The 72089-nt window shown below is 38.2% G+C and overlaps 1 protein-coding gene across 4 annotated transcripts; it reads left to right on the top strand.

Moving 5' to 3' along the window:
* The first annotated feature begins 31144 nt into the window (after positions 1 to 31144).
* LOC149147297 (clathrin adaptor complexes medium subunit family protein) lies at positions 31145 to 64022 on the top strand. Of its 4 annotated transcripts, none has more exons than XM_089437795.1 (12): positions 31145 to 31299; positions 31556 to 31666; positions 60124 to 60163; positions 60527 to 60750; positions 61211 to 61453; positions 61561 to 61732; positions 61865 to 62169; positions 62319 to 62517; positions 62811 to 62964; positions 63150 to 63212; positions 63389 to 63485; positions 63592 to 64022. In XM_089437795.1, exons 2-12 carry the CDS (start codon positions 31664 to 31666, stop codon positions 63679 to 63681), a joined length of 1590 nt encoding a protein of 529 aa, XP_089293921.1. In that variant the 5' UTR covers positions 31145 to 31299; positions 31556 to 31663; the 3' UTR covers positions 63682 to 64022. The 4 variants fall into 4 exon arrangements, with proteins under 4 accessions (XP_089293921.1, XP_089293919.1, XP_089293920.1 ...); XM_089437793.1 differs by having other exon boundaries at positions 31146 to 31299; positions 31552 to 31666; XM_089437794.1 differs by having other exon boundaries at positions 31152 to 31304; positions 31552 to 31666.
* The last annotated feature ends 8067 nt before the right edge of the window (positions 64023 to 72089 follow it).

Below are 72089 nucleotides of genomic sequence, written 5' to 3'. Positions count from 1 at the left end.
CATGTATTTTGTTGGCTATGAACTTGGCATAATTATACTTGACAGCAGGGGGCTGTCCTGGGCTGTATGCAGACAGCAGAACCAACACTGTTTCATCAATGTGCTCACTTGTTTTAAAACCCAACACAGAGGAAATCATATCTATAAACAGCTTGCCCACCTCATTGAAATTGTCATATAAGAAAGGAGGTGGGCCTGTTGGCTGGCAGTCTGTCCTCGTGAATGTCTTGGTAATTCTTGCAATTTCAAAGCTGGAAAGCTTGGCGCCTTCATCCAGCAAATAGTTTATGGAGAAAGGAATCAATAGCTGAGTCTGTTTGAAGTCGAGCATTGGGCGATGGAGTCAGGAGTGATATGAAAAAATATGCTCCCAGATGGAGACTTGACAGCTCTCTGATTTGGTTCATAGTTCTCAGCACACAAATGGATGACCTTAGGAAAAATATTAACAGATGGAAGGAAAGAATAAGGAAAATTGGACTCCCATGTGCCATAGATGTCACATTTGTTTATAAAGCTATCTCTTAGTTGGCAGAAGGTCTTCAAGTGATTTCTGTTCCCAACCAGATCTTGAATGAGGTAATCCTTATCAGCCAGAGGCATGGCTTCAAGTTCTCTGTTTGGTGGATTTATAGGAGTGACACTGAGAGCTGTTGGAGTGGCCATTATAAAACTTTTTGAGGTTATATTTGGAATGAAGTTTTACAGCAGTAACAGATTGCTGACAACTGACTCTAAGGATTTGCAAAGAAGTTGTAAAATGAGTTCAAGTGAGGGAATGGCCTTCAATATCTGTAATTATGATGAAAAGGAAAACTTTGCAGAGTTCGGATAAGGCTTTAGCTTCTTTGGCAAATTCCTTGGATAGAAGACTATGAGGGCAAATTTTTGCAAGGGAACGAGGAGTATTACAGTGAAGTTGCAGAGGTTTATGAGTGGAATGCAGCAGAAAGGATAATGCTAAGCTTATTGCAGAGTTTTGTTGGAAACCCGAGCTTTAAAATAGCTTCCTGCGGTGATTTTGCGAATTGTCGGGGATTGGCAAGGTTTTCTTTTAGCAGTGGGGAGTAGTGAGCGAATCTGGGTAGGTTTTTTAGGCATATGAGTGATTGCAATTCAGAAATTTGTCGGTTTCAGCATGAAAAATGGAGAAAAATGGTAAGAACAGGGTGAAACTGGTGAAATTGGCAAATACCTGGTAAAAAATGGCGCCGAGGGTTGTCGAGCTGGTACAATGGCAAGCTATGGAGTCGAATTGCAGGCTGCAACAGCTTGGTTGGTCGAATCCGAGCTTTGGGAGCGAAAACGGTAAAAACAACGAACCAGAGCTTTACAAATTGACCAATGAAAATGACCCAAAACGGTAAAAAAATGCGTGTTTTTATAAAAATTTGACATATTTGCGCTTTTGGCGCTTTTCTGGGATGATGTCAGCATGACATCATCGACGGGTCCCGGGTACGAATGGGTGGTGCGGCAGCTGACGGGGCGGTGACGTGGCAATGACACGGTGGCAGGACGGGGACACGAGCGGATGAGCTGGCGGTGACGTGGAGCAGCGGCGGGGACGCGGGGTGACGTCACGAGGACGTGGCGGTGACGTCACAGGTGGGGGAGCGGTATCTGGTTTTCCCCGCACCACCTTTGAGCACAGGCTATATTGGGGGAGGGGCCTCCGAACACGCCGGGGAGGCGACACGTGGCGGGGGTACGGCGGGGAAACCGCCCATCCCCCGGACATTAACCTCCGGCAGATCGGGGGCTTCAAACGACCGCCCATCGTTGATCTTGGGCGCGCAGCATCTGACGGTTGGCGGCACAGGTAAGGTGACGGGGATTAGGGACAGGACCCACCCGAATTATAAAATAATAATATGCCGCGGGGGGGTCAAAATCTTTGGAAAATGTGGGTTTGCGGGTTATGTGTGCCGGCAGCATTTAATGTTAAAATAGACGTTTAAACGCCAAACATTAATAATGAGCGCTAAAAAGGGTTGGGTTTATATACAAAAGGGGAAGAGCATGGTTATTATTTTAACCAGAGGTTAAAACAACCCCGGGTTAGAATGCGGAAGGGTTAATAGTAGTCCCAGATGGATTATTATTTCCCTAAACTGTATATACATAGCTATAATGCTATAGGGTGGGATTTTATATAGTTTTTTGTAACAATTGGGATGAGAAAATTTAGTTAGGGAGCTATATAATAGAATTAGAGGTTAATATGAGTTTGTGAGGCGAAGGAGTAGGGGAGAGGCTAAGTTTATGTACTAAAACTTAGTCATATGAAGTGAATGGAATGTAGAAGAGTAATTTTTACACGAGAAATGTGGCTTCTTTTCATTGAGAAAGCCAAAACTTGACTTGATATTTTACAAAAATGAAGTGATAACAGGGCTTGTTGGGAAGATCCCAAAGTCCTCAAGGGGGTGTTAGTAAGAAATTTCGAGGGGGAGGTGAAAGGGAGTTAGACATGCTTCCAAACTTTTCCATCAGACAACTGCTTCGACCTTTCTGTGATTGATGAGACAATTTCTGATTGATAATACAAAATGTGATCCAAACTTTGCTTCTGCAACCTCAAACTACCTACCCAGCCTAATATACCTAACATTTTTTCTTCCTTTTGAATGGGTGCACTTAGATTTGCAAACCCTGATTATCCTCTTTTCTTTTGACTGCCCTCCTAACTAGGTCTACCCTTATCTCTTCCAAGGACCCAGGTTAAGCAGTTGGGCTCCTTCATTTCTCTGCCTATCTACTCTTCTGCCAAGCTTGAACTGTTTGGACACGTATTCTTTCTCTAGTCTAAAACAAGCAATTTAAACCTAAGGAAGCCAAGATTAAGCTGTTTGGTCTTCCCTTAATCGAGAAATCTTTCAAAAATGGAACTTTTGCAGTATGGAAAAGATGAACATTTTTGGCACTTCCACCATCAATCATGAAATACGAAACCTATTGCAATAGGAGGCTAACAGTTTCTTCAGTTGTAATTTTCTTTTACATGGCATTAAAATACATATCTTGCTAAACCTACCTACAACTACATACAAGTAATCATGACCTTTCCTTGACAATGGAAGACCTCCTACAAAATCAATTGAGATACTCTCCCATGGATGTGAAGGTACTGGAAGTGGAGTGTACAATCCTAGTTTCCTATTTATAGGCTTACTTATTGCACACAAAGAACATCCTCTAATGAGACGAGATACATTATCAAACATGCGTGGCTAATAACAATACCTTTGGAGATTCACTATTGCCTTGCCTACACCAAAATGTCCAGCAATCAATGAAGTGTGTGCCTCAATTATGATATGGTTTCTTTCTCCCTGTGGAATACATAACTTTCCCAAATGATACAACAAACTGTTATGTACATGGTAATCTAACTCTTCAATTTGGTTTCCTTGCCTCAAGCTTGCATACACATCTTGAAAGTCATTATCATATGCATATTTCTCAATGTAACTTTCATGTAAAACATAATTGTGCTTGAGTATAATAGATGAATTTACAATAGGCCTAGAAAGCATATCAACTACCTTATTGTAGATTCCCTTTTTGTATTTGATAACCAAATGAAACTGTTGTAGAAAACCCATCCATTTGAAGTGTCGTGATTGTTGCAACTTTGACTGTGACTGTAAGTACTGCAATGGTTGATGGTCGGTATGGATAATGGTCTCCTTCCCCATCAAGTAGTGTTTCCATTTTTTAACACTTTGTACCAATGCGTAAAGTTCTTTGTCATAAGTGGGATAGTTAGTCACAACACCATTAAAAATTTCAGAATGAAATGAAATGGGCTTACCATGCTGCATGAGAACTGCTCCCATGGCGTAATCACTAGCATTCGTTTGAATCTCAAATGGTTGTCTATGAAATCGAAGAGCCAATAATAATGTAGAACTAATCTTTTATTTTAAAGCATCAAATGCTTTTTGCTGTACATCTCCCCAATGGAAGACTTTCTTGACACTAGTCAATGCATTTAGTGGAGTTGCAATGGAAGAAAAATTAACAATAAATTTCCTCCAATATTGTGTTGCCCCTAGAAAGCTTCTCACCTCCGTAACTGTATTGGGCTTGGGCCAATTCACAATGACCTCAACCTTACATGTGTCTATCTTCAGCTCACCTCCTCCAACGTTGTGTTCCAAATACATTAAAGAATTTTTTCCAAATTCACGCTTTGACATCTTTAAAAATAACTATTCTTTTCTCGAGACATCAAGTACTTTGTTCACATGCATGACATGTTCATCTCTGGATTTGTTGAAAATGAGAATATCATCTAAGTAAACAATGACAAAATCATCCAGTAATGGTCTCAATACATCATTCATAACTCTCATGAAATTAGCTGGAGCATTTGTAAGACCGAAAGGCATAACAAGCCACTCAAACAATCCTTGTTTAGTTTTAAATGCGGTTTTCCAAATGTCCTCTTCAGCTATTCTAACTTGATGGTAACCACTTCGTAAGTCTAACTTAGTGAAATACTTTGCATACCTCAATTGATCAAGCAAATCATCAATACTTGGGAATGGATAATAATTATTTACCATTATTTTATTCAGTGCACGGAAATCCACACACATGCGCCAAGTCTCGTCCTTCTTTGGCACTAAAACAATTGGTGAACCACATGACGAAGTAGATGGGCGTATGATACCTTTGTTAACGATTCTTGAATTTGCTTCTTGGTTTCCATTCTCTCCATGATCGACATGCGATACATTCCAATGTTTGGAAATGGAACATCCTGCTGCAGCTGTATCTCATGCTAAATTCCCCTCTTGGGAGGTAACCCCTTTGGTTCCTGAAACATCTCGCCATGCTTGCTTACCACATCAAACAAATCAGATTTTAACTTATCATCACAACCTTCAAAAGATTCATAATCTATATCATTTTTTTTTCTTGATCATGAGAAGCAATTTTTTTTTACTTGCATTTACTAGTCTCTTCATTTGCCCTGCATTAACCAAATAAATGTTTAACTTTTTGTGATGGGCTCTCACAATATACTCCACTCCATCCTTGAGCAATAGATATTTGTTCTCATGGCGATAAAACGCTGCTTTCCTATCATACAAATATGGGCTCCCCAAAATAATTCCTGAGATGTCAAGTGGAACTACATCTAACTCAACTTCATCAAGGAATTTTTTAGTAATGGCAAACCTGAATAAGAATTTCCTTGTAACCTATAAATTTGCATTAATGACTATCCAACCCAAAGGATGTGGCTTATGATGAGGTACAGTTTCAAGGTTAAGCTTTTTGACCAAGTCTTTTGAAATTAAGTTAGATTGTGACCCACTCTCAAATAATGCATCAAACTTTGTATGATTTGAGATTACCCTTACATGGAACAACTCTATCCTTGATTCTTCATTCAGAGTGTTGTTGTGGCTATGTGAGGAACTAGTGTTTTCTATAGCTTCCTTTCCCTTTGTGACCATGGCTGAAATATTGGTCTCATCACCAAAATCGGATCTAAGAGCATGTTGTGTGATAGCAGTCGTCTTTTGTTTCCCCTTATTGTTTGGTTTCTTAGGCCTTAGTTCGGGATGTAATTTCCAATAGTGGGTTTCATTATACCCCGCTTTTGAACAATGTTTGCATATAGTTTTCCCCCCTTCTTTCTTTACACTTGCATTCTTCTTTCCTTTCCATTTTCCACCCTTCTCTTTCTCCTTACCCTTGAATGACTTCTTTTTGCTGCCCTCTTCCTGAATGTTCTTACCTCTCGCTTCAAGGTGTGTGGCTTGCATCACTCATTGAACAAGCAGTTGACACTAGGCTAGAATTTGAAAACGCAGATGATAAGATAACAAAGTTTCTCTCTTGGCAAAGTTCAGGAGAAGGCATGGCTGCCAATCTATAGAAAAACCAAGAATCGCACAAAGAAATCCTGTTTTTGGAGTGGGACTCATAGTTGATAAAGGAAGAAAGAACGAATTCCAGAGCCAGGGCTACAATGAACAGTGTGATCGAGTTGGTAAATGACAACATATATCTAGCTAACTTGATCTCTGATTGCTCTCCAAGAAAACTCCTGAAAGCAAAAGCACTTGAAGATCAATGGAGACAGGATCTACAAACAGAGAAGAACAAATCGACAAAGTGCAAAACTTGACTTGGGATGCATTTTGGGTTTTCCTAGTAAAACCACACAACCATCAGATGGCCACCAAATGCCTTTCTGATGCAATCAATCCCATGATTCCTGAACTTTCAGATGCTACGTATACAGCTCAACTACATTCCAGGCTTAGTCATCCTCCTGAAATTCAGCAAATGCTCTCTATTTGTCAGCCGCAAGCTCAAGAGAAGAAGTAGATACAACAAATTAGTTCAAAGGCTATTGCACTGCTATTTTCATAAATCAAATCCCAGATTTTCATGTTTTCAGTTTCAACAACTTAAAGCGATTTTTATAGACAGTTAGTTTTTATTTTAGTATTTAAACCCTTTCATGTCTTTTAAGAAAGGGTCCTCAATTTTGTATAAAATTTGACTTGAGAAGTTGCGCTTTTGTACTTCTGAATATATTTTATCAATAGTGGATCAGGGTTCTACATTTTTGTGAAGAAGTTTTTCAAGACTTGCACTTTTGTATTTCCTGGAAGTTTTCTCAAATAAGAAAGTGGAATCGGAGTGTTGTTTACATCAGAAAGATCCAAATGCATGCGGTATTCCTATCACTATTTTTGTCTTGTTTCCTTATGTAATGAAGCATTCGTTTTAAAAGTTACTATTGTTGATATATGTATGCTCTTCAAATAATTCTTTATCATGTCATTTCTAAAGATTTAAGAATTGTTATACTTCAAAGATATATGTCAGCGATATACATTGTTATGAATGTGATATGCTTTTATAATCACTTTGCTTAATTTCTTAGACAATGTGATCATTATATACAAATACATCTTTCTATTGATAAGTAAGCCATCTATATGATTATTTATCTATTAGAAACAATCAGGAATCACATTGTTTATAGAATACCTGAGTTAGATAAGTATATTTGTTTATTTTTGAGTTGTAGGATAAAACACTTATCATCTTCATTATACATTACAAAACAATCACCCATAAAATCATACATTATTGGGAAACTGGTCCCATTATATCCAGTTGGAGCCACCATACTAAATGGAAAAGGAGTTGTACTAAGGTCCAGACAGGGTGGTTATCCCCAATGTTGGTGCTAGGATTTTAGATCGGATCAACAAGGCTAAAGGTTAAAATTGTCTTTTAAATGAAGAAACAAATTCAACCCAAGAAATGGATATCTTACCATGAATTCACATTTCCTCTTGAGTCTTTGCTTCCCACCAAACTAGTGTTGCTCCTTCTAGCCTCAATGAAGCCAACTGGATCTTTATGTCATCTTCTTGAAGGTTCTGAATTCTACAATAAACCTCCAATTGTCGAATCCAATTGTCTAACTTCTCTGCATTTACCTCACCATTGTACATGGGAAGTTCAAACTTAATGTCCAATTTGAGTAAGGGAGTTTTTTCTTTTGGGGTTTTTGAATGAGTATGAACAGTTTTTGTGGTGGAAGTGGAAGATGATGTTGTTTGTGATGATGAGGATGATGAAGATGATGAGGAATATGATGAAGATGGTGGAGATGGAGGAGGATTTCCTCCATTACCCTTTGAATCCTTCTTTTCATCTTTTTTATCTTCCGAGCTTCCCTCTCCATGCGGGAACTTAGAACTCTCTCCAGCCTTTCTAGTATTCCTCTATTCATAGAGGAATCTAACCATGTCAGTTAAATCATAGAAAGATTTCTTGTATGCTTCCTCTTCTGAAAGACCTTCAGTCTCTCTTGCTCTAGACATGATGGCTTTGGATTCAAGCTCAGCTTCTGGTACTGCTTGTACCTCCTCAATCTCAACTGAAGGTAAAACTTGAGGTGCTTCAAGTGTAGCTGAGATTGAAACTTTGGGTGGAGATTGTGGCCTTGTAGTTCTCCTTCTTTTGGGCATTACCTCAAGATTTGCAACCAATAGTTTCCCTTCTCCTCTTTGTAACTTTAACCTTGTAATCATCACAAACTTGCAACCATTAAAACCCTACTTGCACAAAACTCAAGCAATCAAGCAAATAACCTTGCTCTGATACCAACTTGTTCTGTTGTTGAATGTTAGTTTTTTATGTGCTAATTTCAACTTCAGAATTAAAAACAATTTCTCAACATTTGCTTTATGTGCATAGGTTTCCTTTATGGTGTTTGTGAATGTAACAAGTAATTTTGTCAAGTTTTATGTCAAATTCATGAGAAAAATAGCATGTAAATAAAATGCTTAACAACAACACACAAATATACAACAAACCATCAAAATGAACACTTAACACAGTGTTTTGTTGAAGGAGTTCACCCCTCCTGGGCTACATCTCCTTGGTCCAGCTTCCATGGCTTGGGCCTTTGTATTAGCTCAAAATGGAAAAAAATTGTTTACAATGCTCTACTGCTCTTGAAACCTACTTCAATGTGCTCATAACATCCAAACCATCTAGGAATGACTTTTTATGAGCCAAAATTGATCGAAAATTGCAAAAGTTATGGCCTCTTTAGTTTCCCCTAGGAAAACTCCACCAAAACATGAGAGGGACATGTGGCGGCCTCTGGGCTTGCCATATGTCTCCTTCTCATTAGTCCTCCTCTGTCCAATGAAATCAAAACAACTCACCAAATTGTCGACCAACCGAAATGCTCCACCTGGCATGACCTCATTGACCGTTGACCAAACCTTTGACCTACACAGTCACATGCCACGTCAGTAGTATGGACTGTTGACTGTGCAGTGACTGTATTTTTTTGCAAAATTCCTCTGTTTGGCAAAGTGGACAGAACGTGATATCTTTCTTATACGAGCTCTGTTTTGAGTGAAATGAGTTGCATGGGGATTGTATCGTCGAGATGGATGTGGTCGTTCAGGTTTTGAGCGATTCTAAGCAATTTGATTTTTGAGTTAAATACTAGTCACCTGATCATGGGGGGTCTCGAAAAGATGTTCGGGCGCTTACCACCCCGACCAACGTGTCGACTACATAACTTTTTCAAGGGGTCCTCTCCCAAAACCTCTTATCATTTATACATCCCCCCCTCAAAAACCACCATCTCTTGGTCACCTCGGCTCGTCACTCTCGCCTATCATTTTCGCTTGTCACCTCCATCCATACCCCTTGCGCCACTTGTCCTCCCTTCTGCCCTCCATGTCACACCTCACCTCATCCCATTTTCCACATCACCCCTCCACCTCATCTGACCATTGCAACGTTCAAATTACTCGCTAATTGAACGTTGCACATTTAATTCCTCCCGCCAAATCGACCATTTTCCAAATTAATGACTCCTGCTCCTGAAACAGTAGCTGTTCCGTTACAATCACCCGCCATTTCCATTATAAATCCACCCTAGTAGCCTACATTCATTTCCTTCCACGTTGTTCAATATCTGCAAGTCATTATTGAACCAATCAAAGTGATCAAGTGCCATCTGTCAATAATTTCTTTGCACAATTCAACAAATTGAGTATTCTGGTAACATGTTCCGCTCATTTTTTTAATTCAAAGTGTCAATGCAGAAGGGTAAAGGAAAGATAATTGAGGAAGAGCCCATGATTCCCCCTGTCCAAACCTTGACAAAAGCCCTATGATCGACAGCCAGTTTAAAATTGCTGAGACTGATTGTGAGTTTGCCCTATACAAACTCCACAATTGGGCAAAGAAGAAATACCTTGACAAGAGCGATGAATTGAGTGTCTGGGAGTCCTTTCTCCCTCAATTTAGCTTCCCTCAAACCCATTTATTCCATGAATTTTCCACCTAGTGTCACCTCAGATACTTCCCAAGCAAAAAAACAGTGATTGCCCAAAATGATGAAATAATCTTTTCCATTTCTCCTGAGAGCATTTTCCAAGCCTTGCAAATAAATCCCTTAGCCTCCCTGTATCCATTTTCCACTGATTCATTAATAAAATTATATAAAAAGGTGACTGTAGAGTCTCTACTTTACACCTTATCCTCCATCATTACCGACTGTTTTCATCACTTTCCTCTCTCTTTTGCCTCATTTTCCACCCAGATCATTACATTAGTTGTCATTAAACATGATCAAGTGAGCTTTGCTAATGGGTAATTGTTTTGTTTAGTTTTTGACATATTTGCAGGCATTCCGCAGCCTTCTGCTGATTCCGCAGCCATCTGCTGATTCCGCAGCCATCTGATGATCCCGCAGCCATTTTGTTGATTTCAAGGTTCCACGTGCTATTTTGCAGAACGAGCCACGTGGGCATGTTGGAATATACATGCTCAAGGTTCCTGTGCCATCAGTTCAGCCGGCCACGTCATTTGTACCTCCGGTCAAAGGGGGTCAAGTTACGGTCAAATAAAGGCAGCTTAACGTTGATACGTAAGTTGTTTGATCACGTCGGTGGAAAAGGTGACTTGTCCGTGTTTTGAAAGCCGTGGGGGACATGATCTAATGCTGGATTCATTGCCCATATCGACCAGGACCTCCAGCTCGACCATAAAGCCTATGACGTGTTAACTGCACCTTTAATACGCATGACAGTCAGTTTATTTTCTGTTTTATGCTTTATGTATTAGGCCATCTTGCAGATGCCTATATATACTTGCGTCTGCGTACGCTTATGTTAACTTTTAGATGCTGTAGTTTATGCACTTGTGAGAATTTTGGCACGTTTTTAAACTCTGTTTTTATAAGAGCTGTTCCAGCACTTTTTGATTATGTATTTCTACATATAAAGTAATGGAAACAGTGCTGTTTTGAAGTTTTAAGAGCATCTGAGTTTTCTGTGGATGATATGAATGGAGGGCCCCTGTTCGTATTAGCCTTGTAAAGTATTTCATGTTTATACTTCTGCAATTTCCTTATTTTACATATAGAATTTCCTTTCTTGAGTTATGTACAGCTTGATTTCTTTTCATTGCTGCAGCCTTTATTTTCACTGATCAGATTTGCTTCTTTGCAGGTTTTTACCCGGGATTGAGTGTGTTGTGTTTGCTTTAATATCTGATGGTAGTTGCAGTTGTCTTGTTCATAATGCTGCCCTTTTTACTCTGTTTTCTAGATTAGTTTTAGCTTAGTTTTACAAGTTGGATGCTAACTAATTTAAGCTCTCTTTATCATGAATGGCTTATCTTTCAATAGAGCAAAACACTAATTGATTGCAGCTTGTCTGTGAGTAGTCTTGGCTTGTGATACTAATACTTTTTCCACTTGTTACACATAATCACATATGTAGGAAGCAGTATGATGGAAAAGGCTTAGTAGTGTTACAATTTGTCAATTAGAGTTTTTATCAAATCTTGGATTTGTCTTCAGCTACCTCTTAATCGTGTTTTACGCAGTACTATGTGGTAGAAGCAGGGAGTTAGGAGGAGATAACCATTATCATCAATCCTTGAAGTGATTTTCTTGTTTCTTTTATTTGCAGCAATATGGATAGAGACTAATGCCATTAGAACGTGGTCATTTACTTTCAAGTCATTTCAATTTATTCATTTCTTTCAAGTTCTTTTCCTTTACAAATTCAGCAAGTAATTAGAAATCACCAATCACACACTTTCACTCATCTAGAACTCACTTTTCACACACTTGCACTCATCTGTCTATAATCATCACTCCATCTTAGGAAGATAAGTTAACCATAAACAACCCCCCAAACGACAAAAGCTCTAAGAAAGTTGCTTAAGTACATATAGTACACCCTCACTTCATCAGCTTACGAGCCCCGGGTTGACAATTAATGACATCAATTTAGGAACACTAAATTGACTAAACATTTTGGCGCCGTTGCCGGGGAAGTGAAATTAAGTAGCCATACTTAGAGAAAAAAAAAATATAAAAATTTCAAGGAAAGAAGTTAATAACCTATCCAAGTATGCTCTCCTCTTGCACTTCAAAGTGATCTGGAGGATCAGAAAGGAGAAAGTTATTGATTTAGTAGTTTCTTGAGTATGCTCTCTTCTTGCACCTAGAGTGAACTGGAAGATCAGAAAAAGAACTATTAACTTGACTTGAAGGAAAAAATAAAAATGACATGCATAGAGCTAGAGATTCTAGAGGACGGTTTTTAGCTAGAGCTCGAAGTTCAATTTTTACAAGTCCATCTGCTTCAAGGGATAGACAAGAGACACCTCCCTTATCTCCAACCGAAACTCCTAGTCCTAGAATTCCTGGAATTCAAGAGCCAAGAGTTGACTCTCCTACACCTTCTATTGAGTTTGAACCAGGAAGAGACTCTTCTCTTTCTCCTACAGGAAGACCAATTGTAATTGAGGAATTGGAATCATCTGAAGAAGAAGGAGAAATCTCTTCTCATTCACCTTTTGTAGAGGAACCAGAAGATTTTGAAATCCCTAGGAGAATCATCATGGCAGAGGAAGAAGGAGGAGGTAGAGGTAGAGGTAGAGGAGGAGGAAATAACAATAACAATAATGGAGGTAGAGGTCCTATTGGAGGAGGAAATAGAAATGGTGATAATTCATTTGGGTTTCCCATTGTTGATGAGGATTCCCGAGCCACTATGAAAAACATATCACCATCTGTCCTCCCTAACTTCCATGGGTTAAGGACTGAGGACCCTGAAACATTCTTATTTGAGTTTGAAGTGGTGTGTCGAACTTATGACTACCTGGATGACTCTCAGAAACTCAAGTTGTTCCCTTCAACACTGAAGGATCAAGCCTTGAAATGGTTCATGGGGTTACTCACTCAATCCATTAGGACTTGGGATGAGATGAAACAGACATTTTTGGATAGGTATTTAGACTATTGCATGCCTACTAATCACAAGGACGAGGTTTTTAAAATGGTACAAAAAGAAGATGAGAGTCTAGAAGATTTACTTGAAAGATTTCAATATAACTTAAAAAGAGCAAAAATGAATACCTTGGATGAAGAGACCCTAAAAGCCCTCTTATTAAAAGCCATCAGGGATGAATGGATAGACATCTTAAACATGATGGGGAAAGGGGATATTTCTCAACTTTCTCTCAATGACATAGCAGAACTTTGTATCCATCTCTCAAGGGGCAAATCAAAAACTCAAAAAGGGCCTAGAGATCCTTCTCTCCTTAGGGCGAATAAATCTGCAACAGGATCAGTGAGTAGGGCTGAAATCGGCAGTATGCTTGATGAATTTAAAACTGACATCTTAGGGAGTCTTAGTGAACAACTTGATACCCTTAAGATTCACAATAAACAAAAAGCAGAAGCTGAGGCTTTGGCTATCTTTTGCCCGAAATGTAGAAAGAAACATGCTTTAAGGGAATGTCCCTTAGATGCACACGTTGTAGAAACATGTGTAATTTGCTCAGAAACTCATGAGACCAAGGACTGTCCTTCAATCCCTGGCCTCAAAGCAGTCTTCCAAGAGGATCCAGATACACTTGAATCTCTCTGTTTTATTGCAAGGAGACCTTGGCAAGGACAACAGAATCAAGGGTTTAACAACTCTATGAATTCTCAATCCCAACCAAGTTGGAATCCTTGGCAACAACCTTGGCCTCAACCTCAAAATGCTTTCCAAGCATGGATGCAAAGCATGCAAAATCCCTATGGGAGGTTTGCTCAATTCTATCAATACCCTCCATCATTTCAGAATCAGCAAACTCCCCAACTTCCAAACCAAGGTCAACAACTATCATTGCCATACCCTCAACAACAACAACCTCCTCCACAAAATCAAAACTCACAATTAGCACTTCAATCCCAGCAGAAATCTAATCAACTTCCCTCTCAGCCATTACCAAATCCAAATAATAGGAACCCTCAAAATGCTTACATGATGGAAGGTCAACCATTCCCTACCTATATGGTTGTTCCTCTTAATGAAGTACAACTTAGATCAGGTAGAATCCTAGATCAACCTTCCACAAGTGTTCAACAACCAAGCATTTCTGAGGAGGAATCTCTCAAAGTCAATAAAGGTTCTGAAGTATCACTTCAAAACCAAAATACCCAAAAAGAAAAAGAAAAAGAATCAATCTCTACAACTCCCCTAGTTGAGCAACCTACACCTGCAGCTACACCTCCCTTTCCTGAAAGATTGCAAATTGATAAAGGGGTGGAAAAGCAGATATGGGTGCCTGACTATAACTTCCTAGATGAATTGAAGAATGTATGTATCAAGATCCCCTTGTTACAAGCCATTAAGGAAATTCCCATTCTAGCGAAGACAATAAAGGAGTTGAGTTTGAAGAAAACAGTAAAAAGAACCAGAGATACTAAAAGGATACATCTAGTTGGAAAAATTGCAGACATAATGATGGGTAAGATTACCATGCAAAAGTATGTAGATCCCGGTAGCCCTATTGTCAAAACTCATATTAATGGGGTTGAAATCCCAAATACTCTGATTGACTTAGGAGCCGCGATCAACATCATGAGTAGACAGACCATGGATCAGTTAAAGCTTCCTAACCTTCTCTTTACACCTACCTTGCTGCAGCTTGCAGATAGATCAATCATTAAACCTGATGGTGTATTGGAAGATATTCCAGTCTCTCTAGATTCTTGGGAATATCCAGTTGATTTTATGATTTTAACTCCCAAGAACAATCTAGGAGGACATCCTCTTATTTTAGGAAGACCTTGGCTGGCCACAGCTGATGCTTTCATAAGTTGTAGGTCTGGAGACATGTATATATCAGATGGTAATTCCACCAAGAAATTCAACTTGTATCCCCCAGCAAAAGCTATAACAGAAATAGGAGAAGATGAATGGGTAGAGGATGAAGATACTATACAACCAGTTTTAACCATCTCTGAGATCAGTGAGGATAGTCAAATTTCTAAATACATTAGAAAATTTTGAAGTATCTTTAGAATATGACTCTGAACATTTTCAGATAGATGCAGACATTGAATATCTCTCCTCTAGACAAATGTCTCTCTTCTCAATGGAAGAGTTTGGTAGTTCTACAGTTGAAATCCTCCCAGGAAAAACATTGAACATTAACAAAAACTTGGGAAGACCACAACAAGAAGAATTAACTAAACTGTTGCAAAAACATTCCACTGCCTTTGCATGGGAATACACTGACATGAAAGGAATCGATCCTAAGACTTGTATTCATCATATCTACATTGAAGAGAATAGCAGGCCTATTAGGCAACCACAAAGAAGGATGAATCCAAACCTTAGGGAAATCGTGAAAGAAGAACTCCAGAAATTGCTCAAGGTAAACTTCATTTACCCCATTTCAGATAGCCAATGGGTTTCTCCCTTGGTTATAGTGCCCAAAAAGAATGGTAAATGGAGAGTTTGCATTGATTATCGAGAATTGAACAAGGCAACCTTAAAGGATCATTTTCCTTTACCTTTTATTGATCAGGTACTAGACACTTTAGCGGGTAAAAAGTATTTCTCATTCTTGGATGGTTTTAGTGGGTACAATCAAATTCAGGTAGCACCTGAAGATCAAGACAAAACCACATTTACTTGTCCTTGGGGAACTTTTGCCTACCGAGTACTCCCTTTTGGATTGTGCAATGCACTTGCTACATTTCAAAGGGCTGTATTAGGAATCTTTTCAGATCTGATTCATGATTGTGTAGAGGTATACATGGACGATTTCACAGTTTATGGTAATACATTTGAAGAAGCTTTGGAAAATTTGGAAAAAGTACTGGTAAGATGTAAGGAAACAAATCTTTCTTTAAGTCATGAAAAGTGTTTTATGATGTTTACTGAAGGGATTGTTTTAGGACATCATATTTCAGGAGATGGAATTAAGGTTGATAAATCCAAAGTTGAAGTCATCTCTAAGTTACCTGTTCCAAATTGCCAAAAGGATGTTAGAAGTTTTCTTGGGTTTACTGGGTATTACAGAAGATTTATTGAAAACTTCACTAGGATAGCATCCCCTCTTTTCAAATTGCTTACCAAGGACTGTGAGTTTAAATGGGATCCTGAGTGTCAATCTGCCTTTGAAGCTTTAAAGTCTAGAATATCTGAAGCACCCATCTTAAGGGGACCAAATTGGAAACTCCCTTTTCACATCTCTACTGATGCTTCAGATACAGCTCTAGGAGCTGTTTTGGGACAAAAGGATTTGATCCCTTATGCCATTTATTACACAAGTAAGAATTTGACTCCTACTGAGTTAAATTATACTGTTACAGAAAAAGAGTTTTTAGCTGTGGTACATGCAATCAACAAGTTTAGACATTACATAACCGGCTATGAAACCTTTGTCCATACTGATCACTCTGCCATAAGATACTTAATGAACAAACCTGTCACTAATGGTAGAGTTACAAGATGGCTTTTACTCTTGCAAGAATTCAACATCACTGTGTTAGATAGACCTGGAAAGCAAAACACAGTAGCTGATTTCTTGTCTAGAATCCAAAACACTAATGAGGATTCTCCAGTAGAAGATAAGTTTCCAGATGAATACTTGTTTGCAGTGACTACCAAGACTCCTTGGTATGCAGATATGGCTAATTATCTTGTTACAGGGAAGCTTCCTCTACACTTATTTCCTAATGAGAAAAGGAAAATCATTCGGGAGAGTTCACATTATTCTTGGATTTCTAATGAATTGTTCAAAACAGGGCCAGATTGTATAATCAGAAGGTGTGTTCGGGAAGATGAAATGCCTGACATCCTTAAGGCATGTCATGATGAACCATGCGGCGGGCACTTTGCGGACAAGAGGACAGCCTATAAAATCCTTTCTCTAGGATATTATTGGCCTTCTCTCTTTAAAGATGCAAAGCAGTATGTTAAAAGGTGTGACAGCTGCCAAAGAGTTGGGAAACCAACTCCTTCAAATGAAATGCCTCTACAGCCTCAGGTATGCATCGAACCCTTTGAGAAATGGGCTCTAGATTTCGTTGGACCAATTAATCCACCATCAAAGCAAAAGAAATATATACTGGTTTGTATTGATTATGTTACTAAGTGGGTAGAAGCAAAAGCATTGCCTTCTGCCACTGAAAATTCAGTTGTTCAATTTCTTTTTGAGGATATCTTCACTCATTTTGGTGTCCCAAGGGAAATTGTGACAGATCAGGGCAGCCAGTTTACATCTAATTTGATGGAGAAGCTGATGGAGGAATATAAGATCAAGCACAGAACATCTACTCCCTACCATCCGCAATCCAATGGTCAAGTGGAATCTACCAATAAAGTTCTTGAAGGCATTATCACCAAGACTGTTCATCTTCATAGAAGAGATTGGGCGGAAAGGCTCCCTGAAGCCTTATGGGCCTATAGGACTACATGGAAGAACACCACAGGACATTCTCCCTATGAACTTGTTTATGGGAAGGAAGTCCTGCTTCCTATTGAGTTCCAAATCAAGACCTTCAAGATGGCAGTTCAGTTGGGAATAAGCCTCTCAGAAGCTCAAAGACACAGAATGGACCAACTAAATGAGCTAGATGAAATAAGACAAGATGCAATTCTAAGGACCGATCTAGTTCAGCACCAAAGATCTAAATGGCATGATCGTCATATCAAGGAAAGAAAGTTTCAGAAAGGAGATTGGGCTCTATTGTTTGATTCAAAATTCAAAGACTTCAAAGGAAAGTTTCAAACTCATTGGCTTGGGCCATATGAGATTGATGAAGTCTTTAGCAATGGAGCAGTTCGAGTAAAAACTATCGATGAATTTCATACTCCTCTCATTGTGAATGGCCACCGCTTGAAAATCTACCAGAAGCCATTCTCAAAAGAAGAGTTTGTCAAATTGTTCAAGGAAGATTCTGCAATCAGGCTGGTGGAGAAGGATTCTTCTCCTCCATCAGCCTAAAGCTTTGGTTTTTGAAAAAAAAAAAAAAAAAAAAGAATAAATGTATGAGCCTGAAAACCAATCTCTGATTGGCAGTCTCATACAGAAAACCTGAGGTGAAAATCAGGGTCACCTGACACCTCATGTTTTCTAAAAAAAAATAAAAAAAAAATCTCTTTCTTCCCTTATTTCATTTCATTTCATCATCACTACCATTTCATCCACCATTTCATTCATTTTCCACTCCACCTCATTTTTTTCATTCATCCATCCACCCACTACATTCCATTCCATCAATAAAGTCATTTTTAGATAGTTAAAAGTTGTTTTTGTGCAGTCGGAGGTTACTACTGCAGATTCCGCAGCCATCTGAAGATTCTGCAGCCATCTAACGATTCCGTAGCTCTCTGCACCTGCATAAAAAAAAACACACAGTCTGTTTGAAATTTCTTTACAGCTCAGTAGTCATCAATAATAAATGGAAAATAGTCATGCAAAAAAATCAGTGAAGGGTTAGTGGCAAGTCATCAAAGGCAAATCTAAGCGGGAATCTGAGGTATGGTTCAAATCCTAAGCTTACAGTTATTTCGTTATGCAAAGTTCTCTAGGTTATGTTTCTTGTCACTAAGTGTAATGATTACCAGTCATGCGACCATATACCCACGTATCATCCACGACTATCAGTCCTTGATTACCACGATTTTGAATTTCACTTGTGGCTGCTTCTTCCATTAAGATCCCGTACCTAGGTGACGTAACCTAATGTACTACGTCTCTAGATGACATAACTCACGCAGCCAAGTGTAACTCAGAGACCGAAACCTACGGACATAGCCGTTTCCATTCATTATTCCATAACCCTTCTACCCTCTTACGCTCATATCATTTCACTCCCATTTCCACTCACATGTTTCATTCCATCTACGCTGCTACCATTCACCACACTCTGTTATGCTGTGCTCACTACGTTGCTGCCATTCACCATACTCTGTTTTTCCTCTCCGCTAATTCTAAACACCAGTGGAGGTCTGTTACGGCCGTATCCAGAGCTAAAGCCATAATCCACTGTGTTGAGGCCGTAAATCCACCAAGTCAAGGCCACTTTAAAGCCGAGTTTCAAAACAGAGCCGTGAATTCACTGTGTAAGACCCTTGTTGAAGCCGTGTTCCAAAACAGAGCCGTGAATTTACTGTGTAAAACCCTTGTTGAAGCCGTGTTCTGGAACAAAGCCGTGAATTGACTGTGTAAAGCCGTTTTTAAGCCGTGTTTTAAATAGAACAGAGCCGTAAAGAGCCAATGGGGAAGCTTTTGAGGGCAGAACCGGAAGGTTCAAAGTTTTTGGAGGGTTATCCTCAGGTCAAAGAGGCATTACAAAAGGCAAATTGGTTACAATGCGTACAGAAGTTCAAAGGCTACCATAAGGAGGTTACAAAGGCCTTTGCAAGGTCCTTCAGAGAAAAAGATAATCATGTGGAGATAGGGGACTTACAATTCACAGTCAATGAAAGCAGCATAGCACAAGCTACCTCACTTCCACAGACCGGAGAAAGGTGGTTTAAGAACCGGGCAGTTCAAGATCAGCAGTGGAAACAAATTTTAAAAAACCCAGGTATGGACACCAGTATCTTTACCAAAGGAATTCCTGTTTCTTATGTTAAGGAGGAGTGGACCACTTTACTCTTGTTAGTGCAAAAATTTTTCACTTGTGAAGGAAGATTTGGGGTCTTATATGTTTATCATGCAAAGGTTATGATGCATTTTCTAGGAGATGATATTAACCTCCCATACTTTTTATTTTCAAGTCTTAAGAAAATGTGTGCAATGGTCCAAAAGAACCCCAGAAATATTGAAGCACATTTATGTCATCACGGTCTTGTGAAATTGCTGGTTGAGGAACAATTAAAATCAAAAAGAGACACATGGGAGAGGTTTCTCATAAGAAATCATTTTCGAGAATTAGGAGAAACTTCTGGAGGATCCCCTCAAGTGCCAAAAAGAAGTAGAAGAAAAAGAGGAGAGGGGGTTAACCAAGAAACCACTGCCCAAACAGAAACTATTGTTCCTGATACTACTATGCCTGAAACAACTGCCCAAGAGGAAACTGTTCAAGACCAGTTTGATGAGGAAACTGATATACAGCATCCTGAACAGGATATTGATCCTGGATTTACTGAAGATGATAACCAAGCAACCCAAGGAATTATCTCTGAAACTCTTTCAGAACTTGCTCAAGAAATTGCTCAGAAAAGAAAAGAAGGGAAGAAGAAACGAAAGCAAGATAAAGGTAAATCTGTAGTCCAAGAAACTCACCTCACTCCTGAGGATACTAGTGAGGAAGACACTCAACCCTTAGCCCAAAGAATGGCCAAACTTCATAAAACTGCCCTCTCTAAAAAGGCGGAAAAACAGAAGCAAAAAGTACCAAAAGAAAAACAGCAGAAAGCACCAAAAGAAAAACAGAGTACCACCTCTGTAAGAAGGAGCAGCAGATTACAAAATAGAAAAGTAGGGTCCACAAAGGGTAAACAGTCATTCTTCATTGACTTAAGCTCACCCCAAAAAGGTGCTGCAAGTCCTGACTTGGAGAAAAGTCCTTCACACGATGAGCATATTGAGACTAGTCCTCCACGTGAGGAAAGTCCGTTTGAACATGAACTTGAGCATGAACATGGATCTGAATTTGATTATGAACCAAGTCCCAAAAAGTCACCTGAAGTGGACCCGGAGCAGCAAAAAGTGTATAATTATCTGGAAACATTGGAGCAAGCAGCCGCTGGCCCAAGTAATGTTCAACCTTTAGAACAACAAGTCCACTCCTTAAAACAGGAAATTTTTGAGATTGAGGTTCTAAATCGACATATCATGCAAGAAAATGAAAAGTTGAAAGAGCAAGCCAAATTGGATAAGATGATTCATGATAACACCATGTTACATTTGGGCCTGTGGCAAAGAAGTAACAAGAAGTTAAGGAAGAAATGCCAAAAGCTAAACAGAGCCTTGATCAACCTAAAGTTCAGATGCTTAGTAAAGAAGCCAAGGGTAAATGTGTCTACACAGAGAAAGAAGAGGAGATTGGATGTCTTGGCAGAGGCATCACAGCAGGTTGATTGATCAGTGTTTTTGCATGAGGACATGCAATGCCCTCGTAGTGGGGGTATGTAGAGTCTCTACTTTACACCTTATCCTCCATCATTACCTACTGTTTTCATCACTTTCCTCTCTCTTTTGCCTCATTTTCCACCCAGATCATTACATTAGTTGTCATTAAACATGATCAAGTGAGCTTTACTAATGGGTAATTGTTTTGTTTAGTTTTTGACATATTTGCAGGCATTCCGCAGCCTTCTGCTGATTCCGCAGCCATCTGATGATCCCGCAGCCATTTTGTTGATTTCAAGGTTCCACGTGCTATTTTGCAGAACGAGCCACGTGGGCATGTTGGAATATACATGCTCGAGGTTCCTGTGCCATCAGTTCAGCCGGCCACGTCATTTGTACCTCCGGTCAAAGGGGGTCAAGTTACGGTCAAATAAAGGCAGCTTAACGTTGATACGTAAGCTGTTTGATCACGTCGGTGGAAAAGGTGACTTGTCCGTGTTTTGAAAGCCGTGGGGGACATGATCTAATGCTGGATTCATTGCCCATATCGACCAGGACCTCCAGCTCGACCATAAAGCCTATGACGTGTTAACTGCACCTTTAATACGCATGACAGTCAGTTTATTTTCTGTTTTATGCTTTACGTATTAGGCCATCTTACAGATGCCTATATATACTTGCGTCTGCGTACACTTATGTTAACTTTTAGATGCTGTAGTTTATGCACTTGTGAGAATTTTGGCACGTTTTTAAACTCTGTTTTTATAAGAGCTGTTCCAGCACTTTTTGATTATGTATTTCTACATATAAAGTAATGGAAACAGTGCTGTTTTGAAGTTTTAAGAGCATCTGAGTTTTCTGTGGATGATATGAATGGAGGGCCCCTGTTCGTATTAGCCTTGTAAAGTATTTCATGTTTATACTTCTGCAATTTCCTTATTTTACATACAGAATTTCCTTTCTTGAGTTATGTACAGCTTGATTTCTTTTCATTGCTGCAGCCTTTATTTTCACTGATCAGATTTGCTTCTTTGCAGGTTTTTACCCGGGATTGAGTGTGTTGTGTTTGCTTTAATATCTGATGGTAGTTGCAGTTGTCTTGTTCATAATGCTGCCCTTTTTACTCTGTTTTCTAGATTAGTTTTAGCTTAGTTTTACAAGTTGGATGCTAACTAATTTAAGCTCTCTTTATCATGAATGGCTTATCTTTCAATAGAGCAGAACACTAATTGATTGCAGCTTGTCTTTGAGTAGTCTTGGCTTGTGATACTAATACTTTTTCCACTTGTTACACATAATCACATATGTAGGAAGCAGTATGATGGAAAAGGCTTAGTAGTGTTACAATTTGTCAATTAGAGTTTTTATCAAATCTTGGATTTGTCTTCAGCTACCTCCTAATCGTGTTTTACGCAGTACTATGTGGTAGAAGCAGGGAGTTAGGAGGAGATAACCATTATCATCAATCCTTGAAGTGATTTTCTTGTTTCTTTTATTTGCAGCAATATGGATAGAGACTAATGCCATTAGAATGTGGTCATTTACTTTCAAGTCATTTCAATTTATTCATTTCTTTCAAGTTCTTTTCCTTTACAAATTCAGCAAGTAATTAGAAATCACCAATCACACACTTTCACTCATCTAGAACTCACTTTTCACACACTTGCACTCATCTGTCTCTAATCATCACTCCATCTTAGGAAGATAAGTTAACCATAAACAACCCCCCAAACGACAAAAGCTCTAAGAAAGTTGCTTAAGTACATATAGTACACCCTCACTTCATCAGCTTACGAGCCCCGGGTTGACAATTAATGACATCAATTTAGGAACACTAAATTGACTAAACAGTGACTTTCCCCCATAGAGCCCATATATTTGAATGTTTTCTCCCTGAAAATGTTGAATTACCCAAAACAAATCCCCCATACCCTATTTCCATTTCCCCAGAGATGTCAAAATGAGTAATTTCCATGGTGACTCGCTTACTAGGGTATTATACATACCAATGGGTTGATGAAGTAGTTTTAGGATTCTTGTCAGTATTCTCAGTGGGACATAAGCCTTTAGTTTTATTTAATTACAATCGATTCTTGTCTGATGCCATCCATGATTAACTTATTAAATTAAAGCTAAAGGTGTGTTTAAATATTAATCAGTGTTAATATATATCATGTTATATTACCAGGCAGACAAATTCAATTTATAGTTGTAGAAAATGGACGAGCAGGGTAACCCATTGTCAGTTATCCATTGGACTTCACCGGTCAGAAGGAAATTAGAGGAGTACACTATACAAATTTTGTGGACTAGTTTCTTCACACTTCTTTGTGTTTATTATGTAGTGACATTATACTAAGGATATCTCTAGAAATCAAGAAAGTCCTACACCTCTTAGAACAATCAAAGGTTGGAGACTGGTATTTATACCAGAATTACATAAATATCGAGATTTATGGATGTGAGCTTCCTCCTTATATACTACCAAATTTTGTGCTATTTAGGATATTCACTTTAGAGTATGCCAAACAGATGTTGAATATGGATGAGCTAAATTTTGTGTCCAACAATAATAAATCACAGTTCAAACTAAAAGCACAAGTGGGCCCTTACATTGTGAACACCAGAGCAACAACAAAGGAGGTGGAAGCAATCCTAAATCAGATGAAGTTCAAACCCAATTTTATATGGTATTATGACCCCTTGAGAGTAATCTCTAAGCTGAGAGTTGAACAAAAAGTACTCCCTATCCTGATACACCAAGGCCAGAGATAGAACAGTATGCAAACTAAGAGGAATGGGTAGAAAACACACTGCAGGAGGTCAAAGAGCAGCTGGTTAGTCAGTCTTTGTTACAAACTCCCATTCCTAAAGACAAAGAAAGCAAGAGGCCAAGGGAAAGCATGTCTCCCACCGACTCAGAAACTCTAGCTGCAAATTTTGTTATTTTCAAGAGAAGGAAGAAGGATTGAGAGACCACAACCAAAATTGATAGCAAACCTAGTCCTCAGGTGATCAAAATTCCAAAAGAATCTTCATAAGAAAGGGATGCATAGGAGCAGACTACTTTGGTTTTGACAGGCACTCCTACCACCTCTCTCCCTTATGTAGAAGAGTCAACTGAGTCTCCTATCTCTTCTACTTCTCAGGCTCCACCACAACCAAGTATTTTCACAAGGTACAAAGAGATTAAGTTAAATAATGAAGCTCTCAAAGCTTCAACATACTCATAATTCTGGAAACAAACTACCACCACTCAACACAGGTTATTGTCTGCTTTTGATTCAGAGAAGGGGAAATTTCAAATGGCATTTTTGGAACCCAAGGTTTCAGCCCCCAGAGGTGTTGAAGATTATAAGGCCTCCATTTTTTCAGTGGATACTAAACAAGTTCATGCAATCAATCAAATCGATTTGCATAAGCAGGAAGGTGAGATGATTTATTCAACTCTAACCAGCTCTTCCATGGTTGCTTCAAAATTGCAGACTTCACTGAACAACATGCACTCACAGCTCAAGATTGAGAGGATGTCCTCTATGGCCAAAGACACCAGAATTAAAACATTGGAAGAATTAGTTATTAAACTAGGATATGATCCTAGTGATGTCAAGGCAGCAAAGGAAGTGATCAGAAGCAAGAATGCAGACATTCAAGCTCTAAGGAAACAACTCAAACTCCCAACTATAGAACACCCTCAAACTAAAGAAGTCACTAGTTTGGAGATGGAGAAAGAGAAGTTGTTTACATTAGTAGTGGAACAGAATGCTCAAATACAGAAAATGGAGCAAGACATGGAAGCACTACTAAAAGAAAAAGAGCAATGGGAGGCAGTTGGAACATCAACAATAGGTACATCAGCAGGAACATCAACAATAGGGACTGTAACCCAGCTTACAACACAGGTATCAGTTTCAGATTCCTCAGAAAAGCTAACTCAAGCTTTAGGGTGTTTGTCCTTAACAAACAAGGAGGTGGAGAAATTGTCAACAACCCTCACTAATATGGAGGAAAGTAAGATAAAGGCAAACGATGCATTCTTGGCAGAAGTACAAAAGAACTTCAAACTTATCTAACAAACTCAGAAGTATGAAGACCTGTTCATCATTATTCAAATGTTGGCAAATGCAAAACGCAACATTTGGCATAACATCAATGCTAATGTTACCAACTTGTGGCCTTCAATCCAAATCATTTTTGAGCAGGAAGAGTTGGTGCAGAGAGTCAAAGCAGCACTAGAACAAACTAAAGCAGATATTGAGCATAGGCCAGAAGAAGCACAGAAGATCATCAGGATACTGAACTCTAAAACCAGAGAAGAACTTGAAGAGCTCAATATTTAGGACATAACAGAGACAATGATGGAAGTCAAAAGAGTTTTGACTAAGAAGAATTTAATGGTGCAATTGGAGAACAAGTGTAAAGAGCTAGAGCTACAAGTTAAGAGATTTAATAGAAGTTTTCTTTATTGCAGAAAAAAAAGGGCTTCCCGGTCTCAAAAACTCAAATGGAAAATTGATTCCATTAGAAAATTACCAAGAACAATTATGCAACATAGCTGCAGATGCGTCTAAGTTTGCAAAGGCAAAAGGAGCTATCAGTGGAGAAGCCTTTCTGGAAGGCCTGCAGTTTGATTTAAACATACAACATGAAATTCATCATTTATTTTTGAATAAATCAACGTTTCAAACATACACTGAGGTAGATGAAAGGTTTAGAAACATGGTAAACTTTTCTATCCCAGGTGAAGAACGTTGGGACCAATTACTGGAGTTGGTCGAATAAAGATGAAAAAAACACCTACAATTTTGGCACAAAAACGAAAAGCAAGAGCTGGAAAAAAGTCACAGTGAGCAACAAAATTCCTTCAAACTTTCGATAGACAACCGAATTTGTCCAAAGTTTCTATTTTCTAGTTCTGTTTCATAAATTTATGTAATTTTTGGTTAGATATTATTTTTAATGAATTCCATTTTGGAATCCAAAATTAGTTTAGCAAGAAGTCTATAAGTATATTGTAATAAGACTTAACAAGGGTTGGAACTTGTATGAAAAAGGAGTTGTGTATTGATGTAAGTTGTGCATTGTACTGGAAGTGATCAATTTACAGAAATACAGAGAGTTTTGTTCCAGGATTCCTGTGTCAAACAATTGGTGATGTACTTTCTTATGTAAAATTGTTTATTTTCTCAGTTTTCCATATGTTTTCCCTCTTTATTGTTGCAAGAAGATTAAGGGCTGAATTTTCTTAAGTGTACTCTATTTTGGCTTGTAAACAATATTAATGTTTTCATTCTGATGTTAAGTATATAATTCATCTTAGTATGCTCTATATTTAATTGAACTTAAATCATATTCATCCTTTCACTCCAAAGACACCTTATAAGATCCAAAAGTTTGCCTATCCTGCCCTATTACAACTGCTATGTCATTTTGTTATCGATTTCCTGAAGGTTCATGACTCCATGCCCAATGGACGTTCCTTGCATTTTTCAACCAAACCTTTAAAAAACTAACCTCAAATTTCAATAACTAGCCTAATATCTTGAAACAAAAAATCTAAATTAGAAAGAGAGATCCCTCTATGAAGCTGGAAGGGCTAGATCCCAACTTTACAAGTGGTTTTATGGTTACCTCTAGGTTTCTCTCTGTAGCCTTGGGAAATTAGGGAGTGATAACACTCTAATCGCTGATACTTTGGAGCGGAAGAAATGATGTGGTAGGTGGGTCCAACAGATATCAGAAATTTGGTTTATCACAAGTTTCATATTGGAGGTCAGTATATTGGAGGTTGAAGATCGCAATATGAACATATCAAAGATCAAGATGTCGGAGGTCGAGCATATCATCAATTGCAATATTGGAGCATCAAGTACATTGACGCATTGGCACATAGAAAGTTCAGTGAATTAGAAATTCTTAAGGCGACAAACTTTAAAAATTTGCGATATGCATAAAGTGTCGATAACATAAAAAACTGTTGGGGAGCGTTGATCAAGATTAACAAATGATTTCATCACAAAACTAAAGGTTGACAGGCCCTTTTCTCTCTCCTCTAGCAAGACACGTCGCAACATATGATTGGTTCCAATAAGCTACACATGACAACATATGATTGGCTCTGATAAAGGCACATGGCAGCGTATGATTGGTTCCGATAAAGCTACAATGGTATCTGATGCAAGCATGACATGGTGATACGACATGACATGTGGTAGACAATTTTGACGTTTTGAGGGGCCTAAGGGGTCAAATCTAGGTGACACGCGACACCACTCACGAGGTGCCACGTGGAATATGATGACGTCATATCAGAGGTTGGCATATCAGAGGTTGAAGATGTCAGCACTTTATAACAGTGGGTGATTGGAAACTTGCAATAAGGGGGCTCCGAGATTAGGCTGGCACATGGTCGAGAAGCGTTTAAAGGACCTAGGGCGTAAAGCACTTAACAAAGGAGAAATAGCCCCTGGCAGGAACAAAACAACCTGACACCTTAAGGCTAAGCGGCAGATCACATGCAGTGGTCTTGTGATGAAAAACGCAGGGAGGAGCTAAGCGTAGAAGGGCCAAGGTCATAAGAACTCGACGTTTTCGTAATGTCTTTGCAAATGAAGTTTCGATGAGTTAATGCTCTGATATAGGAATATGGTAATGTTACAAGACATATTGGGTTCCGATAGTGTAAAGCAGAAGAGTTAAGAGATGGATGAGTCGACAACTATAATTCTAGAACACCACTAAGGCCACCATAGTTGATCGCTTCCAGCTATAGAAAGTGGGGAATTCAAGTGGTTAAGGGGAAGAAATACCGACTTCATCCCTAGGTTGTCTAAATGCCCGGACACCTTATGGTTAAGAGCATGTGCATTTGGGTCTTTGTTTAAATTGTGAGTCAATAACCATGTCGATAAATTGTGAGTTAATAACCACTGTCGAATTGGTATAGTCCTTTTAGGCTGACGAATCTACTACAGTGTCGTGAGGATGAACTCAGGATGTTGAAGCTATTATTGAAAAATCACCATGCCTATGAATTCCATCTACCAATTCCAAGCAAGTTGTATACGCTTATCAGAGCGTTAACCAAGCTTGGAATTTTCTTAACGAGGCAATTTATATTCAACTAGAGCTCCAACAGAAGCATAACCTCGAGATCTATATTCCTTTAATAAACTCTGATATTGAGAGATATGGGGGGATTGTTATTATTTCTCCGTGTCTAAATGTGATTTTTTGGATGAGTCGAGGGGGGGTGGGGAATGCACGAGATAGAGTCAAGAATAAAATAGAAAGGCATTATTAGAATAGAAGATTCTTTCACAGATCTGTGATTTATGTGATTGGGGTTTGGTCTCTTTGAATTCTGAGTTGTGTAAAGAGAAGCGGGGAGTTGAATGTGATATCGGATCTGCTCCATATCGGAGTCGCCCAATATCACAACTATTTCATTTTGTCTCATTTTAAAAGTTCCGATGAGCTCACCTTTGATACCATTCATTTCTTGCCACATATAAGTAATACCACTAAGCTCTTGCAACGACGAAACCAAAGTGTGACAAATGGCAGACGCAGATGGATATCAGAGGTTGGAACATATCACAAGTCGGAGGGGGAGGCGCATTGGGGTGTCGACATGGAGAGAATATCGAAGGTCGGAGGGAGTGTTGTATCACTTATCGAAGATCCAAGTTTTTAAAGGCTTGCCCAGATGAAAATCTCCGATCGCCAATACTTAGGAGGGGCACAAAGACACGCCGATAGGACTACAAAATGGAAGATCCTACTATTAAGGATACATCAAACTGAATCTTCCTAGATAAAACGTTGGAAAACATTGCCAATGCATATTTGTTTTATTTGACGATGTTGATCAGGGAAAATGTCTTGATCAACATTTGGGGAAACCCATGAAGTCAAGATTTGTAACTTAGATCTTGTTGTGGGAAAAACACAACACTACCCCACCCATTATTCACTTATTTCTCATTATGGGGACCCTTTGATTGAACAGTTGGTCATATTACTATTTCATTTTGAGTATTCAGATTGCTTCAATGAGTTCAATATGTTCCTATCTTCTTATCATAACTTTTTGATCTCATTTGGTTGTTTGGTTTGCAAATAGCGCCTAATTGAAGATTGGATATTTTTCTCTGCCTTGGCCTATTAAAATGTATAAATTGTACATTACTTTTGTTTTATAAATTTATTTATTTGTAAATAATTAATTTTCAATTGTAAATATTAATTTATATTTTATACATAGCCCCCGAGAACAAGACCAAGTCTTATATTACAAAGTGGCTTTTATATTATGAATTGGCTTATTGATAAAAGTGGAGAAAGACCTATTGAAAAGAATGCATATATCAAATCTAATATTAGAATTTTGAGTCATCGAGACTTTGACATCAAGAGAATCCTTTTGAGAATCCCTGATTTTAAAGTCCGAACCATATTATGAAGAGGCTTAATAAAACGTTTATCCAAAGTTTCGAACCCATTTAATAAAGTGGTTGCAATTATTTGCATTACACATATAAGAATCCATGGATATTGTAATATTAAAGATCTCTAATATAAGCCCCTTTAATATGCAAACTTTGGTTCATAAAACCAAAATCTCCGACATATCTTTGCACCCACATCCCATGTCATTGTTTCCGCTCCCACATATCAGAGGTAGTGCATATTAGAGATTTCCTTTCGAGACACATTTAAAAAACTCTGATAACACCATTCACCGATATTATGATATGTCAACCCTGTCGATATGCCGATACAACATATCCCTCTGATCTTCGATACAACACTCTCTCCGATCTTTGATATTACAGTGCGCCCCCCCTCCAACTTCTGATATCTGCCAGGCTCTGATATCCAGATCCAATATGTGTATTAACGATGGTCTAATTGGAATATCGTGTTCGCATATCAAAACTTTTAAACGGTAATAATTATAAAATGTCGATATCTTAAACCTCAGATTGATGATATTCCTCTGGATCCGATAAGCATATAAACAATGATTTAATGTTGATATTGCATCCGCTCCTCATAAAGATTTCTTTATATTGCAAGTTTTATATTATTGCCATTGTTAAAAGTGAATGAAGAATGAATTTTGTATTTGATGGAAGTATTTTCACTTTCTAATGATTCAAGCTTCACCTGAAGAACTTTGATATCAGTCTCAACTTGATTTGTGGGTTCATGTATTTCCCTTAACTTTGAATTTTCCTGCAGAGAATGATCCATTGTATTGTGCTCTGCTTTTTCCTCAAGTAGCAACTGCTCCAATTCAACTATTCTGTCATCAAGATCAAACTTCATTTTGTCCCATTTTATGGCTTTTTTGGTCACAACCTTGTGAATTTTCTCTTCATTTTCCTCTCTTACCTGCTGAAGCTGCCTCACACATTCTTTCCAAGCACCATCCAAATGGCTAACTTGATCTTCAAGTGCAAGTTTTTGCTGCGTTATGGTATCAAACTGTTTCTTTAAAGCCATTGCTTCTGTTTCAGACACAACTTCTTCAGCTACTGTACATCGCGAAATGGATCATCAAACCTTCAACTACTGGATCAAACACATCACATTGCATCACATCTAGTTGCTATCAAATTTTTGGATTATGTGATGCATTTGATCGAGATCTAGATGCTGCTATTGGCTTCACCTCAACAACTATTAGTCATGCCGGGGGTATTTTCTCCTTTTTAACTAGTCGGCTTTTGCTTCACTTCTTCCTGCATGCTCGGTCAAACTTCTTGTTTCATATGTGCAACTAGTTAGGTATACCAATCCAAACTTAAATGCACATAACCAATTCAAACTTCAAATTTAAAAAGGCCCAAACTTCAAATTTAAAAAGGCCCATACATGTCATTCTTCCGTTTGCCCGGATTTGACTATATGTCTCATCCTTCCACAATATCAATGAAACTTGATAATAACACTTTGTTCGTAATAAAAAAACTATGAATCTACTACAATATTGTGAAGATTAACCTCATAATAGTGAAGATGAACCTCAATAAAAAACCTATCGGCTCAATTAATTAAGCTACCTATTTTCCTTATAAAAGTGTTAACGGTATGTCGCACTTAACATACACGAATACTTTGACATCTTTAAAACGAATTCCGGTTCTCACTTCTCCAAAAGCAAATTCTCTAAAGCTATATTTTCTCATACAGCGATTTACAAGGTTCTACGGTCGGATTTCAAAATCACATTTAACCTTAACTCATATAAAAACATAGAAACAATAAAATAAAAACAATAAAAGGCACGCACCCCATTTCACGGGAATACTCTGTAGTCCGCGCAATATCGTCGGGGGAAATTAGAGTTTTTGCCTCTAAATCCGCAGATCCTGGAGAGCTCTCAAGGTAAGGTCTGCAACGATACATAATTCATCTTTAATTTCTGAATCTATGTTTGCCACAGAATCTATCGATGTTTTTATGGGCAGTTTTGGCCTATATTTTTCCATTCAAAGTTCAGTATATTAAAGCTCTATCCATACATGTTTTTATAGCCAGATCTGGCCGAGAAATTTCCATATTCTTGCTATACAAGCATAGGATTTGCAGGCTTTATTTTGTGCCTTTTCTTAATATTTTTGTTCCACTCACTGTTAGGAAGATCGAGCAATGACGGGGGTTTTGTAACTGCGATTCAAGGTTTTCATCTGTCCTTTAATTTTTTGCGGCGATCGACTGAGAACATTCTGGAATTATCGGGATCTTTAAAATGGTATTGTTTCTTGTACATTTTCGCCTCTATTTTGCAGTTAAAGGTGTGCATTTTCATTTTATCTGAATTGTAAACAAACATGGATCAGAACATTGGAAGCACAGGGTTTACTAATTTCTAAATATCATGGAGATTTTCCGTCGCCTGAAACCGTGATCACCCGTATCTTGATATTGATCTAATGGTAAATTGTATCAAGCTGCTGGAATGCATCTTTAGACGTACTTCTATCAACTATTGTGAACCAGTTCAAAAGTTATACATACCTGGGACCAGATTGGGGTAAAGTACATATTTATATCTATATTTTCCGAGGAAACCTCCATCGAATATCAGGATGGAGGGTGACTCAATCATGGGTGACAATAACAGTTGGTAACCTGGTGGGATTCAATCAAGCTTAAATTCTAACATCAGAGATTTCATTATGAAACCTATTTACCTTGAAACAACAAGTTTGAACTGATTGAACTGGCCCATGACACTACATCTACACATATAATTAAAATATTATGCTGTGAAAGCTAAAATCTAATCACTGGTTACCTTAAGAAAAGAAGAACATCCACAAATTTTAGGCAAATGTTTGACTAATGTTAACTGAATTGTTTACGAAAAACGCTATCAATATCATGATTATCAGGTTCATAAACTTGATGGGTTGATGGGTTCTGGGAGGAGAATTGGTTATGAAAAGTTCAGGATATCAATTTTTTTTAGAGAAATATATAAATATACTTAACAAAAATACAAATAATTTGAAATAATTGCAGAAAAAGTTCATAAAGGTCCATAAAACTAGTAACTCAAAAACAGATGAATGAAAATAAGTTATAACGTTATTTATTATTATAAAGTGAATAATAGACCCGGGACTGTGGAGCTCTAGCTTTTTTATTTTTAACCTTTTATCTTATTCTCTCTTTTATTTCACATATAAAATATTGTTGGGATATTTTGACTTTTAAACTGATTTTTTTACAGATCTAATTGCATTTTTAAAGGAAAGTTCAAAATGTCTATTTAAACTAGTTCTAACTTCTATTGCTCCGAAAGGTTAGAGGTCTTGTCAAGTCTGAGCTGGGTCCACCCGGACCTGATAACTATGTTCAACGTAGCATCTATATATGTATCTATTTGGTTTGTCTGTTCTTTTTAATAAATAAATTCCCTTCACCTTCTTGGACTTGAGTGTTCAGAATGGGGGTAACCGGTACATTGCCAGCGTCTCGTGTGTTGTTCCCCTTTTCCCTGGTTTTTTGGATAGAGGGCAGTTTTAACTGTTAGCTGCAATAGCTGCCGGTGACCCTCCAGCATTGGGTGAGAATGGGTCTCGCAACCTTCCTCAGCATTACATCTTAGCAGGAAGCGTTGAATCGACTGAGCTATCCCATGGACTTAAATTTGTAATCTATGCTGAGAAACAAAATTAAGTTTTGTTGAGCGTCAATATACATCGTCTTAGACAAGTTTGGGTTTGGTGGCTCAACATATGCACCCTTGCGTAATGGTCTTGTATGTGGAAGGTAAGTCTCATCTCTATACCATAGTATCCAGCCTCAATGAGAATATCCCATAGTATCCAGTCTCAATTAGTATAGAATCTGGATGGGAATGGAGCTATTCCACTTACTCTATTGTCAAACCATTAACTCGTGTGTTCACTGTTACGTCTAAATGTTGGAAGAAATGTGATGGGTTGTTTCTGGTTGCCGGGCCCCATTTTGAGGCTGTTTTGGGTTTTTTCTCGTCTTACAAAAGAATGAACTAAAAAACATTCTAATTAAAAAAAAGAAATTAAAAGGGGGCCGTTCAGGATTTCATGGCCCACAAAACCAGTTTTTCTTGGGGATGTGTCCCCTAGGGTGGGGGTGTACTCTCCATGTTTCCCATCCTCCCAAGACGGGGAAACTTGGGAAATGTTTACCATGTCTCTTTTTGGTGAAACTTGGGAAAATGTAGGGAGGAATGTTTCTCCAAGGTGAGAGACACGTTTCTGCAAAAGGGGTGCTTGCGGGCATCCCCTTCAAAAAGGGTTGGGTGCCCCACTGCCCCCTGAATTTTGCCTAAAAACAATAATTTATGAATAAAGAAGCCTAATATTCAACCCTAAGGCCCTACTAATGATATATAATTAATGGTAGTGTTAAATACATTCTTCTTTATCACATTTACTTAAAATTTTAACACTACCATTAATTGTTCTAGGATGTTTGAGAGTGGTTCCAACCTCATTGGATTTGATATGGAGAAAGTGGAATTTTAGATCCCACAGATTTAACAGTTTTCAGGATTTTAGGGTTGCTGGGATTGCAACGTTTCCATTGGATTCTATCATGTATGAGGGTATGGAACTCACATTTGAACAAGAGCAACTGAGCCCTCTAGGTACCTCAATGACTCAATGATGGTGGCATTGATTGTTGAACTCCTTTGTCATAACCCTAGTAAAAATCTTCCCATCACTCAAACAAAATCTTGATTTGACATGTTAAGCTTTTTCTATCTTTTTTTAATGCTTAAAGGGCGATATTGATGATGAGGATTGCAATATAGGCAGTGATTTTGATGATATGTAGGTAGTTGTAGCATGATTTATTTTGGACTATAGAGTCCGTTTAGAGCCCTTTGTTGATGTATTTTTGGTTCAAAGATGGATTGCACTCGGTGCTATTTTAGTTATATGCACCCTTGCTATATATTGCTATATATATGAGAAGCATTGCATATTTGTGTATAATGGTTTGGATTCATATGGATGCACATGAATATCTACATATTTTTTTCAAAGTTTGAATATTTGTGTCTATTTTGGCCGATTGGTTTTTTGGTCCGGTTATTCTCCCGTTCCTAGTTTTGGGGTCGATTGGTTCACCGTTCGATAATTGGTTTGGTTCTAATAACATTGGTTCATTGGCCATTGTTCAATTTCAATTTTAACTTTGAGTACTCTCTCCGGATACTGATGACCACAAACTGAGTCTTTGACTTGTCACCTTTTACTATTTGGGTTTGAGTAATTTCAATTTACTATTCCAATCTTCATACATTAACATCCACTATTTTACTTAGTACTAATCAGATTCTAGAATAATGAATGATGGATTTAAATCATTGTAGATTCTAGAAGGATGATTGATGAATTTAAATCCATGTAGGTTCTAGAATCATGAATGATGAATTTAAATCAATAAATACAATATTTTCCGTATTTCTATTTCATTGAATCATTTATGATGTACGCATCTTTGTGTTTCAGTATTGAATTTGAATCTGAATCATTTTTTTACACACAGACACTGACATCCCTTGTCCTCGAATTTCCCTAAAATTTGGGGGTGCTCCCACATGTCCCACATGCCCTGGTGCGTCTCCCCATTTCTGTGTCCCCCCATCCTGGAAAATTGGTGAAACATTGCATAAAACTTATTGTACGAAGTTTATGGGCAATTCTTCCCACTTCAAATTGCAATTCCAGCAGGCCAGCAGACCATGTGCATTTGGGAGCACACCAAAGGGTAAATTTTAGTAGTGAGGAAGGGATTTTCACAGAAAAACTTGTTGCAAAACTTATCCAACCCTGTTTCCTGTCATGTCATTACTCTCTCATCTAGTTTCTGGTAATTTTTTACGCATATGCTTATTGTAGGAAGTGACCCATAGATGATTTATGTAAGGCAGTGTAATTATTGAAACAGTGCAAAGGAGTTGCCATTATGCCATTGGAGACATGATTATATTTCTTCCAACGATGTATGAAGTATTAATCTTGCTTGACTAGTGCAAATTCACAAGGAATGTGGCTCAATTACGTGGAACACTTGGGGTTGTGGGATGCGTTAATTTTTCCATTATAATGGATGTATTCTTTGTGCACTATCTTTTGAACTATGGTGATTTACATGGTAAACCATAGCGCTTTTTATCCATTGATGCATGCGTGGACCACTGATATGCAAATGTGCTAATTGATAGGGGTCAAAATTGAATGGATTTAGTCTCATTTGTTTGCTTGCTTTTTTTTCTTACTTCTATAAATTATGCACACTTGTATGTTTCTACTTTTGAGAGAGATGATCAAAGATCTTAGATGCGTCTCGGAGTAGTTTTAAGGAGTAGCAATCTTGACTAATAAGTGAATAACAAGCCGTGGGAACTCTAGAACGTCATATTCTTGCATCCTGCATCATCTTGTGGGGGTTCTCCTAAGGTCGATCCTCCCCCTTCCACAATGTGTCAAAGGGACCATTGTGTTTTACAAAGAATAGAAACTAGCGTGTAGTACCTTGAGGCTTGCCCTCATCAACAATGACCATATTTGCAATAATAGCTGGAGAGATCACTCCTTTACCCAATGATCATTCAATTGGAGCCACCCTTCTAGGCCTATTCACGTATTGTTCAGGATTGGGTGCATAGGTTGCCATGTGTAATGGTGTACCGTGTGTTCATATGGTCTCAACTGTGTTGAGTGATTGATTGAAGTTGCCCTATGTAGAACTCTATTGGCAGATCCCTTTGATGAATGATAGATATCACTTGGCTAGCATATTGTCAAACACATTGCTAGTCTCTCTAAGATTGGGGGAATTTGTGTTTGCTTAACAGATGAATTATACTATAGGGGCTACGGATGCAACTATGCAATAGCATTCTGTTAGCTTTGCATATTGCTCCGAAATGTTCTCCTGTAGCAGCATATTCATCTACATCATCCTCAGTATGGTGACCTCAGCAGAACTGTACCACTTTGATAATAATGTGGATGAATGTGTCGTTGAAAAAAAAATGATGTGGATGAAAGTGCAGCAACAATGATGTTGGATCCATACACCCATCAGCGCGCAGCTGCTCACAACAGGTCCATCCCTAGGTGTAGCAGTTCCTTACCTGTGAATGTGTGCACAACATTTCTGGTGGAGTGAAGGCTCAACAGTGAACATTAGTTGCTTTTGGAGGTGAGCTACAGTTATCTAGAGGGGTAGCAGGCACATGCATGCTGTAGTTATGCATGTGCCAGTTCTAAAGAACTTCAGATTTAGCTTTTCTTTAATTAGAATTTGCCTTCCAGATTTAATTTGATTTTCCTTATTTAGAGAGGGCAGTTTATCTCTAAGTTTACGCGCAGGTATAATTTATAAAGGGCTTGCGTTTGTTATATTTAGAAAGTGTTTTTCCAGAGTTAGCACAGCTTCTAATCTTGGACGAAAGTGCATAAGCTAGAGGTGTTCCGAGTTTAGCTAGACGTAGATTTCTAGGCAACCTTCTTACTATATACCTTGGTATGCTTTTATAGGCAGCCTTCTTATTATATACCTTGGTTTGCTATTCTAGGCAGAAAATAGGGTTAGGTTTTGTTTTTGCAGCCTAGATGCGCCATAGGGTGGTGTGCATTCCATTTCGGTGTACCCTAGCCATGCTTAGGGTAAAAAAGAATGGTTGGATAGGTGTGTGACTCATTTAGTTGAGTAGAAGTCAGAGTTAGACAGTAAGGTTTTGAGTTTATTGTATTGTAATTTCTATCTTATTGTGTTAATACACAAATGAGTGATTCAGAGTTCAGATTTATACTTGATTTTCATATTTTCAGTGTGATGTGTTTGTAGAATATAGCATTCAAATTTTGCACTTTTCATAGGAATTTATCAGCTTTCACTTTCCTAGTTTTAGGATTCAAATTTTCCAGTGCAGAGTCTGCCTACCATGATCTGAAATTTTAGCATGGTATCAAAGTTCAGATCTGGAATCTTCCAGGATTCTGATAATGGATAGGACTGACAGCTTTGAGACCGAGCTGTCAGAGGATTCAGTGGGTGTGATGCCCTTGCTTACATGATTGAGGTGATTTGGAACTATGATAGGTTGGATGTTGTGATGTCCTAGGTGCTCCAGTGATTGCAGGTATAATTTATAAAGGGCTTGCGTTTGTCTCTAAGTTTATCTCTAAGTTTACGCGCAGGTATAATTTATAAAGGGCTTGCGTTTGTTATATTTAGAAAGTGTTTTTCCAGAGTTAGCACAGCTTCTAATCTTGGACGAAAGTGCATAAGCTAGAGGTGTTCCGAGTTTAGCTAGACGTAGATTTCTAGGCAACCTTCTTACTATATACCTTGGTATGCTTTTATAGGCAGTCTTCTTATTATATACCTTGGTTTGCTATTCTAGGCAGAAAATAGGGTTAGGTTTTGTTTTTGCAGCCTAGATGCGCCATAGGGTGGTGTGCATTCCATTTCGGTGTACCCTAGCCATGCTTAGGGTAAAAAAGAATGGTTGGATAGGTGTGTGACTCATTTAGTTGAGTAGAAGTCAGAGTTAGACAGTAAGGTATTGAGTTTATTGTATTGTAATTTCTATCTTATTGTGTTAATACACAAATGAGTGATTCAGAGTTCAGATTTATACTTGATTTTCATATTTTCAGTGTGATGTGTTTGTAGAATATAGCATTCAAATTTTGCACTTTTCATAGGAATTTATCAGCTTTCACTTTCCTAGTTTTAGGATTCAAATTTTCCAGTGCAGAGTCTGCCTACCATGATCTGAAATTTTAGCATGGTATCAAAGTTCAGATCTGGAATCTTCCAGGATTCTGATAATGGATAGGACTGACAGCTTTGAGACCGAGCTGTCAGAGGATTCAGTGGGTGTGATGCCCTTGCTTACATGATTGAGGTGATTTGGAACTATGATAGGTTGGATGTTGTGATGTCCTAGGTGCTCCAGTGATTGCAGGTATAATTTATAAAGGGCTTGCGTTTGTCTCTAAGTTTATCTCTAAGTTTACGCGCAGGTATAATTTATAAAGGGCTTGCGTTTGTTATATTTAGAAAGTGTTTTTCCAGAGTTAGCACAGCTTCTAATCTTGGACGAAAGTGCATAAGCTAGAGGTGTTCCGAGTTTAGCTAGACGTAGATTTCTAGGCAACCTTCTTACTATATACCTTGGTATGCTTTTATAGGCAGTCTTCTTATTATATACCTTGGTTTGCTATTCTAGGCAGAAAATAGGGTTAGGTTTTGTTTTTGCAGCCTAGATGCGCCATAGGGTGGTGTGCATTCCATTTCGGTGTACCCTAGCCATGCTTAGGGTAAAAAAGAATGGTTGGATAGGTGTGTGACTCATTTAGTTGAGTAGAAGTCAGAGTTAGACAGTAAGGTATTGAGTTTATTGTATTGTAATTTCTATCTTATTGTGTTAATACACAAATGAGTGATTCAGAGTTCAGATTTATACTTGATTTTCATATTTTCAGTGTGATGTGTTTGTAGAATATAGCATTCAAATTTTGCACTTTTCATAGGAATTTATCAGCTTTCACTTTCCTAGTTTTAGGATTCAAATTTTCCAGTGCAGAGTCTGCCTACCATGATCTGAAATTTTAGCATGGTATCAAAGTTCAGATCTGGAATCTTCCAGGATTCTGATAATGGATAGGACTGACAGCTTTGAGACCGAGCTGTCAGAGGATTCAGTGGGTGTGATGCCCTTGCTTACATGATTGAGGTGATTTGGAACTATGATAGGTTGGATGTTGTGATGTCCTAGGTGCTCCAGTGATTGCAGAGACAATCTATACTTGTGATAGCTAACAGGTCGCTGATTGGATTTATTTGGCCGATTTGTTTATTTGAGGTGTATTCCAGGAGTTGTAAAGATGACTACTGTTGGTCTCAGAGAGTGATTGTCTGGCAAGTAATTCCAACTTTACACCTTGAAAGTGCATGCTGCGAACGCTTACAGAGGTTGATGCATGGAGCCTAGATGAGAAGAAGGTTACTCACCTTATTGATCTAGTGAAGTTGGCCAAGCACACCAAGAAGGTGACCAAAGTGAAGCAAATGAACTGGATCCTTATTCAGTAAAGGACCATTTGATCCTTCATTGGTTGATGCACGCTGCAAACACTTACAGAGGTTGATGCATGGAGCCTAGATGAGAAGAAGGTTACACACCCTATTGATCTAGTGAAGTTGGCCAAGCATACCAAGAAGGTGAACAAAGTGAAGCAAATGAACTGGATCCTTATTCAGTAAAGGACCATTTGATCCTTCACATTATGGAGATGAAGATGACAGACGAGATGTATGATCACCCTTTACCAAAGTATGATTATCTCTTGTAAGATGCTATTGAAGACCACCGTCCTTGCCTCACACATAAGCAATATAGACACAATGGCTAGCTATGTGATAAACAATATAGACACAATGGGTAGCTATGTGATAAAGACCATTGAGTTGAGAGATCAACTTGTTGTTATAGGAGAAACGATTGAGAATGAAGAGTTGGTGCCCATAGCAAGGAGTGGGGTCTCTTCATCTTGGGAATTGTTTGTTTAGGGTGTTCGTTTTCTTGACCAAACTAGAGATTGTTTTGCCAGATCAGAGGAGTTCTAGAACCTAGTCCTCACTAAAAAGACGAGGAGAGGAGGCAAATAAGGAGGACCTAGGATGGGTTAGAAGGGCAAGGAAAAAGAATTAGATTATTTTAACGAGGGGAAGAAAGACATGAGTCACATGAAGTGTTTCAAGTTGCCACAAGATGGGCCACTAATATATGCATCTTAGTGTCTTGAGAGAAAGAAAGCCAAGCAACAACAACAAGGGTTCATAGGGAGTGTATCAACTTCAGCTAGAGCAAAGACGTTTATATCTAGAGTTGAGACATCTTTCTTCAAGGTATTTTGCCTTTCAATCAACACTATTTTTGGTGCAAGGTGGTATGTGGACGATGGAGCATCCAAAAGCATGACCATCAACAAGGCAACATTTATGATGACATACATGTAGCCTTAGGCAATTATTCTGTGTGTCCAATTACTAGAATGAGCTATGGAATTTGTCTCATACTAGCTTTCAAGTGATGTTCTTAAGCAAGATGATGTCTTGTATTTCTTGTCTTAATGAAGACTTCCTTCACTTTCTTGCATCATATATCTACAATATATGGTTGAGTTTGATGGTCAATAAGTAATCATTAGAAGCCTTTCCATCAACACTATTTTTGGTGTAAGGTGGTATGTGGACAATGGAGCATCCAAAAGCATGACCATCAACAAGGCAACATTTATAATGGCATACATGTAGCCTTAGGCAATTATTCTATGTGTCCAATTATTAGAATGGGCTATAGACTTTGTCTCCTACTTGCTTTCTAGTGATGTTCATGGGCGAGATGATGTCTTGTATTTCTTGTCTTAATGAAGACTTGTTTCACTTTCTTGCATCATAGAGCTACAATATATGGTTGAGTTTGATGGTCAATAAGTAATCATTAGAAGCCTTTCCATCAACACTATTTTTGGTGTATGGTGGTATGTGGACAATGGAGCGTCCAAAAGCATGACCATCAACAAGGCGACATTTATGATGGCATACATGTAGCCTTAAGCAATTATTCAATGTCTCCAATTACTAGAATGGGCTATGGACTTTGTCTCCTACTTGCTTTCTAGTGATGTTCTTGAGCGAGATGATGTCTTGTATTTCTTGTCTTAATGAAGACTTCTTTCACTTTCTTGCATTATAGATCTACAATATATGGTTGAGTTTGGTGGTCAATAAGTAATCATTAGAAGCACAACACTGAACTTAGTCAAGTGTTGGCTAAAGGAGTTTTAGATGCTAGCCTTTACATGCTACTTGTTGATATAGTAGAGCAAATATGGAAGGATGCCATAGTGGAGGAGTGTCCTTTTGGCTTTGTGGAGACAATTTCAAGATATATTGTGGAACTAGCGATTGATTCCATGCATGTAGCTGATGGGAGTATGGAAGTGTGCAAGTACATGTTTATTGTTGAAAGATTTTATCAGAAAGAGGAATTTAACTTTGAGGAGGTTCTTACTCCGTTTATGAGAGGATATTTTTAAAAATAGGGAATTGATCATGTTGAGATTTTTGCTTTAGTTGCTAGAGGTTTTGAGGTGCATGGGTGAGATATCCATGAATTTAGATTGAAGGCCCTATAATAGTTGATGGATGCACAAGTAATGTCTTTTAGGATTGATGATTTTTTACACAAGTTGGGATTTTGCAAGTCTACCCCAGATTTTGATTCTCTATTTGATAGATTTGGTCTTGTTAGCTTAGCCCTATATGCAAATGAGCTTATCATTGCAAGAAGTCTTGAATCACTCATGATGTGGTGTGAGAAGCTTTTGATTTGTGAAGTTGACATGAAAGACGGTAGAGGTTGGTAGGTTGTTGATGGGGCTTTTGTTGTACAAGGGGTTCACACATTGAAGATTTTGAAGAGATTTAAGAGTATAGAAGGGAGCATTGATTTAAAGTTAGGTTTCTTCACACTCATTATTGGTCAACATTTTGAAGAGACCTCTAGTAGAGAGGAAGTTCAAGATATTGAGAGAGTATCTTAGTTTGGTGGAGAATACCTTCCTTGTAAAGAGGGAATGTTAATGTATTGCTTTAGGGTGTTCTCTTGTAGCAGCATATTTAGTTGTAGCATCCTTGGTATGGCACCCTTTAGCAGATCTATAAAAGAATGATGATAATGTGGATGAGGATGCATTGGCAATGATGTTTAGATCCCTACAAGCTTCATTGCACACAAAATCTATACCTTGGTAGTGGGCATTGTTGCTACGAAATCTAGCAGGCCTTGTGAGAGGACTCACAAGGGGAGGGCCAAACCCTATGGAAATAATGAGGAAGGATTGCCATTGTCACCTTAGCAGCTTTCCTCCTGCGGTTTAGTGGAATTTCACAAGGGAGGCTTCCCTGTATTCACCTATAAAGGGCTCAAGGTGATATAAATAGGTGGAAACATACCTTAAAGATGGAATAGGCTTAAATCTTTTTATGAAGGAACCAAGGATTATAACCCTAGATTGGCTAAAGATTACTACAAGCTAGGGTTTATTGATATGCAATGACAAAGGAGTACTTAGACATGTAGAAGTTAAAAGAAGGGTTCACTTAAGGATAAGATCAACAAAGCAACAAGGTAGACCCTCAAATAGGCTTCAAGTTGAAGCTTGGTTAGGGATTAGGGTTTCTAAGGCACAAAGTAGTTTGGGAAGGATGACGTCAGCCCGATTTGAGGAGGATCACCACAACAATGCTAGATTTTGTGTTTTAAAGGTTTATGGAGGAAAACCTAGAATTTCATCCACAAATACCCAAAGTTACCACTAAAACAAACTGGTTGTAGAAAAAGCCATACCGGTTGGCCTTAAGAAGCCTAGGAGAGAGCAAAGAAAAGAAAAGAAAATATTGCAGTTTTAAATATTTTTGATCAACAAAATCTTGGCCAATGCCTATTATAATTTGGGCAATTGGAGTTTTAGGGCAAATCCTTAAAGGAAGATGAAAATCATTTGAAGTAATGGGGGAAGGATAATTTTCCACTTGTAAAACCAATGTTGCACGAAGCAGGGACAAAGCGAGGACGTTTTTGGGAAGTGGGGACGCAGAAGCGTCATTTCCCAAAAATCTAGGAAGCGAAGAGTCTACTATATATATATTTTATATTTTTTTGCATTTATATAAAAAAACATCCAAAATACCAAACTAGTTGTAGAAGATATGGAAGCATGCATATTTGTACAAAAATCAAGATAGATATGGCATCCATTGTACATTAATGATTAATTATTCGAGCATCAACCATTTAGATGCATCAATGTTAAAATTGGCAACTAGGGCCAAATTCCACCTTGGGACAACTCATTTGATGGAGATGATGATTGCATTGGATTCCTCTTTTTGAGAGGTCTAAGATTGATATAAAGATCATCTCATTCGAACAAGTATAAGTGTGATTTTGAATTTATGACCACACGTGCAAATTGTTTAGGTCGGCCTCAGTGTAATGTAGGCTCAAGAAACCCAATGGATGTGTCTCTTCACCCACAACGAAGTGTATAAATAGAAGAGACCTCACACCTCATTTGGACATCATTCACTCACATTCTTCTCTCTCTTCATCAGATTGGTTCGTACAGCTTGGGGCAACTTCTCTCTCTCACACGTGTGGCAAGGAGGACGATTTTCTAGGCAGAAAATTACAGGCCGAAATTTCAGACTTCAGGACTAGTGTTGACCAACGTTGACCGAGGCTATTTTGACTGAATTTGACTGTGGTTTTGAGGGCATAATTTCGCTTTCTTCAAGCCGCATTGACTGGCACAAAAATCGAGAATTTTGGAGCTGTTTGACTTGTGTTGATTGCAGGGATAATTGATGGTTGACCAAGTTTGACCAGAGTTTTTGGCACTATTTTGGGTTGACTTTGACCATTGCTGGAGGTCGAGTGACTGCCTTTGACCAAGCTTCAAAGGAGGTATTTGACTGCCTTTGATCGAGCTTCAAAGGAGATATTTGACTGTTGTTTTGACCAGTGCTGACTTTCTAGTTAGGGCTGAAGTTTGATAGTAGAATTTGATAGGGCTGATTCGACTTTGTATTGTGCTAATCAATTTGACTTTTGTACTCTGTGTGTGTGCTGAACTATTGAATAATAATAAGAAGATTTGATCAAAGGGTTTTCTCCACATTGGGGTTTTTCCCTGACATCCGCCAAATCTGGTGTCCTGTTGTCTTGGCTTGTCTTCTGCATTTGTTTTTATATTCTATCTGCATTTACTATTAATGTGATTAATGGTTAATGTGATTGCCACTAGAAATAATTAGAAATTATCACTGGGTTGCTAAAGAAACATTGAAGTGAATTATGCCAAGCATAGAACATACCATTGTTATCTAAAAATAACAATCAACCATTTAAAATTTAGATTCTTCTCCTCTTTTCTAGCCTTTGCCTCTACATTGATTGTTTAGGAATATTAGTCAACATTACCCAATTTTTATCAAACTACCTAATCGAAGCTTTAAAATATGGTAGAAAATGCTTAACATGCTTGATCGATGATTTTGACTTGATTGAAAGGTAATTTTTTGCTAAGGGCATGACAAAGGAGTTCAACAATTAACACCACCAACACTAGGGTACATATAGGGCTTTGTGCTCTTTATTAAATGCTATTCACATACCCTCATACATGATATAATCTAATGAAATGCCACAATCCCATTGCTCTTGAATTCCTCAAAACTGTTAAGTCTGCTGAATTTTGAATAGGATAAATTCTATTTTCTCCATGTGAAATTTGATGAGGCTGGAACCACTCTCAAACATCCCGAGTCATTTCATGGTAATGTTAAAAATCTAAGTAAAATGATGAAAATGAAAAATAAAGGAGAATGTTACTTTTACTTTAATAAATTAACATTACCATGAGGGAGGATCTAGAAAGTATCTAAGGAGCATCAAGGGAGCACCTTGGTAGTGCACGAGAAGCCCCAACCCAACTTAAGTCAGAAAAAAAAAAAAAATATAGAACCCTGTGGATTTTCACTGTAGCCCACAAATGTACCTTTCTTCCTAGATGCTTCTAACTTGTTTCTTTTCTCTTTAGGCACATGAAAATACGTGGGACAACCAAATTTTTTGAAATGAGAAACATAGGCTTCTTACCAGTGAAGACCTCCTTGAGAATCTTGAAATCCAAAGCTTGATGCGGGCTCCTATTTTGTGTTGAATTTTCTAAGTCTATCCATTAGAAAATTAATCTGTATTCTGCTGGTTTATTTCTTCTACTTGTTTGGATTTGAACAAGTTATTTAATACATTTAAACACTGGAATAAACACAATACAGTCACAACATCTATAGATCAATAATTGAAAGAAAACAAGCACACAAGTGACACTGTTATTTTTGGACAAATGTCCCCAGAAAAACCCAATGTGGGAAAATCGGTGCAACTACTCTGAGGGCTATATTATTATGTAGTCTTTCTGAGTACAACTGGGTGCCTAACTAGCTCACCTGATAGAGCAAATATACGGCAACAATACCTCTATATTCGGAAACAGGTATTCAGCAAACCTGTCCCATGAAACCCTCTCCGGCACAATTGAAGCTCAGCGCTGGCCCTTCTGGCCTCTACGTTAGCCTCTTGCTGATCTGCGTCAGCCCCAGGACCCTGTGCGTCAGCCCTTTGAGGCATTGCGCAACCTCTGGGACCCTTTGCGTCACCCCAACAACCTTTGCGTGGATGACGCAGTCCCTCTAGCCTCTACGCTGTCTCTGCATAGCCTGGACTGGCTGCTGCTCTTGCTCTCTCTACTTCTGCGCTGGTCTTCCAGTATTGTCTCTGCCTCTTTGCCTCGTACTCACTGCCCCACGCTGTTGATCACTAATTCAACTTTGTTTAGCAACCCTACTCTAGCAAAATGAATGACTGATCACTCTGGTGTGTTCTCCAACTGACCCTCAAGCCTCTTCTTATACTTTTCTCGTTGGTCCATCAACAACTGAGATTACATCTCTAATCAATGGCTAAGATTAAATTTGGCTTGATCCATGACTTTTGGAACCTTCTAACCCAGTTTTATATTAATACCCATTAATATTTTATTTTTCCTAAGTTTAGACTCAGGAACTCCATTAAAAATATTAATTATTTTAATATCTCGTAAACTGGGTGCAATCTGTCCAAACCATTTCTGGGTCTTGGAGATCTCATTTGCTTTAGCCTCTCCACCAATTTTCATGGCTAGAGCACATCTGATGCTATCCCAAATCAACACTCCCTCTTAGCGAGGACTGTGCTCTAGTAATACTCCACACTAAGCATTACTCTGATCATACGGCACCGGTACCTGTGCTAATGCTAGGCCTTCCCGCTCAACATCCTCTGCATTGCTGCATCATGTACTGCTGCCCATGGCCCTGCCACTGCCACTGTTGCATCTGTATGGCAGCTCCCTCTGCATCCGTGCTGCTGTTGGTCCATCCTCCCAACATTGCATCTGCACTGCATCCCCCTCTCATCATGTTGCATCGTGTTACTGCATACTGCTACTGCACTGCAACTTAGTTACTGAGAAGTAAGTAACTGATCCACCCAACATCTGACATCCCTGTCAGGCTAGAAACACTCTCGATGCTGAAGCTCTCTCTGCTGCTAACAAGTGCTCCCTTTACTGACCTCTGCGCTGCTGCAACAACTCCCTGCATCTCGCACTGTTGCACACCTCTCTGTGCCATCCTGCATTGGTGCAACACTCCTGAGCCTCTCGCATTGTTGGAGCCTGCTAGCCTCGCACTGCCCGAGGACTCCTGCACTATAGCACTCTCTGCCGCTTCATCCGCATTTGTCTCTACCGACATCCGCCAGTCTTGCTACTCCTCTTCGAGGCTCCCGTAGCAAGGTATAATCCAACTGGTTGGGTACCTCAAGGATCCTGCCCCTCATCGCCTGTAGTCCTCCTGACTACAGTTCGATGTCTTTCCACTTCTTCTCAAGTGGCACATGAGCACTCATGGCACAATCGTCATCCTCCTCGACCTCTTTCTCCGCCTTCGTTGGTGCTGCGTTAGAGTCCGAAGCCTCTCCCTTACTCTTCTTCCTCGGGCATTGGTTCGCATAATGACCCAGTTCCCCACAATGGAAGCACTTGACCTTGGAGAGGTCCTTCTTCTTTCTCTTCTCCTGCTTTCCTGCAGATGCCAGAGCCGCATCCTCTTCCTCTTCCTTCTTGATCTCGACTTTCCGCTACTCCCCGCCTTGTTCAATCGCCTGATCTCCTCTTGGCGAAGAGCCGCCCACAATTTTTCCCAATTTGGAAGACTCGCCTTGCCCAGTATGCTCTGGACAAATGTCTTTCACTCCTTGGAGACTGTGTTAAGTGCGGTCCCCACCAACATCTCCTCATCCGACATGGCCCCTATGGAAGTTAGTTGGTCCCGGATCTCCTTCAATCGACCGAGGAAGTGATCTATCTGCTCCGCCTTCTACATCTGGTATGACCGCAACTGATTCTCAAGTAGCATCTTCCTCTGCACGGAAGTATGCTGGTACAATTTTTTCAGCGCTTCCCACATCTCATTTGCCGTCTCCTTCTCGGCAATATGTTGGACCACATGATCCTTGACCCCATCAAGGATGATGCACTCCTCCTTGGCCATTGCCTCCTCGTACTTCTCATTTTTAGTCGGGTCAACTAGGATCGCCACTGCTTTCAAGGATGCGATATCTGTCTAGAATGGACAAGATCCTGGCCTTCCAGACCACAAAGTTGGACGCTCCGTCCAGCTTATCTTGATCCCTTAGCCCATTCACGACCATCTCTCAACTCTTCTCTGTTGACTCCTTCGAGAGTCTCTACTTTCCACCTGGAAGTACTCTGTTCGACTCCTGCAGAGGCTCTCTACTTCCCTCCTAGAAGTTCTCGATTCGACTCTTGCTGAGTCTCTCAACTTCCCGTCTGGAAGTTCTTGGTTCGACTCTTCCGAGTCTCTCTACTTCCTGTGTGGAAGTTCTCTTCTGGACTCCTTCTGAGTCCCGATTTCCCTCTTAGAAATCCTTTTGCCAACGTCAAGTTGCCCCTCTCCGATTGCCTGTGCAACTGCAACATTGATCTAGATTCCTTGGCTAGAAATCCGCCTCGGTAGCAACTCCCTCTACCGTGGTCTTGCCTTGTTAGGTACTGTTTTGACCACAATACCCCACTAGCTTTGCTCCGCAAACTACCCACAGCCTCATATGCCCAACAACTGAAGGATTGAGCCTCTTGGCTTTGCGCAATCCCGACACCGACAAACCAGCTCCTTTAGCCAACTGCGTTAGCCCTTCTGGCCTCTGCGTGAGCCTAATTCTGCCTTCCTCAGCCTCTACGCTGGCCTCTCTTTGGCCCAGACTGATGATGCAGTCCCTTTGCGTTACTCCTTTCTCTGTCGCTTTCTGCAAGGATCAGCTCTGTCACTCGGGACAGCTGAATCTGCTGCAAATGCTCTGCTTAGATGATGCTTTCAGTTTCCCTGTGATCTACAACCACGCTTTGATACCATGTTGAATTTTCTAAGTCTATCCGTTAGAAAATTAATTTGTATTCTGCTGGTTTATTTCTTCTTCTTGTTTAAATTTGAACAAGTTATTTAATACATTTAAATGCTGAAATAAACATAATACAATCACAACATCTATTCTTAGGGTTATATTATTATGCAGTTTTTCTGAGCTAGGTGCCTAACTGGCTCACTCGACAGGTAAAAATATACGGCAGGAATACCTCTATATTCGGAAACAGGTATTTAGCAAACTTGTCCCACGAAACCCTCTCCAGCACAACTGAAGCTTAGCGCCGCCCCTTCTAGCCTCTGCGTCAGCCCCAAGACCCTCTGCGTTAGCCCTCTAAGGTACAACGCAGCCTCTGGGTCCCTTTGTGTCACTCCAACAACCTCTGCGTAGATGACGCAGTCCCTCTGGCCTCTGTGTTGTCTCTGCGTAGCCTGGATGAGCTGCTGCTCTTGCTCTCTCTGCTTCTGCGCTGGTCTCCCAGTGTTGTTTGTGCTTCTCTGCCTCATACTCACTGCCCCTCGCTGCTGATCACTGATACAACTTTGCTTAGCAACCCTGCTTTAGCAAAATGAATGATTGATCACTCTAGTGTGTTCTCCAACTGACTCTCAAGCCTCCTCTTATACTTTTCTCGTTGGTCCATCAACGACGGAAATTACATCTCTAATCAACGGCTAAGATTAGATTTGGCTTGATCCATGACTTTTGGAACTTTCTAATCCAGTTTTATATTAATACCCAGTAATATTTTATTTTTCCTAAGTTTAGACTTAGGAACTCCATTAAAAATATTAATTATTTTGATATCGCCTAAACTGGGTACAATCTGTCCAAACCATTTTTGGGTCTTGGAGATCTCATGTGCTTTAACCTCTCTACCAATTTTCATGACTAGAGCACATCCGATGCTACCCCGAATCAACATTTTGAACATACACGATAGTGTTGGAAACTTCTCCCCATAAGAACTTTGGTAGACCTTGATCATGGAGCATGGCATGAGTGGCTTCCATGATTGCTCAATTCTTCCTTTCAACAATTCCATTTTGCTAAGGAGTGTATGCAACAGTTGTCTCCCTCTTAATGCCAGCATCTTTGCAAAATTCATTGAATTCATTTGATTCATATTCGGTTCCATTGTCGATCTTTAATATTTTGATCTTCTTCCCTATTTTATTTTTCACCAAGGCTCTGAAAGAACGAAACCATTTGAACACTTCATCATTCTTCTTCAAGAAATAGATCCATGTTTTGTGAGAGAAGTCATCCACAAAAATCGCATAGTATAAGTATCCTCCCAATTATGTTACGGGCAACATACCAGATAGGTCAGAATGGACCAATTGAAGAATATCGAGAGTTTGGGTTTCACTTGAAGGGAATGGTCCCCTTGTAAGTTTCCCAGCTACATAACCCTGACAAACTCCATGATTCATGTTGAAATCGGGCATACCTATGACCATCTTCCTTACCCCAGGTAAGGCTTTGTAATGAAGGTGGAAAATTCTCTAGGGCCATAATTCAGATTGAAGAGAAGTATCGCAAGTGAGGGCTCCCAAAGGACTTCCTCCAATTTGATAGAGGCCATCAACCCTAAATCCGAGTGTGAATGCATCTTTAGGGTTTCTTTGCCAAATACATTCCTTGCCATCAATAAATGCTATCTTGAAGCCTTTATCAAGTGTTGAGAAATCTAGGGCATCAATATTATATGATTTCTCTTTGTTAGATAGCTGCTTGTGAATGCTTTTTACTTTCTTAGAGTAGGATCTTCTTTTACTTAGGTTATTAGTGTTTTTCTTCATAAAACAACTACCAACACATAAACCTTAAAGAGACAAGAGACACAAAATGTAGGCTATCAACCAAGGCCAAAACCTCTCCCACTTGAGAGGAAAACCCGAACAAATTCTTCTTCTTATAGAGATTTCAATTGATGAATACCAAGATCAAGACCCTTGACGTATTTGCGACTCCAAGACCAAGACACAAAGTTTCCTTGATGAGATCCTTCTTGATCTAGTCAACAATGAACGAACTTTTGCTCCTTCCTCTTTCTCGGCTACCCTTTAGAATTCGGCTTGCTTTTGCTTCAGACCTTCACCTTATTTCGGCCTCCTTGAATTAGATCTGCAATCTTCGACCCTAATTCAGAAACTCTAGTTTCTCCTTCTAGAAAATGTCCTTGACACTTTCGCTTAGGATAGAGTCTTCGTCAAACTTATCTTGGCTTCTCCTTTGACTTGCCCTTCTTCAAATTTGGTTACCCAAGAGGATTGCAATTCCTCTCGGCCTGTAGCAAATGATTTCTTTCTTCTTCGCACAGACCCAAAACAACTCCAAAAATGATGGTAAAGACTTCACTCTTCTTCTTTCTTTCTTCATTGATGATTAGGCTTCTTCCCAAATGACCTTTGCGCTTCTTATTTCAGACTTGAGCTTGATCGGAAATCTGCCTTCTGAAATGAGGCCGAGCTGCCTATTTATAGTTGTTTGCCCATGCATATACGCCGACTTGATAGGGACGTAGGCCAACATGTTCTTTTGAGAGGTTTCATTATTCTTCTTGAAGCCGACTTGACGGAGCTGCCTTTGCTTGGCCTTGGAGGGACTTCTTATTCATTTAATGGCTTATACAAAAATGTAACATGCCCAAGAAGGTTCCTTCATACATGACATTGACTCAATTTGACTTTTATGACTAGATGACAAAACCTAAAGGTTCACAATGGGAACCTTAACTAAAATAAAATTCCTTGATCATTAAACCCATGATTCAAGTACTACAATTTTTTTTTATTTTCTTCTTTACATCAATTACATAAAATCACAATTACATGTCATTATGAAGACCGAACCTAGTTACATTTTTAAACACTCTCTCTTAACTAGGGAGGTATTCATAATGGTACTTGGTCATTCTCAATCTAAAGAATTCTCATAAGAAGAGTCGGATTGGTAACCCATCTGTTTATCATTATATCAACCAACATTGTGACATAGCAAGGCCTTGACTAACAACTCTATCTCCCCACAAGATCTGAGCTCAATTTTGGCGAGACCAATGATGTATAAACACCCTCATCATTGTCTCTCTTGGAACATACCCTCTGACTCGAAAAAAATGAAGCCCTGGAAAAATTTGTTTTTTTTTTATGATCAAGAATTTGTCCATTAGTTCATCTCTGATTCTCGATAAACAAAGGCTTCAATGCTCTTATCAGATCACGAGCATTCCAGCACCAAAAATAGAAACAGAGGTACGCCACCATCTTTCTATCAAAGAAAGAAATGATATGGTTCTCTTCCTTTTGGCGGAGAGTAGCAGGAGAAGGCTTTAGGCAGTACCCTTGTTTTACTAAGTATGAGCCCCTTTGGGACCCCATCCTCTTGCATCCTTGGCCTTCAACGCTAGAGGGGCTGCCCCTCTCAACAAATTGATTAACTGATCAAATTGCTCTCGGGTTGTTAAGGTGTGTTCCACAAGGACTATTCTTATCTTGGATTCCCAGTCCTCAAAGAATATCGGTCCTCTACAACTACTCTTATCTTGGATTCCCTAACTCATCCTCAAAGAGCATCAGATGCTAGATGTTTACCCAATCCTCCATTCTGTCTTCTCAAGTGAAGACAAGAATGATGTGTCTATCTCTCCCGCTTAATTAGGGAGGACATACTTATTCCAATAAAGGAATGTACTCATTCCTACGGAAGGAATGTACCTAAGCTCCCTCTTGGCTTAGGAATTTTGCTTCCAAGTAAGAAAACTTGTTTCCAGGCTCCCTCTTAATTAGGGACCTACAACAACTCCTCAGGTGGAGATGATGGGACAACTAGTTGCTTGAAGAACTCCTCCTGACAATGCCATGAACTTCTTTTTGTTATTCGAGACTCTTCGTGTTTGGGACTTATTCATAGGGCACAAACCAACCATCACTTTCATCCATGAATCAATCATGTCATCATCAGAAAGTGATCCATCAATTCATATCTAGCCTTCCTTCATGCCATGTTACCTTCTTCATGACATGTTTCCTTAAGGATCTTTCATCCTATTACATGAGCATAGGTGTTGGAAGACATCCATAGATCTTCCCTCAGCAACCTTGCATAAGCCCATCCAGATATTTGTTCAAAAATAAGAAATGAACACTTAAATCAAAATTACCTTTGTGATGGTCTTTCATCATGACATGTTCTAGTTTGCATCAGCATCCTGCATAGATATTGACACATCTCCCAAAGATATATATTGTCAAGGGTCTCTTTGTTCTTCATACTTCATCAGAGTCTACATATCTTTCTTTGAGATATCTTAGTCAAATCTCTTGGTTATCGGATGTTGATTGCCTTTTCTATGGTTGCATATTCCATTGTTATCTCCCTTCTTTTCTTTTACACATTTCATTCCCAGGAATTTCCAGTCAGAGTTCCTCCAATTATTGTCAACCACCTCATATTACATATGAGGACATATTATCTTGATTTCATCTAGTGAATGTGTGACCCATGCAGTCTTGCATCCCTTCGAAAAAGGAGATCCTTCCTTTTGATCATGCTCTCAAGATAGAGCATTGATCCATGTTACTTGCAACCACATGACATGACTTTACAATATTGAATACAAGCATAAATACCTCATTTTTCTTAGTGAATCATGATAGCCATATCTTACAACAGAAGACTTAAGAACAAGAACTTGAAAAGAACTTAGGCGAGTAAGACTATCTCAGTCATAGTAGAGATCTCTTACTTCCTCTTTCTTGGACTTCTTCTTTTCAATTTCCTTCACTTCTTTGGTGATATGGGCTTCTTCTCTTCCTCTTTTCATATTGTCCTTCTTGATCTTAGGACAATCTCTCTTGTAATGTCCATATTCTTGACACCCATAGCATTGAATCTTAGCCATGCCCTTCTTTTTCCGAAAACTAGACTTTCCAAATTTTCCCTTTCTTCTTGTCATAGTAGCATAAGGTTGATTTTGCTCACGTGCTCCCACATCAGATTTGGCTTTTAGCCTAGATTCTTCAATCTTGCACAGTGACCATAGATCCTGGAATGCAGTAGCTTCTTTCTTCCCATAAATACTTGAAGTAAAGTTACCCCACTCGTTCGGTAGTGCATTTAGCACAACTATAGTCATTTCTCTATCATACATGACTTCTCCCAGATCTTGAAGTTGATCATTGATTTTAGATATCCTCATAAAGTATGAGGCTATTCCATCTTCCCTTGACATCTTCAGCTTGTAGAGTTCTTGCCTTAATGAGATGACTTCTCCAGCAGTGCTTACATAATACAACTCTACCAGTTTGTCATAGATTTCTTTTGAAGTTTCGAGTTTTGATACATATGGGATGAGGGGATCCTTGATGGATTCTATGAGAATCCTTTGAGCCCTAACTTCCCCTTTCATATACTTTTCAAGTGCTTGAGAATCTTCCTTTGCTGGTTTGGTGATTGATCCTCTAACATGTTCCATAACCTCATTTTCAAGGAGATTTAGATCTGTCCTTTTCTTCCATGCAAGATAGTTTGAGGCCCCAACCAATTTGTTGCTTTCCTTGCAAAAAGACATTTTGACAGATTCAAATGTGGACATAAATATACTTGATAGGATGCTCCTTCTCCTTGCTGCTTCCTTGATGTTGATGATGATATATAGAATAGAAAACTTCTCCTTGATGCAGATAGTTTTCTTCAATAATGATGCTTGATCCCATAGAGAGGGAGATCCCTTTGGATCCTTTGATGGAGTCTTTGTTGATGACTTCTTGATGATGTCTTCAATGGTAAGGATCTTGCTTCAATGAGAGAGAGATCGTCTTAGAATCTTGATGACAACGTTCTTGGTCTTACTTGATGTATAAGTCCTTTAACTTGGTTAGGGTCTTTGAGGTCTCTTGAGATGGCTTGAGGGTTCCAAAACTTCTTTGTAGACTTCTTCTTTGATCTGGGGTTAGTGATACTTCTTTTGTAGATCTTGACTTCAAGATGATCTTCTAGATTTGCTTTGATGCCTTCCTCGAGATTTGATCCTCGAGTGTCCCTTGATAAGATGCCCTTCCTTGACTTTGTCACCTTAGCTTTGATAGCATCAATATTAAGTGATTTCACTTCATTAGATCACTGCTTGTGATTGCTTTTTATTTTCTTAGATTAGGATATTCTTTTACTTAGGTTATTAGTGTTTTCCTTCATCAAATAGCTACCAATGCATAAACCATAAAGAGACAAGAGACACAAAATGTAGGCTATCAGCTAGGGCCAAAACCTCGCCCACTTGAGAGGAAAACCTGAACAAATTCTTCTTTTTATAGAGACTTCAATCGATGAATACCAAGACCAAGACCCTTGACCTATTTGCTACTCCATGTCCAAGACAGTTTCCTTGATGAGATCCTTCTTAATCTAGTCAACAATGGACAAACTTCTGCTCCTTCCTCTTTCTCAGCTACCCTTTATAATTCAGCTTCCTTCTGCTTCAAATATTCACCTTATTTCAGCTTCCTTGAATTAGGTCTACAATCTTCGACCCTAATTCAGAAACACTAGTTTCTCCTTCTAGAAAATGTCCTTAATACCTTCACTTAGGATGGAGTCTCCTTCTAACTTATCTCGGCTTCTCATTTGACTTTCCCTTCAAATTCGGTTAACCAAAAGGACTGCAATTCCTCTCGGCTTGTAGGAAATGACCTCTTTCTTCTTCGCACATGTGACCCAAAACAACTCCAAAAGTGATGTTAAAGACTTAGGTTATTAGTGTTTTCCTTCATCAAATAGCTACCAATGCATAAACCATAAAGAGACAAGAGACACAAAATGTAGGCTATCAGCCAGGGACAAATCCTCGCCCACTTGAGAGGAAAACCCGAACAAATTCTTCTTCTTATAGAGACTTCAATCGATGAATACCAAGATCAGGACCCTTGATCTATTTGCGACTCCAAGTCCAAGACAGTTTCCTTGATGAGATCCTTCTTGATCTAGTAAAAAATGGACAAACTTCTGCTCCTTACTCTTTCTCAGCTACCCTTTAGAATTCAGCGTTCTTCTGCTTCAAATATTCACCTTATTTCGGCTTCCTTGAATTAGGTCTACAATCTTCAACCCTAATTCAGAAACACTAGTTTCTCCTTCTAGAAAATGTCCTTGATACCTTCACTTAGGATAGAGTCTCCTTCTAACTTATCTCGGCTTCTCCTTTGACTTTCCCTTCTTGAAATTCGGTTAAACAAGAGGACTGCAATTCCTCTCGACCTGCAGCAAATGATCTCTTTCTTATTTGCACGTGTGACCCAAAACAACTCCAAAAATAATGTTAAAGACTTCACTCGTCTTCTTTCTCTCTTCGCTGATGATTAGGCTTCTTCCCAAGTGACCTTCGCACTTCTTATTTCAGACTTGATGTTGACTGAAAATCTACCTTATGAAATGAGGCCAAGCTACCTATTTATGGTTGTTTGCCCATGCATATAAGCCGACTTGATAGGGACCTAGGTTGACATGTTCTTTTGAGAGGTTTCATTATTCTTCTTGACGCTGACTTGACGAAGGTGCCTTTGCTTGGTCTTGGAGGGCCTTCTTATTCATTTAATGACTTATACAAAAATGTAACACGCCCAAGAAGGGTCCTTCATACATGACACTGACTCTATTTGACTTTTATGACTAGATGACAAAACCTAAAGGTTCACAATGGGAACCTTAACTAAAATAAAATTCCTTGATCATGAAACCCATGATTCAAGTACTACAAAAATGATTTTATTTTCTTCTTTACATCAATTACATAACATCACAATTATACATGTCATTATGAAGACCGAACCTAGTTACACTTTTCAACACCAAGTTCTTCTTCAAATCGGGCACATACAATACTTCTTGTAGGTGAATGGTTTGACCTTGATTCAAGTGAAGAGTGACAATACCTATCCCTTTCACAGGGTAGGTGGCATTATCTCCAAGTATAATCTCCAAATTAGTCTTCTTTTCAATCAAATTTGAGAGGGCCTCTTTGTACGTAGTGAAGTTCCTTGAGGCTCCACTATCAATCAACCAATGATCCAAAGTATCTGGAGGATAGGCAGTAGATAGAGCGGAAATGAGATAAAACTCTTGTTTTTTTACAACATTACTTTCCTCATACCTGGAATTTCTCGTCCTTTTGGGAGGTCAACTATTTCCCTATCGAGCGGTGGGAGCATTCCTCTTTTCTTTATTGTTGAACCTGTTGTTCCTTTGATTGCCATTGCCTTTGAAATTGTTGTCGTTGTTGCTGTCATCCCTTGGAGAATTTTTCTTGTGAGGACACTCTCTAGCATAGTGGCTTTACCTGTTACAATTGTAGCACCTTCCTTTTCTTCCTTCCTTGGACCAATATTATTTTTCTTCTTTGCATGAGCAGAAAAAGCTGTAGGTTCATTTCCATTTGAGGGCTTGTCTCTCTCCATCATCCTTGTCTCCTCATTTCCATTTGAGGGATCCTGTCATTGTTGATAATGGTGGTGTTAAACACATTCCATGCTCTTGAAAGACCTCCAAGTGCAATGAGAGAGAACTCTCTGTCAGCAATAACTTCTCCAATAGATAGTAGGTCATTCTTGATTTGTGTTATTCTCATGAAGTAGGATTGAATAGGCTCCCCTTTATCCATCTTGATATCCTTCAAGTTGCTTTTGAGAAAGAGGATTTGATTTGCATTGTTCACTTTGAACATCCCAACCAGCTTATCATATATCTCCTTAGAAGTTCCCAAATCAGAAATATAGGCAACCAAATGCTTTTGAATAGAGTCAACCAAAATTTTCTTTGCTTTGACCTCACCATTCCTATACTTTGTCTTAGCAGCAGCCGTTGCATTTGAAGGAGGCTTCATCACTTTTCCCTGCACATAGTCCAATACTTCATGCTCCTCCAAAGTCAGGTCCAAAGTCACCTTCCATTCATGATAGTCAGATTTGTCATTGAGCTTGTCCTCGGTCTTGAAGTAAGATGAAGAAGCCATTGAAACTTGTCCAATAAATCTTTTTTGGTGATTGCTTTTCTCTCTCTTGCTAAGGCTTTGTCTTCCCCTGGGCTCTGGTTCCATGTTAATTTCAATTAACAATGGTATGTTCTATGCTTAGCACAATTACTTCAATGTACTTTAAGCAGCCCAATGACAATTTCCAAATTAGTTTCCAAAAGCAATCAGATTAACCATAAATCACATTGACAATGACAGTGACAGTGACTGTAGATAAAACATAAAATAAAATGCAGAAGAGAAGCCAAGACAAGAGGACACCAGATTTGGCGGATGCCAGGGAAAAACCCCAATGTGGGGAAAACCCTTTGATCAATTCTTTTTATTATTATATCAAATGTTCAGCAGAGAGAGAGTACAAAAGTCAAAGTTGACTTGCCAAATCAAAGTCAAAACATCCCTGTCACATCTGCAGTCAACTGCAGTCAAACTTCACCCTAACCAGAAAGTCAAAGATGGTCAATGCAGCAGCAAAACTTTTCCTTTGAAGCTTGGTCAAAGGCAGTCAAGCTCGGCCTCCAGCAGTGGTCAAAGTCAGCCCAGAACAGTCATAAAATCTGCGGTCACTTGGTCAACCTGAAGCAACACAGGTCAAACAGCCCAGAAAATCTCAGTTTCTGTGCCAATTAATGCGGCCTGGTCAAACAGAGTCAAACCTTCGAAAATCACAGTCAAACTTGGTCAAACAGTCCTTGGTCAATGCTGGTCAAATTTCAGTCAACTCCTTGAATTTTTGGCCCTGTACTTCAGTCTGAAAAGCCACACGTGTGAGAGAAAGAGAATGCCCAATTGCTGTATGAACCAATGAGAGGAGAGAGAAGAATGTGTGAGTGATGATGATGCCAAATGAGGGGAGAGGTCATTTGTATTTATACAAGTTGTTGAGGGTGAAGTGACATGTCTATTGGGTTTCATAACATGATGATGTGGCCGACCTGAACAATTTGCACATGTGTGGGCATAGATCCAAAAACACACTTTTGCTTGTCCAAATTAGATGATCTTTAGATCAATTTTGGTCCTCTCGAAAAGAGGAATTCAATACAATCATCATCTCCGTCAAATGAGCTGTCCAAAGTGGAATTTGGCCTTAGTTGCCAATTTTAACATTTTCCTCTGGAATTTTTTCCTCTTATTGTTCCCTTAATGTCGATAACCAAGTAATATTTCTTGCATTTCAAAGACAATAATCCTTGGAACAATTTTGTCAAGTCATTTTTTTTTCTTTGGGAACATTCACCAATTATCATGCTGTCATCTTCTTCTATCTCAAAACACCACGCATGCTTTATAATCAATACTGTTAAAATACTTTGCAAATTTGATGGTCACCCAAAAGCCTATGCTCACAATTCAGATAACATTTTATAAATGTTTAGGCGGCCACTCATGCTATACGTGCCCCTCATAATCAACGACCGTAAAGTTAAAACCTGGAACCTTCTGGATGAAATTACACAAATCATATTTGACTTTGCATTCAATGCAATGCTGCTGATATCATTGTACGGATTTTTAAAAATCCTGTTTATCCTGAGAAAATCTTCTAGCTCTAAATCTAAAAAATGGACAAAATTTGCTAGAATTTTTTGTCACTGGAGAAAATCCTGACTGTAAGAGGTGAACTTCAGATGGGTGTAAATTCCTTGTCAGAGCCATGTTTTACAAAGGGCAACTAGTCAACATGGAGGACTGCATGGACGTCTTAGTCTGATTATTTTAGGTATAGAAAAATTAGCTGCCCACTCTACAGAAGACAATGTTGTGGCTGTTTGAACTTGAAGTGTTGTTGAACTTTTCAGTCTAGCAGAGATGTGGCTTTGATATTCAAGTATCTATCGTAATAAGTTTAACTTGTATCAATAATTTAATATATATATTACGAAAAATTTGTTTCTAAAATCTCAGTCTGGGGAATTCATTTGTGACATACATGGACATAACAAATCAATTGCAAGCATATAGCCTCATGTAGGGATGCAGTCGTGATTTTTACTTTCAGAAAGATCTTATGATACTGATACATAGTACCAAAGATTATGGATTTGAGACTTCTGCGATTTGTATTCTGTGTGGTTGTGTCTTCCGGATTCATCGCATCTGTTGTTGAAGTGCATCTGATGCACTTAAACAACAGATGCGATGAATCCGGAAGACACAACCACACAGAGTACCAAAGATATCAGAGACGTGAAAGCATCCTATTTTTCTAGATTGGTCACAAACATTTACAACTGATTACATTTGACCGAATATCCAACTGCTTCAACTTGTACTCTAGCCATTCCATGTGCCAATATTCCATGATGATATCTACGAGATTTTGTGCAATTTCCATAGCACATGTTTAATTAAAATCACCTTATGTTCTGCCGCAGTTGAAGCAAAGGTAGATGTGTTCAACAGGCTTTGAGATTTTGGCTGTGGATGTACTATAGATGTGCAATATTTGATGTTTTGTTTTTGAAACTGTTTTGCTTTTGCCTCTCCAAAAGTGATTTCTTATGTTCTTTAGCTGTACTCTGATTTCTCTGTTCAGGTGGTTCTTGCAGCATCCATTATTACCAAAACAGGGAAAGGTATGAAAGTTTTACTGATATGCATAGTTTGAGTTGTCCATATTCAGGCACTTCCATTTTAAAGTCTATTATTCCATACCTCTGCTACAGAAGTATTTGGACAAGGAGCTATTAGTGGCTTTAATTTGTTGTGCAGCTTACTCTGTTTTTCATGAGAAAACACAATGTTTAGAATAAAAAGCTACTTCAGTAGAATATATATATATCAACAAAGTTGATTGTAACACAGATAACTCACATAGTTTTTCTTTGTCAACATCTTTCGTTTCTGAAGGAAATAGATTCATAAGCTATTGCTTCTTTAGTGCATACAGACTGTTCTACCAGTCTAATTGTGACTACTTTGATGTTGTGTATATGCAGCTCTGGTATCTAGGCAGTTTGTTGACATGTCAAGAATCAGGATTGAAGGATTGCTTGCAGCTTTCCCTAAATTGGTTGGCATTGGAAAACAACATACATATGTAGAGACAGAAAATGTTCGTTATGTGTACCAGCCCATGGAAGCTCTGTATTTGCTGCTTGTTACCAACAAGCAGAGCAATATCCTTGAGGATCTGGAAACCTTGAGGGTGCTTTCCAAAATTGTATCCTTGAGACCCTTTTATCCCTTTATTTTTTCTGTGATTTGGTCTGATTTTTTATTGGATTAATTATATGACTGCCGAACATCAAATCATAAATGAAAGATGCCTACTCCTTAATTATTGGAAAAGAAGAGTAAGTAAATTTGTCAAGGTGGTTCTGGTGATTGACATTAAATTGCTTTAGCACTGATTATTCAGTAAATGAACGTTTCAATAGTTAGATTTCAGTGCCTGGCTTTAAATGATGTTAGCAATAGTGGTGACTTTTATCCTTAATCCCAACCTTTTCTTAACCTGTTTTATTAAGTTCACTCTAACTGTGTCTATTTATGGTTCCATATGCATACTGCATTAAAGTTTTAGAACTAATATTTACTCATTAAGTATTCACTTGAACCCTATGATCTCCTTGCTTCATTCTTTCTTTATTGCATACATTGAACCCCTTAATCCATACTAGGTGCCTGAATACTCAACTTCATTGGACGAAGAAGGGATTTGCAGAATGGCCTTTGAGCTAATCTTTGCCTTTGATGAAGTCATCTCCCTGGGGCACAAAGAGAATGTCACAATTGCACAAGTCAAGCAATACTGTGAGATGGAGAGTCATGAAGAACGACTCCACAAGCTAATAATGCAAAGCAAGATAAATGAGACAAAGGATGTTATGAAACGAAAAGCAAGTGAGATTGATAAAAGCAAGGTACAGTACAGAATGTAATTTTTTGAACTATTGGCTTCATCTGGAAACTGACAGGTTACTTTGTAAGTTTATATTCAGTTTTTTAACCTATATTCTTTGTGTGACAGATTGATAGGAACAGGTCTGATAAAGGAGGCTTAATGTCATTACAATCATCTATGTCAACAAGAATTGAAAATGGTTTTAGTGATATGAGTATATCTGGTAGTGGAGGTGGCTTTGGAAGCAACTCTAGTTATGGATCAATGGATTTAGATTCATTTTCAAGTAAATCAAAAGGTAGCTTGTTATATTTGTGCAAATTTCAAGTTCATGCAGGCCTCAAGTGAACTATAATATATAAATTTAATATTATATCTATTTTAAAATTATTGACTGATATTCTTTTACTTAAATTATTCTATCATTTAGGTCGTACAACCACAGCTGCCACAGCTCCTTCTAAGGGTCTTGGAATGCAACTGGGCAAGGCTCAAAAAACAAACCAGTTTTTGGAATCTTTGAAAGCAGAAGGAGAAGTCATTGTTGAGGATGTGCAGCCAGTTGTGGGCCAATCTAGAGGATCTGTTCCTGTTGCAACAGACCCCATTACATTAACAGTTGAAGAGAAGCTCAATGTGGTCCTCAAGCGTGATGGTGGACTGAATAACTTAGAAGTACAAGGTACCCTTGCTCTTCAAATTCTGCAGAAGGACGATGGATTCATACAGGTTCAGGTACAGTAAGCATATCTCCTTTCTGAAGTTGTATCCATCCTTAAACTTGAGTGTTATAATACAGGATGATGTTTTTACATATTAAAAGTTTGGCACAAATGTTGGCCATTCTATATAAATGAAACTCTAATTTCAGATTTCTGTGTCAGATTGAGACCGGAGCAAATAAAGGCTTTCAATTCAAGACACATCCAAACATTAACAAGGAGTTATTTTCAAAGGAGAATTTGTTAGGACTCAAGGATCCTAGCAGGCCTTTTCCTGCTGGTCCAACTGGTGATGCACTGGGTGTGGGTTTGGTGAAGTGGAGAATGCAAAGTGCAGATGAGACGCTTGTGCCTTTGAGTAGTGAGTCTGCAAATCATTTTTTTCATATCTTTAAACTTTTTATTACTTTTTCCTATGGTTACTATGATGTTGAAAGTGGACGATATTTTGGTTGGAGACTCTTTTGAGTTTATCTAAAAGACTCAAATATGCATGCAAAATGGGAGGAAGTTGAAAATTTTAAGGCAATCTTTGCTCTTGTTCTCACATATGTAGATTTTCATTTTTCAGGTATACCATATGTTTAGGAAAGTGATATACGATAAATGCTGGGATATGAACGTTGTTGACTATTTTTCTCGTGTGCTTTGCAGTCAATTGTTGGCCATCAATTTCTGGTGGGGAAACATATGTTAATATTGAGTATGAAGCATCCAAGATGTTTGATCTACAGAATGTTATAATTTCAATTCCGTTGCCTGCCATCCGAGACCCACCAACTGTGAATCAGGTCGATGGAGATTGGAGGTTAGCTAGTACAGTAAACACTCTTTTTGGTTTCTTCACCACTTTTATTTTTCTTGTGGTTTTAGATTTTCAGCTCCTCAGCAGCCTTCTTTTCAAGTCTTTAAGAAACTGTTTAGGTAGGATGTTCAAACACAGTAGGTTAGCTCAGTATTCTCATGAATTATTATGTCACGTCCCATATACAGATATGATTCAAGAAGGTCTGTATTAGAGTGGAGCATTCTTCTGATAGATAATTCAAATTCCAGGTAATTATCTTCACTGTTGTGGTAAATTAATGTCATTTGGTTGAATCACTAGTCTATGTATGTTTTCTTCCTTTTTTCCTTTGACTCCTGTATCTTTCTCCTGTTTGTTGATGCTATGTTAAATCACTGTATATTAGTGATTTCTGAAGGGCTATATGATGTATCTCTTTATGCAGTGGATCTATGGAGTTTGTGGTGCCTAAAGCAGACCCATCAGCTTTCTTTCCAATAGATGTGAGATTTACAGCTGCCAGAACTTTCTGTGATCTCAAGGTAAGTCATATTTTCACCATTCTTTCTGTAAAGAGCAAGCATGTTGATCTACTAATATCTTGTAATGTTGGTTACACATATTGCTTATGATGTTACATGGATGCAGGTGGCTAGTGTGTTACCGCTAAAAGGAGGACCTCCTCCAAAATTTGCCTATAGAACACAGATGGTGACGGAGAACTACCAAGTTGTGTGAGATTTAAAAATCCCTTTTTGTAGGGATTATTTTTGAAAGTTTTGTAACAGTGGAAAGGTTTCAAAATAAACATTTCATTCTGTCATCTGCTTTAATTTACTATCCAGTCCTGCACTACAATGATATTTGTTTTCGTTCAACAAGCGTTCACCCATTGTTACTGTGTATTGCCATCCTTTTTGATTTGGTACTATTGTCCAATCAATATTTCCGTAAATTATTCTTTGATACGAATACATGTATTTTTTTTAAACCAAGAGACAACTTCCAAAGAGCTTATGACATTAATTTTGTAGCTTTTGAAGGAAACATGAGAAATAACTCATTCTCGTTTATCATTATTTTGTTTCTAGTAAGAGTTTTACATTGTGGAGTATTCTTATTATGTAAAGATTCAACCCTATTGTTGGACATACTCTTTTACCTGGATATGTTTTTGCTGAGGATGGCATTCCTCGTGTTTACTTAGCCTCATATGTCATTACAATACCCAAGAGATTGATTCTACCCATATTTATATTTCCAAATATGCATATGTGCTGGTTCTGAAAGCACCCAAGTGGTTGCTACTAATGACGCAGATAGTCACTGTTATCTGTTCCATTAGACTTTCAGAGATTAAATTGCAGACATCCAGTAATCTTGTATGTACAATGACTATCATAAAAGAGAAAAACATTGTTTCATATTTGCATTATAAACAGAATCATATTCTTTTCATTTACTCGAGAGGATTTTTCTTCTTGTTTTCTATGTTTTGAAGGAAAACTTTATGAGGACACCCAAGGGATACCTATCTGTTTTGAAGGAAAACCTTACAAGAACACCCAAGGGATGCTTCTCTGCATTCAGAAATGACATCTCTAGTAAATTTGTTGGCATAAATTATTGTGCCCAGTCCGAGGACATTTCAACCGGATACCTGTTACCACTGAATTAACCAAATACCCACCAATATGATGACAACCGGTGAAGCTACCTCTTGAGAGTGGACTTTTTCATGTCTGTTAGCACTGAATTAACCAAATACCCACCAATATTGATGATAACCAATGAAGCTAATTCTTGAGGGTGAACTTTTATCTTTTCCAACTAGTGAAGCTAACTCTTGAGAGTGGCCTTTTCACATCTGTTGGCACTGAATTAACCAAATGCCAACCAATATTGATGATAACCAATGAAGCTAACTACTGAGAGTGAACTTTTCTCTTTTCCATTTCCTGGTGAGAGTGAGTAGCAGCACTAAATTGTTGTTAATAACAACGCCTTTGGGCATTTTGTTATGCTTAAAAAGTTATAATACTAGGAAAGGTTTCCTAAAAGTTCCAACATTTAATTTTTTGTGTTTTGATGTGAATGTGATTCATGATTTAATATTAACATTTGATATAAAAGCAGGCATGTGATATATCATATATTGTCTAAGTTTTAAACTGCAGTATGTATCGAGGAAGCAATACTTCACGAAATTATTTTAGTTGTTAATATTTGTCTTAGTGTATGAAAGATTTCATTTTCCTATCGAAGTTTCCTTGCCCCGATTCGTAGTCTTATTATCCTTTGTTTCCCCCTATTTTCTCTGGATCGATGCCCATCTCAAATTTCCTTATCTCAGAGGACCCCATTGTTGAGCCTGTATATGTTACAATCGCCTCAGATTCTTGTTCTCGTGGCTCATTCAAGCTCGTCAGCGCAACTCGTGGGGATGACTCCCATGACCAAATTGCCATATAACGTTTTTTTCTTTTCAAAAGGTCCATAGTAACAGTAGTTCCAGTCCCGATGCTATTCTCCCCTACCTATTAGTTAACAATTAGCGTTCATTACTAACATAAATAGCTTGTTAAGATCAGGTCTGGATGATAATTCGTTGTAAGCTGTTCCACTCTAACATCTTTTCGATGATCAAAGGTTTCCAAGAGTCACTAAACAATCCTCGATCATAAGTCCAGTCATTGTTTCTTCCTTCAGAAACGTCATTCAAGAAACTTCTGAATGCCATCCTTAACGTAATTTATGAGAGCATCTTTTAAAATCAGCGTTCATTATGTTCCAATCTCAGTGATATGATTTCAGTTTGCTCCTTACTGCAGACTTTTATTCAGTACAAATTGCTATATTCCCTATTTTGATGAAATAACTTCGTGACTTCCACGTGTGTAACTGCACAAGATAGAATGGATGTAGTTTTCCATTTGTTACCAGTATTGCATGGATTGGATCACATTCGAATCATTGGCATTAAATTGTTTTCCATTCGTTACCGGTATTTGCATGAACTGAATCATATTCGAATCACTGGCATTAAATTTGGTGAATCAGTTTGTATTATTCCTTAATGGCTTGCTAGCTTACTCTGATCTCGATATCCCGGCTGTTCTAACGTATGTTGATCTTGATAGCCCTCTGTTTGTGAATCTTGTGACTTGCTATCTCACCCTGATCTCGATAGCCCGGTTGATCGTGAATATAGTTTTGCACCTGATTTTTCAGGATATTTTAATTTTCAATTTCTTTAATAGTTTGTGATTCTAAATCGAATATAAACATAATTAAATCGACTATAAATATAGTCACAGGTATTTGTAAGTTGTTATTTCTTGTCCATGATTATATATGGAATGCTTGATATTAAAATGATGATGTATAAAATTGTCTATGTACGCATTTTTATTTTTGTTGCCGCCTCTAGGTAGGAGATATTAGGATCATGTGAGCGTAAGATGCTTACCGTGGCTGCCAATTGGAATGGCTTTGACAACGGATTCCACTATCATGTGGTAACTTCATGTTGATGTGGTACTTGTGAAAGCGAAAGCCATTGTCCTAATCTTTAGCTTTCTAGTGTCATGTCTCAGACGACAGATAATAGTGTTGTGCATGTTCAAGTGTTGTTTTTTGGATGGATGGGCATGGGTGTATGTTGTTGGTTGATAGATTGTTATTTTTTTTTTTTAAAAGAATGAAGCCCCTTAATGGTGTATTCTTTTTTTATTTGGATGAGTATTGAAGGTAAAGCAATTGGTATAATTGGTTTATTACATGGAGTTAGATTTGGATGAGTATTGAAGGTAAAGCAATTTGTATAATTGGTTTATTACATGGAGTTAGATTTGAATTTGTTAATTGATATCTGCAAATTTAGTGTTTTACTTGTAGGTTTAAATCGAGATGATGTAAGGATGTTTAGTTTGATTAAATTAATGAAGAATAAAATATTACATAATATTGTAAAATAAGTATAATATTTAAATTTAATGGGAAATTGTGGTGATCAACTCTAATGTAAAATATAAAAATTATTTTTTTGTTTTGACCAGTGTAAAAAATTAACATTTTTAAAATAAGAACAAATTCTTATTATTTTTATGGTAAATTTGGATATTGGACAGCATTGTTCAAAACATTGTGGAATGAAAGAATTTGTCATTATTTTGACAAATGGTTGATTATGAAAACACTCTTAAAATGCCCAACATATGTCCATATTTGATTTCAATTTCAAAAGATTTGTCATGATAGTAATTTTTTTAACTTTTGAAATCAACAAAACTATTGTGATCTCTGAGTGCCTATCTTGATGCTTTTTGAACATATAATTAAAACTCCAAAGAAATCCAAATAATCCTTTAGGTTCTTAAGATTTGATGTACCAAATTTGGTTTCAGTGGATGTTAATCGCGGTCATCATCATTGAGAGGAGATTGCAACATTAGGAGGAAAAAGGCGTATTAGGAGAGAGCTTTGAGCTAGATTAGTGTAGATTCATTTTTGACCTAGATCTACCAAACATCAATAGGCATCAAATTCCTTAAAATGCATTTTTAAAAATTATTTAATTCCATGTCATATTTATTCCTTCGTATTAAATGATAAAAATTACATGCCAAGAAATTTGATCCCTTTCAGTGCTTGATAGATACTATGTTTATGGCAAATTGTCTTTAAGATATTATGTATGCATGTACATACAGAGTTATTTATTTTTTTGTTATGTAAATATGTACATATGTAATTAATTATTTTTTATCGTCACATAATGTTGTGGTGATCTTTCATGCATATGTAGTTATTTATCTTTTTTTTCCTTACATCATGTTATGCAACGACATCCTCCCCATACTAATGTAAAGCACTTCATGGTGCAATAAACTATAAATAGAGCTTAATATTTGTGTTCATTGTCAACTAATAAAAGCTTATTTTTTCCCCTAATTCGTGACTCATGAACATAAACAAGGCAACATAGCTGGCGTTCCTTGACGCTTAGGTTATTTATTGAACTTTGAAACGTAGGAATTACGTAATTTGTCTGGCAAAATCAAGTGTTCAGTATACATAAACTGCCTTTGTAATTGTTTAATTATTATCCAATGATGCATTGAATTAAGACCCGATTTAAGAATGGAAGAGTTTCAGTGTGTAGTGAAAGTCAAGTAAGCGAAGCAAAATTGCAGGGCAATTCCCTGATGGTAGCATAAAGCATGCCACACATCTAGGAGGAAACATTACGTGTGAGTGGATTACACGTTAGATGATGCCTTTGGTCTGTTATGCAATCAACTCACAAAATATAAGAAAAAATAGATCAACGCCTTCAAAATCAGCCTCTTCGAGGGGGAAACATCTTTTACATTACACAAATGAACAATTCTTGGATGATACAAATGACTAAACCTCCTTTATCTATATAGGAGTCTAAGGGGTTACAATATAATCAAAGCCGACATAACAATCATAATATAAGGACACAACAATAACAATAGTGGGCTTCTATGGGGCACACTAATAAAAATAGGGGCACAATAATAACAATAAGGGCTACAATGAAAATAGTAATGGGGGAATCACTAGTATTATAGGGGCCTAACATGCCTCCCTCCTTCAAAAAAGTGTTGTCCTCAACGCTTGAGTAGTTCTGGATTCTTATGTATAAAATTTTCATCCTCCCACGTGGAATCTTCAGCGGGTAAGTCCTTCCACTTGATGAGATACTCTGAAATTGATTGATTTCGTAGCTGTCGAGTTCTTGTTTCTGTGACTGTTTCAGGTTCCAATACAATTTTTCCTTCTTTGTCAAGTTTTGGCAATATTATTTGAACTGGGAGCTTGTCACTTATAAACTTCTTTAAACATGAAACATGGAAGACTGGGTGCACTCGAGAAGCTGCAGGAAGCTCCAATTTTTATGCCATAGTAACAATCTTTTGCAACACCTTGTATGGACCATAATACTTTGGTGATAATTTATTATCCTTCTTAGCTTGCTTGAAGGACATTTGTTTATATGGTTGTAGTCGAAGGAATACCCAGTCACTTACATCAAAACTTTTTTCGCTGCGATGTTGATCTGTTGCTTGTTTCATTCTATTCTATGCCAAAGTGAGGTTATACTTTAAGAGTTGGAGAGCTTCTTGTTGATGCTCGATGTGATCTTCCACTACTTGAACCTTAGAATTTTCTCTTAAATATGATGTGATGGATGGTGGATGATATCTATAAAGTGCCATAAATGTGGTCATTTTTGTTGCAGTATGGAAAGAAGTGTTATACCACTATTTAGCCAGAGGCAACCATTTGACCGATTGCCTCTGTTTATCAAAGACAAAGCAACAAAAATATTCTTCCAAACATTTGTTTACTATCTCAGTTTTGCCATCAGATTGAAGATGACGAGCTATGAGCCAATTGAGTATCGAGACAAGAAAATAATTATGTCCAAAAATTTCTAGTGAAAATGGGATCTCTATTGCTTACAATAATCTTTGGGTTTCCATATAGCTTTTGAATTGTTTGCATAAATGCAGTAGAAACTGTACTGGCTTTAAATGAATGAGATAATGCACAAAAGTGTGCATACTTGGTAAGTCTATCAACAACCACCATGATGACACTCTTTCCTTCGGACTTGGGTAAATCTGTGATAAAATCCATTGAAACCTGCTCCCAACGTTGGCTTGGAATGGATAAAGGTTGTAATAGATCCGGGGTCTTAAATGTTTCAACTTTATTTTGTTGGCAAACCAAACATTCCGCCACAAACTTTTGAATATCCAATTTAAGAACATCCCAAAAAAATTCGTTCTTAACCCTGTGGTAAGTTTTTAAAAATCCCGAGTGCCCTCCTAAGGGTAAAGTGTGCAATTCCATAAGAATATTTTGTTTGAGTTGAGAATTCTTACATAGGTATAAGCGATCTTTGTACTATAACGAATCATTTTTCCGGCTAAATGTATCAGATGTACTGGGATCTTGTTGTAGCTTTTGAATGAGTGCCCATAATTCTTCGTCATTCTTCCATTCATCCCTTGCTTCGTTTATCCAATCTGGTTGGATAATAGAAATGGCACAAAGCAATGTTTCCACATCCTCATCCTTTCTTGAGAGTGCATCTGCGACAACATTTTGCTTCCCTTTTTTGTAGATGATTTCAAAGTCATAATCCAACATCTTTGTGACTCATTTTTGCTGCTCTTCTGAAGATAACATTTATTTTAAAAAGTATTTAAGACTATCATGATCTATTTTTACCTTGAAGTGTCTTCCCATTAGGTAGGGTCGTCGTTTCTTAAGTGCATGTAGTATTGCTAACATTTCCTTCTCATAAATAGCCTTGTGTAAATACTTTCTTTTGATTGGACGACATTCGAAAGCAATGGGTCTTTCTTCTTGCATTAAAACAATACCAATTCCATTTCTTGAGGCATCACATTCCACAATAAAGGTTTTTGTAAAGTTAGACGTAGCCAAGACTAGTGCTTGGCACATTGCTTCTTTAAGATGTTCAAAGGCCTTTGTTGCTTCTAGAGTTCATGAAAATGCATCTTTCTTCAATAATGTTGTTAGAGGTGCTGCTATTCTCCCATAATTATGAACAAACTTGTGATAGTAATTTGTCAACCCAAGAAATCCTCGCAGATGTTTTATGGATGTGGGGATTTTCCATTCCTTAATGGCTTTAATTTTGCTAGGGTCTACCTTAACACCTTCATGAGACACAATATAACCCAAATATTCCACCTCTTGTACTCCAAAGAAACATTTAAAGATTTTTGGATATAATTGTTTCTCCTCCAATAGTTGAGCACCATGTCAACATGTTGAACATGATCCTTCCAAGACTTTCTGTAGATTAGTATATCATCAAAAAATGCTAACACAAATTTTCTAAGGAAGGGTTTGAAAATGGAATTCATCAAACCTTGAAATGTAGAAGGTGCATTGGTAAGGCCAAAAGGGATGACCAAAAATTCATAATGAGCCTCATGAGTTCTAAATGTTGTTTTCAGAATGTCTTCAGTCTTCATTTTGATTTGATGATATCTTGAACGAAGATCCAACTTGGTGAAGTAAATTGATCCATGCAATTCAACAATGACAGGAATGGGAAATTTATCTTTAATAGTGAACTTGTTGAGCTCCCCATAATCCGAACACATGCGCCATGATCCATCCTTCTTGTGCACCAACACTACTGGAGCAGAGAAAGAACTTTGATTAGGTTGAATTATACTAGCCTCTAGCATTTCTGCAACCATATGTTCAATTTCACTGTTTTGGGCATAGGGATATCTGTAAGAACTGATGTTTGGAGGAACACTTCTTGGAATCAAATGAATAGCATGATCATGATCATGAATAGGTGGAAGGTCTTTGAGAGTCTCAAATACCTTGGAATGATTGTCCAAGACTTTTTGGAGATCTGGAGAAATAGATGATTTCGATGTGGGAATCTCTAGCGAACATAATTGTACAATTACGCCTCATTGTTCTTTCTCTAGAAGCTTTGTCATTCCGTTAGAGTTGATTATCTTTCCCCGTTTCCCTACGATACCCCTTAATTCAATTTCCTTCTAAACAAAATTTTATGAAAAGTTCTTGAAAATTAAAAGCTATTGTACCCAAGGATTGTAGCCATTGGACTCCCAGTACAACATCAACACCATCCATTGGAATAGAAAGCATTGGACTATTCAATACATATTTTCCCATGGATAGCTTGATATTATGGCACTTCCAGAGAAATTTATGGTTTCTCCACTTGCAACTGTCACTTGACACTCTGGCGCTGGATATAGGAAACAATTCAATTCCTTGGCTATCTGACAATAAATAAAATTATGGGTATTTCCCGAATCAATCAACATTATTATCCTTTTCTTCTTGATATGTCCTTCTATCTTGATAGTTTGAGGAGTGGTAATTCTGGCCAATGCATTACAAGATATGGTCAGATTCATTTATTCTTTCTCTAGGGTTTGTTCCTGGTGTATATCCTTTTCTTTTGACGTTTCTTGTTTCTTTTTTTCTTCCTCTTCACAATCTATGTAAAATAATTTCTTCTCAACACACTTATGACCTTCAGTGTATTTGCTATCATAACTGTAACAAAGCCCTTTTTCCCTTTT

This window comes from Pinus tabuliformis, chromosome 9 (assembly GCF_031772625.1).
Source record: "Pinus tabuliformis cultivar Carrire ecotype Pingquan chromosome 9, CPIR1, whole genome shotgun sequence".
In the NCBI taxonomy this organism is placed as follows: Eukaryota; Viridiplantae; Streptophyta; class Pinopsida; order Pinales; family Pinaceae; genus Pinus; species Pinus tabuliformis.
This window is presented reverse-complemented; position numbering and strand designations above follow the sequence as displayed.

Coding starts and splice junctions, on each gene's coding strand:
- LOC149147297 (XM_089437795.1), top strand. Junction 60,164..60,526: donor TATTACCAAAACAGGGAAAG/GTATGAAAGTTT, acceptor GTGTATATGCAG/CTCTGGTATCTAGGCAGTTT. Junction 62,170..62,318: donor ATGGATTCATACAGGTTCAG/GTACAGTAAGCA, acceptor TTTCTGTGTCAG/ATTGAGACCGGAGCAAATAA.